Source organism: Schistocerca cancellata, chromosome 1, assembly GCF_023864275.1.
Source record: "Schistocerca cancellata isolate TAMUIC-IGC-003103 chromosome 1, iqSchCanc2.1, whole genome shotgun sequence".
Taxonomy (NCBI): Eukaryota; Metazoa; Arthropoda; class Insecta; order Orthoptera; family Acrididae; genus Schistocerca; species Schistocerca cancellata.
Window position 1 is genome coordinate 1,280,242,985 of NC_064626.1, and position 72,089 is coordinate 1,280,315,073.

At 44.6% G+C, this 72,089-nt stretch overlaps 1 protein-coding gene across 1 annotated transcript; it reads left to right on the forward strand.

The window, feature by feature from the left end:
* Positions 1-12,125: 12,125 nt before the first annotated feature.
* On the forward strand, positions 12,126-50,305 carry LOC126147104 (uncharacterized). Its single transcript, XM_049915672.1, has 4 exons — positions 12,126-12,230; positions 27,170-27,322; positions 31,494-31,652; positions 50,070-50,305. Exons 1-4 carry the CDS (start codon positions 12,126-12,128, stop codon positions 50,226-50,228), a joined length of 576 nt encoding a protein of 191 aa, XP_049771629.1. The 3' UTR covers positions 50,229-50,305.
* Positions 50,306-72,089: the final 21,784 nt, after the last annotated feature.

Here is a 72,089-nt window from a genome sequence, read left to right on the forward strand (position 1 = left end):
AAAATACTTTCACACTAGTTATACAATAAATCTGATTACATTAACTATCAAAATTTAGATATTAATTTGCATTAAACTTCCAAAAATATTTTTTTTATTTGATTGAGATAAATGCAACGTCTTTCTTCGAAAGGAAAAAAGTCATCATGAAACACACAAATTTACCTACCCTGTAAAAGATGCAATGTTATAAAAAATGCAGAATTTACACCATCTTCCCTACACGTAACATCAGCTATTTCTCAATTCAGTTTCTGATAGTCACAAGCAAGCCCTCTTCTTCGACCAAAACACCTCTTATTATTATTTCCTGTTAAACTGTACACTCTGCTACTCTGAGACCAGCGTTAGTTGGTATGACTGGATCATCTGTTAGAACTCTCCTCAGTGTGGGCCCCCTTCATTGACCAAATTTTGCTAGTGCCTTATGTAAATACTTCAATCCTCGAAACTCTTTCATATTTCATACTTCTTCCCATTTGTCTATTGTGCCTGGGAACCTCAAAAAATCATTCTTTACGTCCTTCTGTGTCCCCTCTGACCAGTTCTTTTCCAAAAAAGCCCTTTAAAATTCATCAGAAATGTCATACATAAAATCCCCATTCAGTACTGTCACCTTTCAATAAAGTTGTGCACCCTGTCTTTCACTTCTTTTGTACTGTGTTTCAATTTATCAACCTCTTTTACATTCCTGTTTGCTGAACAAGAGTGTCCTTTGGTAAGTTTACCACAGAAATGTTTAATTTCTTTCTTTTTCACAACCCTCAGGTTATACATTTCTTTATTCCACAAAGTTTCCAACATGTTCTTCAAAGTACTCATGCCTGACAGTAAACCCCTCCCTTCCAAGATTTTTTAAAATTCCTCTTTAGCTTCACTAACATTTTCTCCAAATCTTTATATCCTTCTCTAAATACCTTAACTCCATTTCCAAATTTATCTGCTCTGTTCCTACTTTATTTGAGAACTCACTCTGTCCTAATTCCAGTTTAGCCTGCCCTGTTCTAAACTCAGACAACGGTAAACTAAACATGTGATTCACTTAAAGCATTATAAAAATATTGCCTCCCTTTATTTCTACAGTAGCTTGAAATGTTACGTTTTCTACAGTCGCTTTTACTTCTGCTTTTGCACCCACCTAATGTATTACTATGTCCATCAATTTCACGTTTTATAAATGTATCTCCCTCCATTTAGATTATTTTTCTTTAATTCTTGTAGTTCATTCAGTCCTTTTTTATTTGTCACTGAGGGTTTGGTACTTAGAAGAAACACTCATATGGTAAATTTACCCTCGAATAGCAAGCTCGTGTTATAAAGAAGGTTCACTAAATTGTGACTCCGTGCTCTAACTACACACTTCAGTTTGTAATTTTATCGGTGTTGAATAAAACTTGAAAATATTTAAATGTCATTATTATTAGTATAGGTAGGATAATAAATGTGACCTCTGTTAATACTGTGGCATCAGACCATGTCTGGGGTAGGTGTTCTTTTGCTAAATACTGATTTAATGAAATCTTTATGTTAATTTTTTAATTGTCATTTGTCAAAACAGTGGAGTGTAAAGGCTCAACATTACACCGTTCACAGAATCAAAATCTGTTAATATGTCTGTACCCTTGAACAAAAGGAATTTTTAGAATAAATTTTCGATTTAACGTATTATCTCAAAATTAATATAATAATGAACAGTTTAATTTCTTCCACGTAAGCGTTAACCCTTAATTGTATTGTGGGATATGTATCGGTAATAGAGAGTACAGACAACTTTTGCAGAACTAGGAACTTGACATTTGTCCGGAGTAATACTCGGAAAATGCCGAAGTATTTTTTAAAGTGTACACTTGATTTGCTTACTTAAGAGACCGTTTAAGCTAAATGAAGGTTAAAATTAAAATATTTTTTATCTTCCTTCCACTATGGATGATTTTTGATTTATTCAGTCTTTATTAGACGGATTGGACAGGAAGAAACGGGGAAATGAAAAATAATATGAAGTAGGTGTTATTTCGCTGCACACAGATTTAATGAAATCATTACGTTAATTTGTTCATAGCCATTTGACTAAACAGTGGAGTGTGTAGACTTAACACTACAACCACTCACAGAACAAAAATCTGTTAATGCGCCGGTACCCTTCGACGAATGCAGTTGTCAAAAGATATCTCACCTTAAAATATGACCTCAAAATTAACATAATAATTAAGAGTTTAGTTTTTTCCATGTAAACGTTAACCCCTATTTGAGTAAGTCTGTCCGAAAGCACACTTAGTATAAGAATCTCTCTAAACACAGTAACATAGTATTTAAGTCCCATGCATCAGTTATCTGAGTTGCTAAATCACAGTCACGTGTTGTACGTGAGTCCTACTGCTAAATACGAGGGCTAGAACTTAAATAGTGGCAACTATTTATTCATAACCGATACAAAACAGTTACATGTTTGCACCTGTTACTGTCCTACAAAGTACTCACCAGCGTTGTTTAGAACCCGTTGTCATCGATGTGGAAGGCGTAGTATACAGTTAGCAGAGGCTATTTTGTTGATGGTGCGAATGGAGCGGTCTACTGCCTGTCGAATCTCTGGAACAGTTCTGAAGCGAATGCCACGAAGTGGTTCCTTCATCTTCGGAATCAAACCAAAGTCACAAGGACGTAAGTCGTATTACTGTTCGTTTTTGGAGCATCACCTGCGACCAGCTTTGCGAAAGAAGCTGTGACACTTTCAGCGCAACCCATCCATCATTTTGCACGACAATGCGCGGGCGCATACAGCGCAAGCTGTGGCTGCTCTGTTCGGTCGATGGGACTGGAAAGTACTGTACCATCCACCATACTCCCCGGACTTTGATTTGATTCCGAAGATGAAGGAACCACTTCGTGGCATTTGCTTCAGAACTGTTCCAGAGATTCGACAGGCAATAGACCGCTCCATTTGCACCATCAACAGAACAGGCTCCAATAACGGTATACTGCGCCTTTCATATCGCTGGCAACGGGTTCTACACAACGCTGGTGACAAGTTTGAAGGGCAGTAGCAGGTGCAAACATGTAACTCTTTTGTATCGGTTGTGAACAAGTAGTTGCCACTATTTAAGTTCCAACCCTCATATAATGCATAAACCAACAGTCTCACAATTTATAAATTGAATGTATTTAGTGCTTCCTGAGTAAAGCAGCTCTATCATATCAAGTAAACCAACGTTCTTTGAAAATCTCACTTATAAAAATGAAAACGTTGTTACATTCATCTTCTGTTTCGTTTATGAGGTGTTACATTTACCGACAATACCTGTTTACATCAGCAGCATTCCGATAACAGTACATCAAAAAATCACAGTTCGTGTCCGCTGCAGCCCTCTTTCGTCCTCTTGTAGTTAGCAGACTGCTATTTAGTAGACTGTCCTTTTACAATATTGCGACTCACAGTACTAGCTTCCCACATATATAAGCAATTTTACCAGCAAACACACAGTTTCTTTAACGTTCCTTTAGTGCATAGGAAATGTTTTATTTTAGTAACAATGCAATAATATAAACAAATCTTTCTTGTACACACAATAAGATTTATTATAACAACGTTACGAAATGTTGTGAGAGTGAAGAACTTACACAGTAGTAAAAGTCGACTACTTTACTACACTGTTACTTATGTAGCGAAGCTTAACCTGTTATGAGATTAGCGTCATTCCGGTACTTCTAGCATAGTCAAGCACTAACTAGTAAACATGATAGTGAAATAGCTGTGAACACGATGTTGCCTAGCTGTGACTGTTTAAATTCAAACAATTATCTTAACCTAATTTAACCAGAAACTGTTTTCAGCGTCACCTGTTTGATCTCATGGTTATTCTTATGTGTAAAAAGTTTGAGCTTACAGCTAATGTGTCCACTGAGGCACTCATGTATAACGTGAGCTATTGCTCTCCTGGAGCATACCATTACATTCAGTATCCGCAGACGGCTCTTCACCAGGATAAGATTGAGCCTGACACGAAATTGCCCAACCAATCTCAAGCCTGGTTAGATGCCGCACAAGAACGTATTTACTATTGATGTGATACCAATTGAATATATTTTCTGATGTCTGGGAACACCGAAGGAATATGACATTGTGACCTCTGAGCTGGAAACCCTGCCACACACTCTTGACTTGAGCCACGGGAGGTATCCAGGACTGGATAAGCGACAGGGGAGACTAGAACGACACTGTTCTCTTTGGAGAGGTCGCCAACGGCGAGGAACTATGTTCTTACGCCACTCGCCACAGACAGCCGATACGATGTAAGTGACGTATTACTCTGAGCCGCCATGTAAGTCGCGTTATCCAAAGGTGAGTTATTTGGCCACGGAAGTCTTCGAGTGTTTCCAGAGTAGTAGATGCTTCAGCTCCAGCCACTGTGAGGCGGAGCGAGGAAGAACTCAACTCTTCGACAGTGTTTGTAGGAGAATGGTGACTGCATAGCATACTTCGACTTCGTCGTTGACGGTACTTGCATTGTATATCGATCTGAAGTTGAACATTAGTCTATCTTAAATACGAGGGGCGTGGAATAAGTAATGCAACACTTTTTTTCTGAAAACGAGCTGGTTTTATTCAGGATACCAATACATCACATTATATCCCAATCTTTTGCCTACGAATCCCTAATTTTCAACGTAATCTCCATTCAATGCGACGGCCTTGCGCCACATTATTTGGGAGGCCACTTATGTCTGCATGAAACCATTCCACTGGTCGACGTGGAGTCAGTATCTTGCTCCGTCAATGACATTCTCTTCATCCACGTGCTGCTTACGTGGATCGCATCTTTCATAGGGCGAGGCACGTGGAAGTTGGAACGTGCGAGGTCTGGGCTGTTGGGTGGATGAGGGAGAACAGTCCAGAGAGGTGTTTGAGAGCCTCTCGCTTGCGCAGTCCTTGGGTTGTCATAGGGAAGGAGAATTTCGTTTGCGCTTCTGTGGTGACGAATTTGCTGAACTCTTTTCTTCGATTTTATACTACTGGCCACTAAAATTGCTACACCAAGAAGAAATCCAGATGATAAACGGGTTTCATTGGTCAAGTATGTTATACTAGAACACACATACGATTACATTTTCACGCACTTTGGGTGCATAGATCCTGAGAAATCAATACCCAGAACAACCACCTCTGGCCGTAACAACGGCCTTGATGCGACTGGGCATTGCGTCAAACAGAGCTTGGATGGCGTGTACAGGTACAGCTGCCCATGCAGCTTCAACACGATACCGCTGTTCATCAAGAGTAATGACTGGCGTAATGTGACGAGCCAGTTGCCCGGACACCATTGATCAGACGTTTTCAGTTACTGAGAGATCTGGAGAATGTGCTGGCCAAGGCAGCAGTCGAACATTTTCTGTATCCAGAAAGGCCCGTACAGGACCTGCAACATGCGGTCGTGCATTATCCTGCTGAAATGTAGGGTTTCGCAGGGGTCGAATGAAGGGTAGAGCCACGGGTCGTAACTCATCTGAAATGTAACGTCCACTGTTCAAAGTGCCGTCAATGCGAACAAGAGATGACCGAGACGTGTAACCAATACCACCCCATACCATCACATCGGGTGATACGCCAGTATGGCGATGACGAATACACGCTTATAATGTGCGTTCACCGCGATGTCGCCCAACACGGATGCGACCATCATGATGCTGTAAACAGAACCTGGATTCATCCGAAAAAATAACGTTTTGCCATTCATGCACCCAGATTCGTCGTTGAGTACACCATCGCAGGTGCTCCTGTCTGTGATGCAGCGTCAAGGGTAACCGCAACCGTTGTCTCCGAGCTGATAGTCCATGCTGCTGCAAACGTCGTCGAACTGTTCGTGCAGATGGTTGTTGTCTTGCAAACGTCCCCATCTGTTGACTCAGGGATCGAGACGTGGATGCACGATCCGTTACAGCCATGAGGACCGGCGAGAGTGGCCGCGCGGTTCTAGGCGCTACAGTCTGGAACCGCACGACCGCTACGGTCGCAGGTTCGAATCCTGCCTCGGGCATGGATGTGTGTGATGTCCTTAGGTTAGTTAGGTTTAAGTATTTTTAAGTTGTAGGGGACTTATGACGACAGCAGTTGAGTCCCATAGTGCTCAGAGCCATTTGAACCATTTTTGAACAGCCATGAGGATAAGATGCCTGTCGTCTCGACTGCTAGTGACACGAGGCCGTTGGGATCCAGCACAGCGTTCCGTATTACCCTCCTGAACCCACCGATTCCATATTCTGCTAACAGTCATTGGATCTCGACCAACGCGAGCAGCAATGTCACGATACGATAAACGGCAATCGCGATAGGCTACAATCCGACCGTTATCAAAGTCGGAAAAGTGATGGTACGCATTTCTTCTTCTCACACGAGGCATCATAACAACGTTTCACCAGGCAACGCCGGTCAACTGCTGTTTGTGTATGAGAAATCGGTTGGAAACTTTCCTCATGTCAGCACGTTGTAGGTGTCGCCAATGGCGCCAACCTTGCGTGAATGCTCTGAAAAGCTGATCATTTGCATATCAAAGCATCTTCTGCCTGTCGGTTAAATTTCGCGTCTGTAGCACGTCATCTTCGTGGAGTAGCAACTTTAATGGCCAGTAGTGTACAATATTGTTGGAGTTGGTGCGAAAGTCTTCTGGTAAGTTGATCGCCACTCAGAGCTATAAATATACGGTGACAGTTGAAACTGGTCCTTGTGTCGGCATTAGTTCGCCATTTGAGAGCTTTTGGCCCGACATAGTTTGGAGGAGTGGTGGGCGAAGGGGGGCCTGGGGAAGAGCCGCCGTCTCTTCTGTCGCGATGAAAGCGCGCGCCCTGCCGCGGAAGAGCAATGCTCGCCGGCGGGATAAAAATGGCGGAAACTTTTCTTATTACGCCGAGGGCGGAGGAGGCCCCGCCGCCCCACGCCACGCCGTATTTTGTTCAAACAGGTGCGCCGCCTGGAGTCTGCAGCGCCACCTCCAGGGCGACGACGCGGCCGCGCGGCTACGAGAGCGGCATGGGCGCCCGTGGAAGAGGCGGGGGTGGAGGCGGTGCGGTGTGAGAGAGAAGAAGAGTGTGGGCGGCAGAGGGCGGCTGCGGAGGGGGGTGGGACCCGACCTGCCTTTCTGAAACAGACGGTTTCTCACTGTCACAATACACAGGGTTCCTTTTTCATTTAATGATGCTAATTAAACTTCAGAAGTCAGTAATGATCAGAAAAACGTCGCCATCAGTGACGCAACTAGTCTGACACTTTGTTTCCCAAACCTTAAAAAAACGGGTTGCTCTGAACAATTCAAATCCAGACACAAAACTTATTCTGACACGATCAACATTAATTCACACACAGCCAGAAAAGCTGTACAAATTAGGAAAAATATTTGCAGAGAGAAACATTTTTAGATATGCAAGAGGCAAAATTGTCAGATGACAACACGATGGATTTTGCAAATGACAAAGTGTTTGAAACTAAAACAGACGAAAGAATCCTTAAAAATACACCGCATGTGGTGGTAGCATTCGCAGTTTCACCAGACTTTCTGAGATCCGTAGTCGAGCAACAGATTAATGACAGTTTCGTTATAATAATAATAATAATAATAATAATAATAATAATAATCACTCCGTCTTCAGGCGACGAGTGGCCTATCGGACCATCCGACCGCCGTGTCATCCTCGGTGGAAATGCCTAAACGAAATGTACAGAGTAACTTATGCACGCATGCCGGTCACCCAAAAAAAAAGTAAATAATTCATCGAAGACGCTAGAAAGTACAAACGTGAACATTTTAGTGGGTGATTTTAATGCACAGTTGGGGAAAGACAAAGAATTCAGGAAGACGATTGGTGACTTCTCTGTGCAAAAGCAGACCAATTACAATGGAAAAAGACTTGTAGAATTCTGTAAAAATTTCAGCCTCAAATTTGTGTGAACCTATTTTAAGCAAAATCTAAAAAAAAGTAAATCACCAAAAATAAATAAATAATACGGCGATCGCACAACAAGAATGTACGGCAGGTGAATCCCAAACTGATTATTTCTCAATGTGGTATCCTCATAGTAAGGAGATTTTAAATGTATAATTACGCAAAGGAGTAAATATTGACACAGAGCAGTACCTAATCGGAGTGAAACGTAAAACGTAACTACAGGATATCAGTAAATCCTAAATTTATTACTAGTACGATACCATTGCTCGTAAAATCGAGCCACTGCAATCAGAAAACAAAGGATCGTTCACGGCATGCATTCACATAGTACTGTTCTCTGTCATAATCTTTAGAGGTAACGTTACTATCGTGAAAAAAATTTTTTACCTTATAAAGGCGTGCAGTAAGAATATTATGTTCAATTGAACACAACACATTTTATAGAAGATTCTTCAATAATTATGGAATACTGTACTGCATGTGTGGTTAGTAATAAGAGTGAATAAAAGATGAATCTCAAATTTACAACGACAATGCTAAAAACAAACATAATCTCGAAATGGACTCAGTGTCTCTGTCTGGAGTTTAGAATGGAACGACTGGCAAAGAACTGGAAAACTGCAACTATTTAAAAATGAAGATAACGAAACTTCATTGGCCAGTGATTGTAAAATTTCATATCTAAAGCCACAGATAAAATTTATAGTTGACGATTGTTTGTATAGAACAGGATTTAAATTTTACGCTGTATAAATAACTAAAAGAATTGTGTGAAATCAGTGAAGTAGTCTAGATAGTTAGCGTGGGATCGTGGATGAAAACACAGCTGAGGAAGGGCATGACTTTTTTCCAGAATCTTTGATTTTCTGCTAACTTATGTATTCTGACAGGTAATAACGGAAGCAGTTTACTAGTTTTAAACAACAGTCAATATACACTGATCAGCCAGAACATTGTGGCCACCTACCTAATATTCGTTATGTCCACCTTTGGCAGGGATAACAACGGCGACGCCACGGAAGGCTTTGGTAGGTCGCTGGAGGAAGCTGGCAGCACGTCTGCACGCACATCTAACTCCAGAAGATTCAGGGGAGGAGGACGAAGGGCTCTGAGGCCACGTTCAATCACATCCCAGATGTGTTAGACCGGGTACAGATCTGGCGAGTTGGTGGGCCAGCGCATCAACTGGAACTCGCCACTGTGTTTCTCGAACCACTCCATCACTCCTGGAGAATGCCACTGCCGTGATCGTCATGAAGAGTATGCGATACTCCTTGGTCTTCATGGTGCCTTGCACGAGCTCCATTGGAACCATGGATGCTCACGTGAATGATCCCCACAGCGTGATGGAGATGGTGCCAGTTTGTCTCCGTCCCACAGCACAGATGTCAAAGAGCTGTTGCCCTGAAAGAACTCGCGCCCTGCCATCGGCACGATGAAGAAGGTATCGGGATTCATCAGACCGTGCAACTCTCTGCCATTGAGCCTACCTCCACGGCCGATGGTCACGTGCCCATTTCAATAGTAGTTGCCGATGTCATCATGTCAAAATTGGCACATGCATGAGGCGTCGACTGCGGACGCCCGCCGTTAGAAGTGTTCGGTCCACTGTGTCTTCAGACCCACTTGTACTGTGCCCAGCATTAAATTCTGATGTTAGTTCCGCCACAGTTCGCCGCCTGTTCTGTTTTACTAGTCTACCCAGTCTGCGACGTCCGACATCTGGAATGAGGGGACGCCGCCCAATCCCATGACGTCTGGAAGAGGTTTTACGTTAGTTTCGCCAAGTGCTGAAGACACTAAACACAGCACTCCTCAAACACCCGACAAGTCGCGCAGTTTCCGAAATGCTCCAGCCGAGCCCCCGGGCCATTACAGTCCGTTCTCGGTCAAACTCAGATAAATCGCACGCAGGCAGCAGGCTCGGGCAGCACCCTCAGTTTCTTTACATGCACATTGCGCGTGTCTGACTAGCAATCGCTCCTCGCCCGTTGACGCTGGGTTCACCTTGACCTCTTCAGATCGATAGCAGGTCGTTGATCATAATGTTCTGGCTGGTCAGTGTACTTACGAGATGCAGCCTCTGTCCTTCTTGATGGCGTTTGGGGAACGCGGAGGGCAAATGACTGAATAAATAATAAGGATAAAAAAAAAGGAATCGACGTTCATTCGATAGTGATCCGTAACAACTCAAAGACAGCAACGCTGTCTCACTCACTCACTCACTCACTCACTATAATGACGGGCCTGCCTTCGCCCGAGGTAGCGGAGTTTAAGCTGTTTCGAGCTGTTCCTCCTGAAGTCCTCTCGGTTTTTCTTCGCGTGTTGGTCTGTCCTCTGGTTTCTGTGGATGCAGCAGCTTATCTGCCGGCTGATTCCGACGGCTTCTTGTTCTTCTTCTTCTTCTTCTTACTGCTTCCTGGCTGCCCGAATTCTATTTTCCTCCCGCTGGAGTAGTCCACTGGCGGCGTCTGTGTCCGGATATACTTGACTGCTTCCTCAGTCACGTATTTCCAGTCCTCGTCCGTGAAGATCGGGTGCTTGTTTATGAGCTCCAGATCTCCACGCCTGACGATTTCCCTCCCGCGCAGCTTCTGGTTTAAGGGTTCGCACCCCCAGTGGAATGGATAAGGTTTGTGAGGAAGGGGAGGGATGTTATCTACCGTGAAAGGGTAAGGATGGCCATGATGGGGGTAGCTGCCGTCGCGCAGGGAATCTGCGATCTCGGTGAGCACCTCCCTCACACAGTTCTTGTTGGGGAGGGGGAGGCACTCGAACGGCTCGTCTTCTTCTCCTCCCTCGGTCTCCATCGGCACTTCCTGTGTCGTCTGCGTTTCCGCAGAGACAGGAGTGACGACTGCTTCCGAGGGGGCCGCCTCCTTGTTGTCGGTGGTCTTCCCCGACTGTATGGGCACCTCCCTAGCAACCTGCGTTGCCGCGTCGGCCAGGGAGGCGGTCGTTTGTCTTGGCGCGTCTACCCCAGTGCAGGTGGGGGTCGGTGCCATGCCCGTCTTCGTGCAGGCCGTGAGGTGCACGGTGTGCCTTAGTTGAGACAGCTCCTCGCGAATCTCTTCGAGTTCCGCTCTCAGGGCCGCTCTCTCCTCCGCCATGGTGGTTTTGAGCGCGTCCTCGTTGGCTTCCTGCAGTGCTTGGCGGAAGGCGTCCACGTCGTCTCGGTGGCGCAGCCCGCTTCCCCTACTGAGGCAGGGGGGCGGGGTGACCACCATTTCTTCTTGTTGGGCCACCTCTCCGTGCGTGGTGGCCGACTTCCGCTGCTTCCACGTCTTCAGGTAACTGCAGCTGCGCGCGTTTGCGGCGTGCGAGCCACCGCAGTTTACGCACATCGCTGCAGTACCTCTCGGTTTTATGCAGTTGCGTGTGTCGTGCGATTTCCCGCACTTGACACACGCGACCACACCGTCGCATTCCTTTGGCTATGTGTCCAAGCTTTTGACACTTGTAGCACTGTAATTGTGCCTCAGGCTTCCGCTTCTTCTTCTTGTTGCCGCAACCGTTACTCCCGACTGCGTTTAGCAGGAGCTCCACAGCAGCAGCCATCTTGCCACTTCCTCCATTCCTACTTCTCGGCATGGTGATGGGCTAGTGGCGTTGGCGTGCGCGAGCGACCGACGGTAACGGTGTGAGCCGCAGCGAGTCAAGCAGCGGAGTGCGTGCGTGAGCAATGCTGTCTATAGCCAGACACGTGATATAGGCAATCTCTTTGCACCTTACAGGGAGGAGTAAGAGAAATTCAAAGAATCTCCTTAACCCCGACCCCCCCGATATAGTACGGCAATACTGAGTTCTTGCAGTGTCGCAGACTGTATTATCTGAGTATGAGACGGAGTTTCGAGTGTTGATAACAGTGCTTTCCACAATACCGAAACTTTTCCAGGCCCACGTTTGCTTGTACGGATCTGCCGCGCCAGCGTCGGTCCACAGTGAGTCGGCAGCGTGAGTTTCGCTCGTTTAAGGCCGCGCACGAGAGCTGAAGCGGAACTGATGGTTGTTTGAGCGTCCAGGATAATGAAGTGTTACAAACCGGCGATGACAGCGGAGATAACCGTCAGTTTCGATTCGAAAAGCTGCTAATGTGCCAACACATCAGGACGCAGATGGCGACAGCGATAGGCCGTGGGCGCCGGCTCCCGGGCGCCTATAAGAGCGGCCGCCGCGCGTGCTGTGGCCGCACCATGGCCGCCACGTCGCTGCCGCTGCTCGGCGTCCGCCGCTGCTGCTTCTGCCTCGCGCTGGCTGCTGCGTGGGCGGCCGGCGCGGCCAGCAGCCTCCAGATGGCGGTAAGTTGGCAGCAGTGCACAGGCACAGGGCTACGTCTGCGCGGTCCGCAGCCAAATTTGGAAAATAAAAGAAAGGGAAAATGGTGTAATTCTTTAATAGTGCGGCACATTTCTCTAGCCAATACAGCGCTACTCTTGGGTAGGTCTGACAGGTTTGTGATCCGTCCAGGCAACGTATGTAGCCTCGAGTGCGTTTTCCATGATTTGTGTTGTGGCGTAGCAAGACAGCCACGCCACTCGGAAGTAGCCGAAAGGCACGCGTACACACCCGCCGACTGGCGTGAAGTCTGGAACAGGATAAGTTATGAATACACTAAAGAAAAGTATGCAGCTCCTCGGCTACTTAACTTTATTCCATCATTGTGGTACATCGCTATTGACGATACAAGTGAGACTATCTCCAGATACGGTTAATTACAATCACTGTAAGGCAAATGCCGCCTTGCTAGGCCGTAGTCATGGACTTAGCTGAAGGCTATTCTAACTGTCTCTCGGCAAATGAGAGAAAGGCTTCGTACGTGTCGTGGCTAGCAAAGTCGTCGTACAACTGAGACGAGTGCTAGTCCGCCTCTCTAGACCTGCCATGTGGTGGCGCTAGGTCTGAAAGTACTGACAGTGGCGACACGTGGGTCCGACATGTACTAATGGACCGCGGCCGATATAAAGCTACCACCTAGCAAGTGTGGTGTCTGGCGGTGACACCAAAGTTTGCACCTGTCCACTGGGGGAAGTCGTGTAGGCCTCACACTAATGTCGTCTTCTCTCCTCACGCGATTCAACACTAACCACCATTTCTTAATGATTTTGATGTTGGGTGAGTCAGGCCGTATCATTAATAGCTTTGCATCTGTCTCAGATCTTCTTCCAAACCGTCTCGAGTGATAATTACCTAGTGCCACTCGTGTTTTCCAAAGCGGGTACATACACCACTGCCCATTAAAATTGCTACACCACGAAGATGACGTTCTACAGACGCGAAATTTAACCGACAGGAAGAAGATGCTGTGATACGAAAATGATCAGCTTTTCAGCGCATTCACACAAGGTTGGTGCCGGTGGCGACACCTACAACGTGCTGACATGAGGAAAGGTTCCAACCGATTTCACATACACAAACAGCAGTTGACCGACGTTGCCTGGTGAAACGTTGTTGTGATGCCTCGAGTAAGGAGGAGAAATGCGTACCATCACGTTTCCGACTTTGATAAACGTCGGATTGTAGCCTATCGCGATTGTGGTTTATCGTACCGCGACACTGCTGCTCGCGGTCGTCGAGATCCAATGACTGTTAGCAGAATATGGAAGCGGTGGGTTCAAGAGGGTAATACGGAACGCCGTGCTGGATCCCAACGGCCTCATGTCACTAGCAGTCGAGATGACAGGCATCTTATCCGCATGGCTGTAACGGATCGTGCAGCCACGTCTCGATCCCTGAGTCAACAGATGGCCGCGCTTGCAAGACAACAACCATCTGCACGAGCAGTTCGGCGAAGTTTGCAGCAGCATGGACTATCAGCTCGGAGACCATGGCTGAGGTTACCCTTGACGCTGCATCACAGACAGGAGCGCCTGCGTTGGTGTACTCGACTACGAACCTGAGTGCACAATGGCAAAACGTCATTTTTTCGGATGAATCCAGGTTTTGTTTACAGCATCATCATAGTCGCATCCGTGTTTTGCGACATCGCGGTGAACGCACATTGGAAGCGTGTATTCGTCATCGCCATACTGGCGTATAACCCGCCGTGATGCTATGGGGTGCCATTGTTTACACGTCTTGGTCACGTCTTGTTCGCATTCACGGCACTTTGAACAGTGGACGTTACATTTCAGATGTGCTACTACCCGTGGCTCTACCCTTCATTCGATCCATGCGAAACCCTACATTTCAGCAGGATAATGCACGACCACATGTTGCAGGTCCTGTACGGGCCTTTCTCAATACAGAAAATGCTCGACTGCTGTCCTGGCAAGAACACATTCACCGGATCTCTGACCGATTGAAAACGTCTGGTCAATGGTGGCCGAGCAACTAGCTCGTTACAATACGCCAGTCAGTACTCTTCACGAACTGTGGTATCCTGTTGAAGCTGCATGGGCAGCTATACCTGTACACGCCATCCAAGCTTTGTTTGACTCAATGCCCAGTCGTATCAAGGCCGTTATTATGGCCAGTGGTCGTTGTTCTTGATACTGATTTCTCATGATGTATGCACCCAAATTGCGTGAAAATGTAATCACATGTTAGTTCTGATATAATATATTGGTCCAATGAATACCCGTTTATCACCGGCATTTCTTCTTGGTGTAGCAATTTTAATGGCCAGTAGTGTAAACTTTAGATGGTTATTGCAAGACACGTCTTGTCGTTCTTCATCTTCTCGCACTCCTCAGCTGCCCAGTAGGGCTCTCATAACTTCAGGAAGGTTCATGTATGCCTAGATCGGAAGCCGTGTGCACTGTGTAGGGGTAAACGATCCCAGGACTGTTGTCACTGCCTTCATCAACTGTACATCCATTTCCTGTAAATTGGCGCTGTTATAGCAACCAAAATAAAACTAGACTCCTTTCTAACAAGCCTCGGAAGGGCCAACGGTACTGACCGAGCGCCGTGTCACCCTCAGACGACAGGCGTCACTGGAATTCGATATGGAGGGGCATGAGGTCAGCACACCGCTCTTCCTGACGTTCTCAGTTTTAACAGGCGCCCAATATTGTGCTGCGTTATGCACCACGACCATAGCCGAGGCCCTCAACGTGTCTGCATCACAGTACTGTAATGTACCTGCCACTTTAGACAAAACTGGAAGCGGTAGTAAAGATTCCCAGGACGCCCTAGTCAACACTACGTGATCCACCATCGTCTGAGGACACTTCAATGGCACACACCCATTGCTAATCAGCGGTCTAAACTTTGCCGAACAAGTAAGATTTGTAACAGGAAGAACTGAAGATATTCGCTGAAAATGGGCTAACCCTCTAATGTAAGAAACTTAGATATAAGTGTTGCTATCTGTTGCAGGTTATGGGAACTGTAAATAAAATTGACATACGTATCACCCCCTAATATCAGCCTCACGTTGCTGTGGAATTTGCTGAAGGCACTGCTTGTGTGCATACAGTGTCTGCCGACACGTCCCGCATTGCCTCAAGAGAAACAGCCGTGCTGGTGCCTCAACATCAGTGTGCGGCGCAGCAAGGACCGACATACACGACTTGTAACCTCCCCCTCGCTTATCGACCTTAATGACAGTGAAAAATTAAACCGCCTGTACCTAATGGAAATTTGGGAAAAGCAATCGTCACCGAAGTTAATTTGTCGGTAAAGAGGGAGGAAAGGGTTACATCTAAATGAAAGGAAAAATCCAAATGAAACCGGTGGAAAGTAATTTTGAAAAGGGGTAAAGTTAATAAAGAAAGTAAATGTGCGGCCGTTACGTTAACAATTAACTAGAGGTAATTAGATATTTGAGATTTGGGGGAAATTACGGTCGCCAGTCCTAAGGACAATTACTATAGTAACTGAAAAAGAAAGATTATTACACATATAATTAGCACTAGAAGCGTGGCAACTGAAGGTTGACAAGTGTAGTGTGAAAACTGAACGTTTGTCAGAAGTAATAAATTTCGCTACACTCTGACTTAATTTAGCAAAAGAATTAATAAAACCGGAAAATCGAAAGTTAATTTAGTGACTGAAGTTAATAGTGAGCTTTCTTTCTGAAGCCCATCGCAATTCAGTAAAATACGGTTAGTCTTGGAATACCTCAACAATCATTTCAAAAGCTACTTGAATCTACGCAATTTAGAAATGAGAGATTTAACTTTGAACTTGAATTAAATGATTCTGAACAATTAACAATAGTAAAATTTAGTACGTACCAAGCTGAGCTGCAGTCACAGGTAAGCTAAAATATGGTAACAAAACGCGCACTCTTAATTTGTGCTTGTGTAATCTAAATATTGTAGCCAGCTATGAATACTTTAACTGAACTTTGAAATTAAAGCAGTGAAATCGAATCATATTACTTTAATGATGGCGTTTGAATTTCAACGACACTCGGGTTCATTCCGGAAAAGGAAGGGACCCTGCTTGGTAATGCAATTGGGACAATGAGCAACAAACGTTCATGCTAAGTTGCTGTAATTTTGCGATGCAACAATTTTAAAAGTTTGAAAAACTGAGGCCTGTCATACAGTTCTAAACCTTTACGTGCTTCCAGTCTTCCTTGTTGGTTGATTTGAAGGTCTGAAGCCGTCGATCGAGGAGGTGGCGACAGTCACTCATTGTCGACCGTCGCTGTTGCAGAAGCTGGATATTGGCGCGCCTTCTTCTCGACACGGTCACCAGACGAAACGGGCTCTTGATGTGCGCCAGCTAATGCTTCCCGTCCGCGACACCATGTGAGAAACTATCATCGCAAGTCGAACGCAATTACATGCTGCCAAACCCCGAAAGCGCGGCAACTCGCGGGAGCTTCACACAACACACCTGCTCCACTCGCTACTCCAGCCAGACCCCTCTGTTCTCGCTCCACACGGCCGAGTTAACACTACCAAAGGTCCTACACACTTTGATTCTTCACACGACCTATCGATGTAATCGTTCGATAGCAGTTTTCCCTAGGCAAGACCCAGCGTAAAAATACAAATAATATTTACGAAGCAAACCAATTATACATCGACATAAATGCATAAATATATATATACAAATAGTAAAACAATTACAATATGTAAAGACACAGAAATGTCATATATTCAAATAACAAAAATAAGGAAAACAAATTTATTGTACAATAGATGGAAATAGGAGGATATGCATTTCCGGCGTTACAGACTATTTGCCTCGAGTAGTGGTACCACTCTGGAAATCAGCCGACTGTTACTTTTGTGTCTCTGGCTTGGGTTTTGCCAAAGGATTTAGTGAAAGCGTTTATGAGGAGGGATTCAGCCTGTTGATCGATGTGAGAGGCACACGTTAATTTGCGTAGTGGGGAATCCTGGCAATAGTCGCGGAAGGAGAGAAGACTACGGAAATTACCTACACGAATGCACATTCGCACCTAGATGGTTAATCGAAATGAGATGCCCTCTGTCCTAAAACGAGAGCCTTTCACTATAAAGTGCCGAGTCTTATAACAGAGACAGTAACAGCAGATCACTTTTTTGTCCATTCGGACTGACAGTGCACGTCTGTCTACCGAAAACCAAACAAGATTACATGTTCTACGACATCCATTCGGAACTCATTCCAACCAGTGTCGAAAAGCATTGGAGAAAAGAATGGAAAAAAAAGTTGGATCTGCTTATAAACTTGTCTGGACAATGTGTGTCCTAACAGTGTAATATGAATATCTTACGCCACACAGCAACACAGCACCTTACAAAGCTGAGAATGATGTAGACGGGATGAGGTAGGCCATACATACACCCACTGTCTTTCTTCAGCATTTCTCTGTCTGTGTACTCCCGAACTTAAGGCCCCTTGAACTTTCATTTCCTCTCTTCCCGTAAGCTCTTCATTCTTTCTCTTCTTTTCCTTCTCTTCTCCTCGGAAATGTAGTACCTGGACCTTCTTTTTATGATTTATTTTCAAATGATTTTATGCTGTTGACTCTGCTTCTGAATTCTTCACTGTTTTGGATCAGCTGCAGCGTAATACCAGTTTCTTGTAGAGATCTTTTGACCGCTTCTACCCACTTAGAGATGGATTTAAAGATTTGGTGTAACTAAACATCTCTTTGCTCAGTCGACTTACGTCCATTATTATTATGTGTCCATAAAATTTCAGCCGTCCTTTCCGCGCTGTTTCCAAGTCCCATCAGTAATCTCCTGCGCTGACCGATTTTTCCGAAATGTTTCTTTCCTTCTTTTCAGGTTCTAAGAAAGGTTCCTTTTTATGTAAAATAAGAAGCATAGAGTCCTTCTCGTTTTATAACTGAATTACGTTGCCTGATTTTGGCCTTGTAAGATGTTGTTCGTTTGTTATACCTGGTCTGAGTTAGTGTGTAGAAAGTTCCATTGACTGCATCTTTATCCAGTCCACACCGTTGGAACTGTTCTCTTATGAATTGGAATTTATGCATCCTTTTAATCTTCCATTATTTTTCTGCTTGGTTTCTGCGTTCAATATATTCGGTCCTTTCATACGAGACTCTGAGACCCATTTTTCCAGCAATTTCATTTTGGTCTCTAGAATCGTATATACACTGATGAGCCTATACGTTATGACCACCTGCCTTGTAGCTTGTTTTCCATCTTTGGAACGAAAAACATTATCGATTCTGCGTATAAGGGATCCGACAGTTTGTTGCATTGATAGTGGAGGAATGTGGCATTAGAAGTCTGCGCGCAAAAACTGGTCGCTGATTTGCGTACCAGATGATGGGGCCCGCTAGAGACCAAGATGGGTTCCACAGGATTTACATCAGGCGAATTGGTCGTCGAGACAGCAATGTGAGTTCACTACAATGATCCTCGAACCACTTTGGCACGCTTCTGGCACCGAGTCAGGGCCAATTATGCTGCTGAAAAATAACGTCAGGGAAGACATCAAGCATGAATTGGGATTTGGGTGGTTCGTTGCTGTCAGCGTGGCTCCATGTAAGCGCAGGAGAATATGTCCCACAGCATAATACCTGTCCCACCAGTCTGCGTCCTTGACACGCTGCACGTTCGGTCCGCCGTTCATCTGGACGCCTGCGATTGTGGAGACGACCAGCGACCTGTGTAGCAAAAGTGAAGAGCCGATACGTTTACATTTATCGACGGTCGAAACGCGATGGTCCCGTGATCACTGCAATGGCGGTGTCGTTGGGTCAGCATATGTACATGTAGGGCTAGTCTGTTGCGAAGCTCCGTGTTGAACAACGTACGATGAACGGTGTGCTCCGAAACACTTGTGCTCTTTCAGCAGAGATGATGCAAATCACCATGTGTCCCACTTGTAGACAAGCTTCAAAATCCCACGTTCTGTAAAGAGTCGTGGACGTCCACCCATTTAGCGCCAAGTGGTTGTTTCACTGTCCTTCTACCTCTGTCCGTCGATGCTCACGACAGTAGCACGTGAACACTAGACCAGCTTCGCCGCTTTCGAGATACTTGTTCACAGCCGCTGAGTAATAACAATCTGCCATTTGTCTAAGTCGCTTACCTCACTGTATTGTCCCATTTGTACCCTATATCTTATCTAGGGCGATCCCCCGTCCGTCTCTGCTCCGCTTTCACGATTTTGTTACCGTGTCACGTGCCCGCAACGCCACCAGGTGGCTTCCAACTTCGCGGTGCGCTGAGATCATGATTTTTGGCTGCTCAGTGTATGTGGTGTCTGTTGTTTTCGACATCTGCGAAAGAACAGACATCATATATGTCTCTAACATACACTCCTGGAAATGGAAAAAAGAACACATTGACACCGGTGTGTCAGACCCACCATACTTGCTCCGGACACTGCGAGAGGGCTGAACAAGCAATGATCACACGCACGGCACAGCGGACACACCAGGAACCGCGGTGTTGGCCGTCGAATGGCGCAAGCTGCGCGGCATTTGTGCACCGCCGCCGTCAGTGTCAGCCAGTTTGCCGTGGCATACGGAGCTCCATCGCAGTCTTTAACACTGGTAGCATGCCGCGACAGCGTGGACGTGAACCGTATGTCCAGCTGACGGACTTCGAGCGAGGGCGTATAGTGGGCATGCGGGAGGCCGGGTGGGCGTACCGCCGAATTGCTCAACACGTGGGGCGTGAGGTCTCCACAGTACATCGATGTTGTCGCCAGTGGTCGGCGGAAGGTGCACGTGCCCGTCGACCTGGGACCGGACCGCAGCGACGCACGGATGCACGCCAAGACCGTAGGATCCTACGCAGTGCCGTAGGGGACCGCACCGCCACTTCCCAGCAAATTAGGGACACTGTTGCTCCTGGGGTATCGGCGAGGACCATTCGCAACCGTCTCCACGAAGCTGGGCTACGGTCCCGCACACCGTTAGGCCGTCTTCCGCTCACGCCCCAACATCGTGCAGCCCGCCTCCAGTGGTGTCGCGACAGGCGTGAATGGAGGGACGAATGGAGACGTGTCGTCTTCAGCGATGAGAGTCGCTTCTGCCTTGGTGCCAATGATGGTCGTATGCGTGTTTGGGCCGTGCAGGTGAGCGCCACAATCAGGACTGCATACGACCGAGGCACACAGGGCCAACACCCGGCATCATGGTGTGGGGAGCGATCTCCTACACTGGCCGTACACCACTGGTGATCGTCGAGGGGACACTGAATAGTGCACGGTACATCCAAACCGTCATCGAACCCATCGTTCTACCATTCCTAGACCTGCAAGGGAACTTGCTGTTCCAACAGGACAATGCACGTCCGCATGTATCCCGTGCCACCCAATGTGCTCTAGAAGGTGTAAGTCAACTACCCTGACCAGCAAGATCTCCGGATCTGTCCCCCATTGAGCATGTTTGGGACTGGATGAAGCGTCGTCTCACGCGGTCTGCACGTCCAGCACGAACGCTGGTCCAACTGAGGCGCCAGGTGGAAATGGCATGGCAAGCCGTTCCACAGGACTACATCCAGCATCTCTACGATCGTCTCCATGGGAGAATAGCAGCCTGCATTGCTGCGAAAGGTGGATATACACTGTACTAGTGCCGACATTGTGCATGCTCTGTTGCCTGTGTCTATGTGCCTGTGGTTCTGTCAGTGTGATCATGTGATGTATGTGACCCCAGGAATATGTCAATAAAGTTTCCCCTTCCTGGGACAATGAATTCACGGTGTTCTTATTTCAATTTCGAGGAGTGTAGAAACCATGCCCTTCGGGATGTAAGTTCATTAGACGTTTTTCGTTCCGTACCCTCTCATTGACCAATCCCTGATGTTTGTACGCTGTGGAAACAACCACCCCGTATGTATCAGAGAAGAGATCAGCCAATGATCTCTTCAGTGCAGACGCACACCAGGTTTGAACTCTTACGGCAATCGGCGAAATGCCGCGAATAATGAGACTAATGGACTGAGAGTTTGGGTCTGGTGGGTGCCTTGCTAGGGTGATCCACGGAATTGCGATGACCACTGTATCCGGATGACGCGGTGGTCAGCGCATCTGCCTGAGCACGCAGGACACCCACTTCAACACCCTGACCGGCACAAATTTTCAGCTTCCCCCATTAATTTAAATCAGTGCCCGCTCGCAGCCAAAATCTGTAACTCTTTTGTGTCTCTCTAGAATTCTTTGTGCATCCTTCCGCTTCTGACTACAACGATAAGGTCTTGGTAAACTCTAAGCGTATTATAATGAAACAGCGTTACTTTACATTCACTGAAAGCGCTGTAAAAATCTGAACTGCTAGATTAATTCTCATGTAATTCCAATTACATATCAAGAAATGCTAACAAATCATTCTAAAGGTACGGTTGGATTACGGCCTGCGCATTTAATTCTGTTGTTCTAAAATTAAGAGTATAAGACAAACCATTTTGTAAAGTCGGAGCCGGCCTGAGTGGCCGAGCGGTTCTAGGCGCTACAGTCTGGAACCGCGCGACCGCTACGGTCGCAGGTTCGAATCCTGCCTCGGGCATGGATGTGTGTGATGTCCTTAGGTTAGTTAGGTTTAAGTAGTTCTAAGTTCTAGGGGACTGATGACCTGAGAAGTTTAGTCCCATAGTGCTCAGAGCCATTTGCACCATTTTGTAAAGTCGGAGCTCTTCCTTAGGATGTTGTAATTAACCTTCATTCAAAGTATAAAATTCAGACAAAGAACTGAGGAAGCCATTAGGGCCGAGAACGGCGAAGCGTTTTCCCTTGTCGTCTTGTTTTGTGCCATCTTTTCCGAAGTAAAATGGGTCGCAGTAGGCAGACACAGTGGACAGGATCGAGATGGGGAAGATAGGAGCACCCTGCCTTTTTCCGCTTTCGTGAACGTGTTTCGCGTGGAACGAAGCATACTGCAGACAGACTGAACTGTGGGGAAGTCTGCCTGCAGTGTTAAAGTGAGGTCATGCTTTGTTGCACTCTTCAGGACAGTAACTGTTTGTGCTGACATTGGTACAAATTATGGAAAGAGTCGCAAGTTTTAGACGAGGATGCGAGATGTTTCCAGGCTAAAATATGGTAATGAAGCAGTTTCGCCAAGTAACTCCAAGGATGTTTCTCAAAGGTAGACATTATTGATGATGGTCTGTTTGATTATTAAGGGACGTGAAAAATTTGCGGAAGTATTTTTGCACCACATTCTCAGCTTCACTGCTACTAACGAGGCAAGCGACAGACGTTAAGAGAACACTATAAAGATGTACGGAATAGCAGTGTAAGCTCGTTATAATTTGATTTACTGGTTGTTTCCTTTCTTCCGAAAGTGTATTCGTCTTATTCCTTCCTACTTCAGAGCATCTTCCAGCTTTTAATTACTTTCTCCAAGACAATATTGAAGAGAATTGGAGATAATCTGTCTCCTTGCCTGACCCCTGTCTTTATGTCAAAGGGCTCTGGGACAGCTTCATAAAACTTAAATTCCGAGGTGGTGTCTGTCAGGGTTTGTTTTGCGATTTCCCTTGTTTTTCTATCAACTAAATTACTATTACTCTAACTGTCAGAATGCTCAAGAGGTTGAATATATGTTCCTCGCGGGATTTTCCTTTTCGGAAGCCAGCTTAATATTCTCCAGCCATGTAATCGGATTGTTCAACTCTTCTCAGCAGGACTATGGAGAGTACCTTACAAGCAATTGAAGGTAAGGAGATCCCTCTTGTTTTTCAGGTCCGTTCAGTTGTCTTTCCTGTGGAGTTTGTGTATGAACGCATGTTTCCAGTCTTACGGTATTTTTCAGTTTTTCATGTTTCTTCCATAACGTGATCTGTTCCATTTTCAGCAGCTTGCCCTCCTATCTTCCACATTCACGCCACAATATCATCTTCACCTGCTGCTTTATTATCCTTGAGCTCTGTGAAGGTGGGTGGTTTGGAATCCAAATTATTCTGGATTTGTTTCTGAGCGTCCACCCTTATCCCAGGCTCTTCGCAACTTTTTTTTTTTTCGTATTGCTGGTACTTATTGATTGCTTCACTGTTGTGTGACGCCAACGGTCGCAGGTTCGAATCCTGCCTCAGGCATTGATGTGTGTGATGTCCTTAGGTTAGTTAGGTTTAAGTAGTTCTAAGTTCTAGGGGACTGATGACCTCAGATGTTAAGTCCCATAGTGCTCAGAGCCATTTGAACCATTTTGTTGTGTGACATCAGATTTCTCAAACAAGTAGTTTCTGCTTGTACACATACGCTCCGACAAATACATTAGGTGGATAGGGTATTTTGCAACGATATTACCAATTTTGTTTCACATTTCATTCATGCGCTTAAGCGAAGGAAAACTGTAAACTCGGAAAGTTAGAATATATCATACTATGGTATGTAGGCAAGATGTTAAATGTTGTTACTAAAAATATCGGCCGGCCAATGTTGCCGAGCGGTTCTAGGCGCTTCAGTCCGGAACCGCGCTGCTGCTACGGTCACAGGTTCGAATCCTGTCTCAGGCATGGATGCGTGTGATGTCCTTAGGTTAGTTAGGTTTAAGTAGTTCCAAGCCTAGGGGACTGGTGACCTCAGACGTTAAGTCCCATAGTGCTTAGAGAGATTTTCAAAATATCGAAAAGTATTTGGCCGATCTACTTCAAATTTTTACAGTATATTCTAATGATTCGGACATTCATATGCTACATTTTTAATATAAAAAATATATATGTAATACGTAAAGGGGGAAAGTTGCTACCTTTACACGATACTTCAGTGAACAATCAAGCGAACATAGGTTATATATTTTTTGATATACACAACACGTACATAATTTTAGTACAAAGACGAAAATTTGTTACGAAAAATCTCGAAAAGTCCTTAACCAATTTACTTAAAATTTTTAGACGATACTCTAGTGAACAATCGGACAGACATAGGCTAAACATTTTTTATAATGTGTATTTACGTGAAATATAAAGGGGAAACATTGTTATCAAACGTCTCGAAAAGTTCTTGAACGATTTCCTTCGAATTTTTACATGATATTGTAATAGACAATGAGACGGGCATATATATATATATATATATATATATATATATATATATATATGTGTGTGTGTGTGTGTGTGTGTGTGTGTGTGTGTGTGTGTATACAACAATGTACATGTTTCCTGCTAAAACCAACTGTGAGAAAGAAAATTCTGTACTGTGCTGTGCTACGAAAATGCGCGGTTTCGTTTTGTTTCTCGCAGTCAGACAAATTGTTTCTCCCACACATATATTCTTTCTTATCATTAGTATTGAAAGTAAATCTGTGTGTTCAATAATATGTTATGTTGTTACGTTGCACGCATATTTATGGTTAATTGGATTATGGGATACGTTGCAAAAGTAAAAACCGAGTCCAAGGTGAAACAGAGAGAACGAAAGAGGAAATATATGTAGGAAGGGGGAAAGAGCGGTTGTTTCGAATTTACACTTATATTAATTCCCCGAACATAGCACTTATATACCAAACACCGTAAATAAATTTCACTTTCATTCGTAAAAATTTTCGGTAATTAATGCCATTAATTGAAGAAAGAGATTGTCAGGATGATTCCGTCACAATGGGTAACGGTCTGCTGCCCAAGTCTGTTGGGCTAACTCGCCTGCTCGTACGGCTAGCGCTGTTGCACGGTACTCGACAAGATCGTGGAACTCCAAACCATGGATTCTTGTTAAACACTTGGGAAGTGCGTTCTCTTAGACCTGCGTCTATGCTTGTATAGTAGACGAGAGAAACATTAAGATATCCGGTGGCCACTCGCTTATAAGCTTGCATTGTTAGTACAATTGCAAGTTAAGGGGGTGACTAGGAGAGCGACTGGATTAAAAAAAGCGACGTTTAAGTGCGGGAAGGATGTTCGTGATGCACAACAAGGCCTACATAGTATCTTCAGAGACTATAGTAATAAAGAAACATTAGACATCGGTAAAAATTAATTCATTTATGACTCTGATTGTTATGAATGGTCTCTAGAATATCTAAAAGTGTTAATGAAGGAACCCTTACGCTGTAGCGAAGGCTCACGCCACACCCTGCGTTGTCACCAGCCCTCAAGAAACACTTTACCTGACAGCAGGAAAGTATGAAGGTCAATGAGATGTGCGTCCATGCTCTGTCGAGGATCAGATCCAAGTGATGGAAAACATTGGACGGATCAGGATACCCCCTTTTACGGATAACACTGTGGAGGTAAGCAATGGGCACTCGCCTATTCCCTCACTATTTTCTGCACAGTGCATTGGTTCCTTATTTTCACCGAAACAGCTTTGTGTTAAACTGCTATTGTTAAATGTAACACCCATTTCAAGGTGTGGACCAGTTTGATGCATTAGTCGAGCGTGATCGCGATTAGGCTGTTTCAGCGTCTCGGCCAATTCCGCAAGGGCCCGAGCCTTCTGTATGATTCTGAATGCTACCAGGTGGCAGTGTCAGAAGCGCTTTTACGTTCCCGAAAGTCTCATGAGGCAAGCGTAACAAAAATGGGTGGAGTACGAGGTGCATTCAAGTTCTAAGGCCTCCGATTTTTTTTCTCCGGACTGGAAAGAGATAGAAACATGCGCATTGTTTTAAAATGAGGCCGCGTTCATTGTCAATACGTCCCAGACATGGCAGCACCGTAGGGCAGATGGAATTTTACCGCAAGCGGCGAGAATGAGAACTGTTTTAAATACTTAAAATGGCGACGTTTTCCTTACTTGAACAGCGTGCAATCATTCGTTTTCTGAATTTGCATGGTGTGAAACCAATTGGAATTCATCGACAGTTGAAGGAGACACGTGGTGATGGAGTTATGGATCTGTCGAAAGTGCGTTCGTGGGTGCGGCAGTTTAATGAAGGCAGAACATCGTCTGACAACAAACCGAAACAACCTCGGGCTCGCAAAAGCCGGTCTGACGACATGATCGAGAAAGTGGAGAGAATTGTTTTGGGGGATCGCCGAATGACTGTTGAACAGATCGCCTCCAGAGTCGGCATTTCTGTGGGTTCTGTGCACACAATCCTGCATGACGACCTGAAAATGCGAAAAGTGTCATCCAGGCGGGTGCCACGGATGGTGACGGACGACCACATGGCTGTCCGTGTGGCACGTTGCCAAGCAATGTTGACGCGCAACGACAGCACGAATGGGACTTTCTTTTCGTCGGTTGTGACAATGGATGAGACGTGGATGCCATTTTTCAATCCAGAAACAAAGCGCCAGTCAGCTCAATGGAAGCACACAGATTCACCGCCACCAAAAAAATTTCGGGTAACCGCCAGTGCTGAAAAAATGATGGTGTCCATGTTCTGGGACAGCGAGGGCGTAATCCTTACCCATTGCGTTCCAAAGGGCACTACTGTAACAGGTGCATCCTACGAAAATGTTTTGAAGAACAAATTCCTTCCTGCACTGCAACAAAAACGTCCGGGAAGGGCTGAGCGTGTGCTGTTTCACCGAGACAACGCACCCGCACATCGACCTAACGTTACGCAACAGTTTCTTCGTGATAACAACTTTGAAGTGATTCCTCATGCTCTCTACTCACCTGACCTGGCTCCTAGTGACTTTTGGCTTTTTCCAACAATGAAAGACACTCTCCGTCGCCGCATATTCACCAGCCGTGCTGCTATTGCCTCAGCGATTTACCAGTGGTCAAAACAGACTCCTAAAGAAGCCTGCGCCCGCTGCCATGGAATCATGGCGTCAGCCTTGTGAAAAATGTGTACGTCTGCAGGGCGATTACGTCGAGAAGTAACGCCAGTTTCATCGATTTCGGGTGAGTAGTTAATTAGAAAAAAAATCGGAGGCCTTAGGACTTGAATGCACCTCGTATATGTCGAGATTTGCGCTGTCGTTGTGTGCGTCTCGGCAGCAGCAGCAGAAGTGGCGTTGTGGTGTTGCAGGGCTCGTACCAGGTGCGTCTGGACCACTTTGAGCGCTGCGAGGACGAGGGCACGGGGGAGGTGGCCTTCTCCACTGAGCTGGACGCCGGCGAGGACGGAAAGACGTACTCCACCAACTGGACGTGGCCCCACGACGTGGACGACCAGATGCCGGTGAGTGGGGCGCAATGGGAGGGATGTGGACAGTCCAGTGCAGGTGCAGACACCGTCCTCAAAGTTCCCGAGTTAAGCGCTTGTAAATGTGATACGCCTTTATGAAATGGCTCTGCTTTGTTCTTGATCTTTATCTCTGACAAGGTGACCTCACAGACTACACTCCTGGAAATTGAAATAAGAACACCGTCAATTCATTGTCCCAGGAAGGGGAAACTTTATTGACACATTCCTGGGGTCACATACATCACAAGATCACACTGACGGAACCACAGGCACATAGACACGGGCAACAGAGCATGCACAATGTCGGCACTAGTACAGTGTATATCCACCTTTCGCAGCAATGCAGGCTGCTATTCTCCCATGGAGACGATCGTAGAGATGCTGGATGTAGTCCTGCGGAACGGCTTGCCATTCCATTTCCACCCGGCGCCTCAGTTGGACCAGCGTTCGTGCTGGACGTGCAGACCGCGTGAGACGACGCTTCATCCAGTCCCAAACATGCTCAATGGGGGACAGATCCGGAGATCTTGCTGGCCAAGGTAGTTGACTTACACCTTCTAGAGCACGTTGGGTGGCACGGGATACATGCGGACGTGCATTGTCCTGTTGGAACAGCAAGTTCCCTTGCCGGTCTAGGAATGGTAGAACGATGGGTTCGATGACGGTTTGGATGTACCGTGCACTATTCAGTGTCCCCTCGACGATCACCAGTGGTGTACGGCCAGTGTAGGAGATCGCTCCCCACACCATGATGCCGGGTGTTGGCCCTGTGTGCCTCGGTCGTATGCAGTCCTGATTGTGGCGCTCACCTGCACGGCGCCAAACACACATACGACCATCATTGGCACCAAGGCAGAAGCGACTCTCATCGCTGAAGACGACACGTCTCCATTCGTCCCTCCATTCACGCCTGTCGCGACACCACTGGAGGCGGGCTGCACGATGTTGGGGCGTGAGCGGAAGACGGCCTAACGGTGTGCGGGACCGTAGCCCAGCTTCATGGAGACGGTTGCGAATGGTCCTCGCCGATACCCCAGGAGCAACAGTGTCCCTAATTTGCTGGGAAGTGGCGGTGCGGTCCCCTACGGCACTGCGTAGGATCCTACGGTCTTGGCGTGCATCCGTGCGTCGTTGCGGTCCGGTCCCAGGTCGACGGGCACGTGCACTTTCCGCCGACCACTGGCGACAACATCGATGTACTGTGGAGACCTCACGCCCCACGTGTTGAGCAATTCGGCGGTACGTCCACCCGGCCTCCCGCATGCCCACTATACGCCCTCGCTCAAAGTCCGTCAACTGCACATACGGTTCACGTCCACGCTGTTGCGGCATGCTACCAGTGTTAAAGACTGCGATGGAGCTCCGTATTCCACGGCAAACTGGCTGACACTGACGGCGGTGGTGCACAAATGCTGCGCAGCTAGCGCCATTCGACGGCCAACACCGCGGTTCCTGGTGTGTCTGCTGTGCCGTGCGTGTGATCATTGGTTGTACAGCCCTCTCGCAGTGTCCGGAGCAAGTATGGTGGGTCTGACACACCGGTGTCAATGTGTTCTTTTTTCCATTTCCAGGAGTGTATCTTATCCTTTCTGATTTCCTCCATACTTATAGAAATTGAAATCCAGTGTGCGAACATCAGTTTTCTAAAGTAGTACGACGCATTTCTCATCTGCAATTGGCAAAAAATCGCATTTGAAGATTAGATTCACGAACACTGTTAGGCAAGAATATTCTTTGCTAGCTGAATGCGCTGTGTAAAGGCTTGTAAATGCGAAGTCACTGGTTCGACTATAGGGTGCAGCAAATTTTTTTGTTTACTTTTATCTAAATACTTTACTTACTATCAGTTAGAACTAATGGTTAAAAATATTGAATCATAGCCTACACTAATACACAAAGAGTAAAATTGTTAGAAAAAAGCTTCAAAAGTTCTTGACCGGTTTACTTCAAATTGCTGCAATAACCTCTAACAAACATATTTTAAACAATAACATACAGGTTTTCTGTTAAAACCTACTGCGAGAAATGAAACGGTGTGCAGTGCAAATGTCGGTATCGTCTTTATGTCGCAGACGGTTTTAACGACAAAAACAAGCCATTTAAATCAATACACAGATTCTAGAATGGGATTTTCACTTTGCAGCGGAGTGTGCGCTGATGTGAAACTTCCTGACAAATTGATATATAAATTGTGTCGCCTATACATTTTGTTTCTTTGTGAATACACTGCCCAACGAAATTAAAGCATCACTTTTTCGAAATCCTGTAATTGCTGCCATTAGGACGTACAACTTTGAAATTTGGCTCAAAGGCACCTAAAACCATGCTCTGTAATGATGCAAAAGCGTGGCGCTCCCTGATAGCAGAGCAACAGAGTACCCTAACTGCAGGCGCCTGGGATTCCATCACGAGATATCTCGGTGCAGGTACATTTTTAATGTGCTCATCAAAGATGGGCGGATGGTGTTTCCAAACTGTGTGGTCTCAAAGGGACCCTGTGCCACTTTGTTCCTGCATCTGCTACAGGATAGCACGAGAAAGGAAGGATGATAAATCGTATAAACTATTTTCTGCTTCGGGTCATTTTAGAATTTCTTCGAATCGTTTGGAACGGTACCTAGTCGTCCACCCCGTACGCCACAGCAAGAATTGCCGTCACGGTTCACTCCAAATGTGTGAAATCCCCTTCAAAGGAGTAGCAGCCTCACGAAGTCCCTAGAAAAGGATTAAATCCTCCGGGGGATGGCATCAGTGACAAAATTTGTGAAGAACGCCCTTCTGCTGCATATTGCACTGCGAACTGCCGTTTCCGATCGCGAAACGTGTAGAAATTAAGGCAGCAAGTGAAGGGGTAGTTCCACTGACGTCCTTAAAGCCATCCCATGAGATCTTTTCGCGTCGATTCCGAGCGGCGGTTTTTCTGAAATGTTGTCCTCAGCAACCGATAAAGAAAATCCACATTATTTCAGTCCTGGGCGCCACGGTTCTGTCCTCCGTTGTACAGGCGTCAAAAAAAGTGAAATTTTGGTAAGAGGGGGTGTGACGACCTTTCCATCGTATTACACTTTCATGACCGCTTTGGACTGAATTGTGGTGAAATGTGGCGTCATTGTGACATCATGAACATCTGAGCTGTGGCGTGTTGTCTTCCTGCTGTTTGAAACGTCGCTAATACCGAGGGCGTGAAGTTGCTCTTGCACCACTGCTTAGGATTGTTGTAGGCAATTTTGAGCTAAATTTCCAAGGCAGTTACGGAGGGGGAGGCAATTACGGAGTTTCGAAAAAGTGATCATTCATTGTGTTCTTGCAGTTTTACTCATATCGCCGAGTGATGCTGCATCGCTGTTTTCATTGATTTTGCTACGATGGCGTAACGCCTTTCTTGATTTTGTGTGGACGTCCAGTAAAGTAATTATTGACACGCTTGAGTGACAAATTAATTCGGAAAAACGGCTTTCTAAAAAAGTGAAAATAAAGTAGGGTGCAGTATGTGAAGGAGTATCCAGGCAGGATTAAATTATCTATTTAGTTACAGTCGCCGATTTTTATTCATATTTGATCGCAATGTCCGATGTGTAACTGTTGAGAGACACATTCTTCCATCATTTATAGCACACATGTCAGTCCCTCTATTCTCATAAATCGCTTGCAGAATCTCAATAACTTAATCTCTTGGTATCACACATTCTTACTTCACTTCTGTGCATGTTTTTCATTAAGGGTTAGTACTTGAGTCTTTCAGAGCAAAACCATTAACGCTGTTACTCTCTCTTCCTCTAATCACTTCTCCTTCCACCTTTCTCCGACTGTCCTTTGCTCTGATTTTACACAGATGTTAATATCTGTGTGAACAGGAGTCATGCAATGGAAAATATGCATGTTACGCACTTACATACAGACAAATTCACAACTTTTAGGTTACGTAGGTATCAACCGAAGAAAAGGTAAGAAAAATACGCAAATATACATGCCAGAAAAAATCAGTTGCAGCTTGGTTTCCTTTCCTACTTATGCAGTGTACAGTGACTAATATGAGGGCTAAGGCTGCAGCACTGTCACCCTCTTTGAGACCCTTCACGGTCGCCACATCCGGTGTATTCTCAGCTCCCGTGTTCCAGACAACCGGGTGACGGGTCCTACAGGCAGCCTACACGGTATGTTGCAGGCGCAGCTGGCGATCGCCAAGTGGGGTTCCGGGGGCTGGGGCGAGCACGCCTACGACATGGACGCCGAGGACTACTGCACGGGCCTCCGGGACAAGGCCAGGGTAGTCTTCGACGCCTTCTTCAGCCACATGTCCGACGGCAAGTGTCCCATCCCCAAGGTGAGCAGCTCGCAACGCTCCACGCCGCTTTTTACGGACCCACAGTAAAACTTGGGAAAAAGCAACGCTCAAACTGAACATCCTTGCAGCGGGATCCATAGGGTAGTGCTGTTTGGATTGCCGTGCCTGTAGTGTTATTGTACATGATGTACAACTTTTTCTTCCACCGTATTCCGATAGGTAGTGACAACGGTAAGCAGCGGTAGACAGCCTGTATAGGGAGAGAGCGGCCAACCGGACGATGCGGCGGCCCTTTTTCTGCCAAACTGCGGGCGGGTATTTTGAATGGCCAGCAGTGGAGTAGTCGAGTACACACTCACCGAATCAAAAGCACCAGACAATACGGCGAAATCATTCGTTAAATGCCCTTCTTTACAGCTATAATATACCCATAGTAGCCTACTAAGTACAGCACAGGAAAATTTGATACAGTGGCTGTAAAAATTATTCGTTACTTGCATTTATCTCCTTTAAAATTCGTTTACTAGGCATATTGCAATGAAAGTAACGTAAATAAATAAAATATAGTGTATAGCATTTGTTTTGTATCGGAAGTGCATAGCGCTTAAGGTTTAACGTACCTGTATTACGTCAGATGAATGAAAGTCGTAAGCAGTTGTTTACTTGTGACATGCAAAAAGTGTGAGACGTATTAGTACTTCTTGTCACGTCTTCAAACTTTTTGCATGTCACAAGTAAACAACTACTCACGACATTCTTTGAATACCTCTCGCAGATAACAAACGAAAAGATTACAAAAATAAGGTAATTTTAAATGTAGGCTACTGTAATAACGACCAAATATAACAAGAAAACTACCGTATCCCTTCTACCCCATAGTAAGTAGGCCTATTAAAAACTGTCTTCAAGAGTGCCTACGATTATTCACTACTATTAATGTTTCAGCAACCACGACAACTGCGGATAACGTGCTTACAACTTGCCTTCGTCAACAGTCAGGCAATAATACTGAAATCAAAATAATGCCTCGTGTTCTGATTCGGAACGAAATAAAGTTTGACGCTATAAAGTCGAATGAGAATGGCACAACAATTACAGGAACTTTCCATTTCCAGCAAGGACTGTCAGATATTGGCTTCAGAAAAGCTTGTGATGCTACCAGTATGCACGCAAACGCTTATTACGTACTAAAAACGATATACAACTAAATCGAACATGCATGCACAACGCATAACAAGTCTCTCAATAATTCAAATACCTTTTAATTGTTTCCAAAAGTCCTCTGAACTTCAGTTCAACTCAAAAGCACGGCGAACATAGGAAGCGCGAGAGACGTTTGGCAGAAAAATGGCGCCAAAGCTAATCAACCAATCACGGCCAACTTCACCTATGGCCACTCTCTCTGTATACAGGCTCTCTAAGTAGGTAGCTCTAGGGGTAGCGTCTTTGATTCATAATCTAAACGTCCTCGGTCCCGGGTTCGATCCCCGCCACTGACTAAATTTTGATAAATAATCAGCATTGGCGGCCGAAGACTTCCAGCATAAGAAGTCAGCCTCATTCTGCCAACGGCCTTGTCAAAGAGGGCGGAGGAGCGGACAGAGGTTCAGGGCACTCTCTTGTCCTAGGGGTGGGAAACTGCCCCTAAAGGCGGAAGAATCAGCAATGATCAACGACATGGGGATGCAGAAGGCAATGGAAACCACTGCATTAAAGACACGTAACGTGTATCCACAGGACATGTTGCCTGTATTTGAAGAAGTGTCATGATGATCTCTCCATTGGCAAAAGATTCCGGAATAGTCCCCCATTCGGATCTCCGGGAGGGGACTGCCAAGGGGGAGGTTACCATGAGAAAAAGATTGAATAATCAACGAAAGGATAACGTTCTACGAGTCGGGGCGTGGAATGTCAGAAACTTGAACGTGGTAGGGAAACTAGAAAATCTGAAAAGGGAAATGCAAAGGCTCAATCTAGATATAGTAGGAGTCAGTGAAGTGAAGTGGAAGGAAGACAAGGATTTCTGGTCAGATGAGTATCGGGTAATATCAACAGCAGCAGAAAATGGTATAACAGGTGTAGGATTCGTTATGAATAGGAAGGTAGGGCAGAGGGTGTGTTACTGTGAGCAGTTCAGTGACCTGGTTGTTCTAATCAGAATCGACAGCAGACCAACACCGACAACGATAGTTCAGGTATACATGCCGACGTAGCAAGCTGAAGATGAACAGATAGAGAAAGTGTATGAGGATATTGAAAGGGTAATGCAGTATGTAAAGGGGGACGAAAACCTAATAGTCATGGGCGACTGGAATGCAGTTGTAGGGGAAGGAGTAGAAGTAAAGGTTACAGGAGAATATGGGCTTGGGACAAGGAATGAAAGAGGAGAAAGACTAATTGAGTTCTGTAACAAGTTTCAGCTGGTAATAGCGAATACCTTGTTCAAGAATCACAAGAGGAGGAGGTATACTTGGAAAAGGCCGGGAGATACGGGAAGATTTCAATTAGATTACATCATGGTCAGAGAGAGATTCCGAAATTAGATACTGGATTGTAAGGCGTACCCAGGAACAGATATAGACTCAGATCACAATATAGTAGTGATGAAGAGTAGGCTGAAGTTCAAGACATTAGTCAGAAAGAATCAATACGCAAAGAAGTGGGATACGGAAGTACAAAGGAATGACGAGATACGTTTGAAGTTCTCTAACGCTATAGATACAGCAATAAGGAATAGCGCAGTAGGCAGTACAGTTGAAGAGGAATGGACAACTCTAAAAAGGGCCGTCACAGAAGTTGGGAAGGAAAACATAGGTACAAAGAAGGTAGCTGCGAAGAAACCATGGGTAACAGAAGAAATACTTCAGTTGATTGATGAAAGGAGGAAGTACAAACATGTTCCGGGAAAATCAGGAATACAGAAATACAAATCGCTGAGGAATGAAATAAATAGGAAGTGCAGGGAAGCTAAGGCGAAATGGCTGCGGGAAAAATGTGAAGACATCGAAAAAGATATGATTGTCGGAAGGACAGACTCAGCATACAGGAAAGTCAAAACAACCTTTCGTGACATTAAAAGCAACGGTGGTAACATTAAGAGTGCAACGGGAATTCCACTGTTAAATACAGAGGAGAGAGCAGATAGGTGGAAAGAATACATTGAAAGCCTCTATGAGGGTGAAGATTTGTCTGATGTGATAGAAGAAGAAACAGGGGTCGATTTAGAAGAGAAAGGGGATCCAGTATTAGAATCGGAATTTAAAAGAGCTTTGGAGGACTTATGGTCAAACAAGGCAGAAGGGATAGATAACATTCCATCAGAATTTCTAAAATCATTTGGGGAAGTGGCAACAAAACGACTATTCACGTTGGTGTGTAGAATATATGAGTCTGGAGATATACCATCTGACTTTCGGAAAAGCATCATCCACACAATTCCGAAGACGGGAAGAGCTGACAAGTGCGATAATCATCGCACAATCAGCTTCACAGCTCACGCATCGAAGCTGCTTACAAGAATAATATACAGAAGAATGGAAAAGAAAATTGAGAATGCGCTAGGTGACGATCAGTTTGGCTTTAGGAAAAGTAAAGGGACGAGAGAGGCAATTCTGACGTTACGGCTAATAATGGAAGCAAGGCTAAAGAAAAATCAAGACACTTTCATAGGATTTGTCGACCTGGAAAAAGGGTTCGACAATATAAAATGGTGCAAGCTGCTCGAGATTCTGAAAAAAGTAGGGGTAAGCTATAGGGAGAGACGGGTCATATACAATATGTACAACAACCAAGAGGGAACAATAAGACTGGACGATCAAGAACGAAGTGCTCGTATTAAGAAGGGTGTAAGACAAGGCTGTAGCCTTTCGCCCCTACTCTTCAATTTGTACATCGAGGAAGCAATGATGGAAATAAAAGAAAGGTTCAGGAGTGGAATTAAAATACAAGGTGAAAGGATATCAATGATACAATTCGCTGATGACATTGCCATCCTGAGTGAAAGTGAAGAAGAATTAAATGATCTGCTGAACGGAATGAACAGTCTAATGAGTACACAGTATGGTTTGAGAGTAAATCAGAGAAAGACGAAGGTAATGAGAAGTAGTAGAAATGAGAACAGCGAGAAACTTAACATCAGGATTGATGGTCACGAAGTCAATGAAGTTAAGGAATTCTGCTACCTAGGCAGTAAAATAACCAATGACGGACGGAGCAAAGAGGACATCAAAAGCAGACTCGCTATGGCAAAAAAGGCATTTCTGGCCAAGAGAAGTCTACTAATATCAAATACCGGCCTTAATTTGAGGAAGAAATTTCTGAGGATGTACGTCTGGAGTACAGCATTGTATGGTAGTGAAACATGGACTGTGGGAAAACTGGAACAGAAGAGAATCGAAGCATTTGAGATGTGGTGCTATAGACGAATGTTGAAAATTAGGTGGACTGATAAGGCAAGGAATGAGGAGGTTCTACGCAGAATCGGAGAGGAAAGGAATATGTGGAAAACACTGATAATGAGAAGGGACAGGATGATAGGACATCTGCTAAGACATGAGGGAATGACTTCCATGGTACTAGAGGGAGCTGTAGAGGGCAAAAACTGTAGAGGAAGACAGAGATTGGAATACGTCAAGCAAATAATTGAGGACGTAGGTTGCAAGTCCTACTCTGAGATGAAGAAGTTAGCACAGGAAAGGAATTCGTGGCGGGCCGCATCAAACCAGTCAGTAGACTGATGACCAAAAAAAAAAAAAAAGTTGCGGTTGGAAGAAAGAGATCGCAGACGTCAGGCAGCTAGCTTGGACCTCGATCAACATAACCTCATTCAAACATTAGTCGTTTTGTGTCTGCATCGTAAAGTTGTTCTTGATTGAAAATGTCAGTTTGTGAGCCTAATTCTCTTCATTTGCGGGAGTTGTTACTGTTTCGTTTCAATATGAAGAAAACAGCGGCTGAGTCTCATCGAATGCTCTGAGGTACGTACGGTAAGGACGCTGTTAGTGAAACAACGTGTCGTGAGTGGTTTCAACGCTTCAGGAACGGTGATTTTAATGTCGTAGACCGGCATAGTGGTGGAAGGGAGAATGTTTTCGTTGATGTAGAATTGGAGACATTGCTGAGTGAAGACTCGCGTCAACCTCAAGAATAATTGGCACGGTTAGTGGGAGTGACACAGCAAGACGTTTCAAAACGTCTCTAGGCTATGGGCGTGATTCAGAAAGAAGTAACTTGGGTCCCGTGTGAGCTGAAACCAAGAGGCATTGGCGTTTGTGTGTTTGTGAGCAGTTGCTTCAGAGGCAATAACGGAAGGGATTTATGCATCGCATTGTAACCGGGACGAAAAATGGGTTCATTACGATAACCCCAAACGCAAAAAATCATGAGGATATCGCGTCCATGCTTCCACGTCGACGGCGAAACCGAATATTCACGGCTCCAAGGTCATGCTCTGCATTTCGTGGGATCAGCTCGGCGTCGTGTGTTAAAACCAAGTGAAACAATCACGGGTGCTCGTTATCGAACGCAATTAATGCGTTAGAGCAGAGAAGGAAAAGATAAACGGCCGCATTACAGCGGGAGGCAGATTAAAGTGATATTGCAGCACGACAACGCTCGACCCCACGTTGCAAACGAGGTCAAAACATTCTTGGAAACGTTAAAACTGGAAGTCCCACCCCACCCGCCGTATTCTCCAGACATTGGTCCCTCTGACTATCACCTGTTTAGATCAATGGCACGTGGCCTGGCTGACCAACACTTCCGATCACATGCAGAAGTCACAAAATGGATCGATTCGTGGTTCGCTTCAAAAGATGAACAATTTTTTCGACGCGGGATTCGTACACAGCCCAAAAGATAGGACAAAGTAGTGGCCAGCGATGGAAAATACTTTGAATGATACATGTGTCACCAATTTGTTTCATTAAAGCCTCAAATGGTGGGGAAAAAGCGGCGGATGCAAAGTTATACACCTTGTAGCTTTATCAAAACTTTGTATGTCTGGATTGACATCAACATGACTGTTAACCATTAAAATTATGACACCATGAATACGGCAAAAGCGTAGATTTGGCATCAAGTGCTGGACATTTATTGATTGTTTTTAATCCATAGACTCACCATTCAAGAACAAGTGGCTCTGAACACTATGGGACTTAACATCTGAGGTCATCAGTCCCCTAGAACTTAGAACTACTTAAACCTAACTAGCCTAAGGACATCACACACATCCATGCTCGACGCAGAATGCGAACCTGCGGCCGTAGCGATCGCGCGGTTCCAGACTGAAGCGCCTAGAACCGCTCGACCACACCGGCCTGCACTATTCAAGAGGTCATAGCTGCTCGTGTATGCCATCTTCAGTCAGAAATACGCAAGTGCAAAGTGTTATGACTCGATAAAGCTACAATCGTCCAATCATAGCTGTCAGTTCTTATACTGCTCTCGGAGATAGCTGATTGGAACTGCAACATATGAAAGAATAATTTACTTTATTAGAAGAAACTGACGTTATCAGAAGAACTGACTTTATGTAATCCACTGTTACAGAAAAGAGTCGAAAATTTACAAATGTCTTTCAACAGTAAAGCATCACTTGATTCAGCCAATCACGAACTCTTCTCTTGAAGTAAAAGTTCAACGTTTACAAAAGTAAAGTTCCATCTGGGACTTGAACAGCGCTGGTCACCTAACTAGATAAAGCCGACTGTTTCCTCGGAGGTCACAAACTGGGGGAGAGCGGGCCTATGCTCAGCTGTACCTAAGGTGACACAAATCATGTGATACATCCTAATATCGTCTTTGGCCTCCTTTTGCATTGTAAGGTATCAGGCAAATCCAACACCTCCCATGAAAACCCTGACATGATAAGCAAATCCAGTAGTATGTCACATAGCTCAGAATAAATCCTGACATTAAATTAACCAAAGTAATACGAGTACGAGTGAGCAAATGGAATACCACAGACTAACACAAGAATGCCTAAATGCATGTAATACCTTCCCACCATGAGACAGACTCAGTTCCGAGGGGAGAAACGAGAACAGAAGCTGAGAGCAGAACCGTGTTAAGCTGGAAGGCCCTACGACAAGGGACGGACACCTACGTCGCCAGCTAACCACCAGGACCACACCCCAGCCCATGTTAAAAGCTAGAGCTCTCCAGAAGAACAGTATAGATCTTACGATAACACTAAAAGGGCCACACCAGCCGCAAGTTTAAGCGTGAAACTTTTTCGCATCTCTGTTACGTTGCAAACCTAAAAAACATTGCCCCACCACGAAAAGTAACCGCTAGGACCACCCCCCAGCCCATGTTAAAAGCTAGAGCCATCCAGAAGAACAGTATAGATCTTACGATAACACAAAAAGGGCCACGCCAGCCGCATGTTTTAGTGTGAGACTTTTTCGCGTCTCTGTTACGTTGCAAACGTTAAAAACATTGCCCCACCACGAAAAGTATGTTTCTCATTGGATAGACAGAATTTTTGTAGGCGGAGCTTAAGGTTAACATTGAGACCCTGACTGGTCAGATGAAAACACAGCCAGATAATTTTTTTTAAACCAACTTCGGTAAATTGTAGTAAGGAGAAGTTAGAAAAGAGTTGCTTCCGAGACGGCGAGATGCATGGAGCTGCGCCGGCCGCCGCCCCCTGACGAACACCGACAAGGTAATGAACGCACGCGATGCCGCATTTTTGAGCGCATAAGGCTTCACTGAGAACTGTTTAAGTCTCATCTGTTACATCCCGTTTTTACGTAATACTAGTGTCGATCGTCAATTGAAGCTCATGGTATTCACATTTGCTACGTAAGTTAAAATCTGAAACGCGATGATTTTTCTGTTATATAATTATTGAGAAGTCACATCAGCCGCTGTAATTTACGACAAGTTAGATAAGTAATTAAACATAATTGAGGGTCACTGTACACCAATTTGATAGTTTTCTCTTTTGTGAAACTTAATTCGAACCTAGATTATAGATGTGATATGGCATAGGTCGTCCTTCGATCCATTGTAGAACTTGGAAACCCACTCAGGGAATATTCGTTCACATTTTTGTTGAACGCAATTGGTTTTTATCATCCTGTATTAAAATATTTCCTTTTATCAATAGTGCAATTTATAAACAATGTTTTGTGAGTAGAATAAAATTTGCAATGGTAAACTTAACTGCTTTTTCGACGTTATTTTACCAGCTAACTAAAAATAGGAAAGCCCTGAACCCCTTCCACTAAATTCAGATAGTATTGAGATTCTTTTACATGGAGTGCAGTGGAGCTGACGCTGAAACCATTAAGTATTTGGTTATAGCATCGCTAGTCTCACTGAACTCTTCTGAACTCTACATGTCATGTGTGGTCTGGCGTCTCCTTACCAGCAACAGGTCCCAGGTTCAAACTAGTCAATTCCCTAAAAAACACGCCCAGAGCGTCGTTGCGCGATAGTGGTAGGGAGACACGACTCAGAACAAACAGACACCACGCAGAATGTTAGAGCACAGCTTAGTGCATCAGCTCGGCGTGGCATGGAGTCAACAAGTCGTTGGAAGCTGATGCAGAAACATTCAGCCGTTTTACCTCTATAGCCTACCATAATGCGGAAGTGTTTGCAGTGCAGGATTTTTGCACAGAATGACCTACGTCCCGTAAGTGTTCGATGGGATTCATGTCGGGCGTTCTGGGTGTCCGAACCATTCGCACGAATTGCTAGAACGTTCGTGGAAGCAATGGTGAACAATTGTGGTCCAGTGACCATTCCATCGTTGTTTGGGAACATGAAATCCATGAATGGCTACAAACGGTCTACAAGTAGCCGAACATAACAATTTCGAATCAATGATATGCTCAGTTTGTTACACCGGAGCCAAGGTAGCCCCTGAGGGCTGGCAACCCATTGTACACCACAGAGGAGGAGGTTGTCTATGCTCAAGGTGTACCAAACGCACCATGATAAAAACCGGCTAATTACACAGAAGATAATGTGTGTACTACTTCCTGCAGGGGGGGGAGCTCGAGCCGTGGCCTGCAGGCAGTATCACTACACCAAAACCTGAATGGCTGGAGACAGCTATTTAAGGGCTAGAACCAGCCCCGAAGTTCAGTTCACGCCGGATGCCGACCTCGTGTACTGCGACCGTTGAAGATTGGGTTTTTGTCTCTGGATTGGACTGTTACTAGGGTGTGTGTGTATATCTTTACACGAACCTTGGTGGAAAATTAGAAGTGAACTTTTGTTAGGCACATTTAGGGGACTTTTACTGTCATCATTATTGCTATCTTTCGTTTGTTGTTCCGTCATCAAACTTGTGAACTCACCTCAATAAAAGTTGTGTTTGTGAAAATTTGCGAATTCACAGTGACAACATACAGGATGTTTCAAAAATGACCGGTATATTTGAAACGGCAATAAAAACTAAACGAGCAGCGATAGAAATACACCGTTTGTTGCAATATGCTTGGGACAACAGTACATTTTCAGGCAGACAAACTTTCGAAATTACAGTAGTTACAATTTTCAACAACAGATGGCGCTGCGGTCTGGGAAACTCTATAGTACGATATTTTCCACATATCCACCATGCGTAGCAATAATATGGCGTAGTCTCTGAATGAAATTGCACGAAACCTTTGACAACGTGTCTGGCGGAATGGCTTCACATGCAGATGAGATGTACTGCTTCAGCTGTTCAATTGTTTCTAGATTCTGGCGGTACACCTGGTCTTTCAAGTGTCCCCACAGAAAGAAGTCACAGGGGTTCATGTCTGGCGAATAGGGAGGCCAATCCACGCCGCCTCCTGTATGTTTCGGATAGCCCAAAGCAATCACACCATCATCGAAATATTCATTCAGGAAATTAAAGACGTCGGCCGTGCGATGTGGCCGGGCACCATCTTGCATAAACCACGAGGTGTTCGCAGTGTCGTCTAAGGCAGTTTGTACCGCCACAAATTCACGAAGAATGTCCAGATAGCGTGATGCAGTAATCGTTTCGGATCTGAAAAATGGGCCAATGATTCCTTTGGAAGAAATGGCGGCCCAGACCAGTACTTTTTGAGGATGCAGGGACGATGGGACTGCAACATGGGGCTTTTCGGTTCCCCATATGCGCCAGTTCTGTTTATTGACGAAGCCGTCCAGGTAAAAATAAGCTTCGTCAGTAAACCAAATGCTGCCCACATGCATATCGCCGTCATCAATCCTGTGCACTATATCGTTAGCGGCGCTGAGGGGTTGCCGCGTTTGAATTTTTTACGGATAGAGGTGTAAACTCTGGCGCATGAGACGATACGTGGACGTTGGCGTCATTTGGACCGCAGCTGCAACACGGCGAACGGAAACCCGAGGCCGCTGTGGGATCACCTGCTGCACTAGCTGCGCGTTGCCCTCTGCGGTTACCGTACGCGGTCGCCCTACCTTTCCAGCACGTTCATCCGTCACGTTCCCAGTCCGTTGAAATTTTTCAAACAGATCCTTTATTGTATCGCTTTTCGGTCCTTTGGTTACATTAAACCTCCGTTGAAAACTTCGCTTGTTGCAACAACACTGTGGTCTAGGCGGTGGAATTCCAACATCAGAAAAATCCTCTGTTCTAAGGAATAAACCATGTTGTCCACAGCAGACTTGCACGTTGTGAACAGCACACGCTTACAGCAGAAAGACGACGTACAGAACGGCGCACCCACAGACTGCGTTGTCTTCTATATCTTTCACATCACTTGCAGCGCCATCTGTTGTTGAAAATTGTAACTACTGTAATTTCGAAAGTTTGTCCGCCGGAAAATGTACTGTTGTCCCAAGCATATTGCAACAAACGGTGTATTTCTATCGCTGCTCGTTTAGTTTTTATTGCCGTTTCAAATATACCGGTTATTTTTGAAACACCCTGTAGTTAGACCAGGGGAGCCAGTCAATTTCATCCAAACGCAGCCTACACCATTATGCAGACACCACCGGCCTGCACTATGCCTTGTTGACAACTTGAATCCATGGTTTGGTGCGGTCAGCGCCACACACGAACCCTATCATCAGCTCTTACCAACTGAAATCAAAGCTGATCCGACCAGGCGACAGTATTCCAGTCGTCTCGGGTGCAACTAATATGATCATTATCCCCGGGCGAGGCACTGCAGTCGATGTCCTGTTGTTAGCAAAGGCAGCCGGACAGGTCGACTGCTGACATGGCCCGCTGACGCCGAATTTCGCTGCGCTGTCCAAACGGAAACGTTCGTCGCACGTCCCACATTCATTTCTGCGGTTATACCACGTGGATTTGCTTGTTCGTCAGCACTCCGTCGCTGCTCCCTCTCGTTAAGAGAAGGCCGCTGCCCACTGTGTAGTCCTTGGTGAGAGGTAATGCCTGAAATCTGGTATTCTCTGCACACTCTGACAGTTGATTCTTGTAATAGTGAATTCCCTAACGATTTCCGAAATGGAATGTCCCATGCGTCAAGCTCCAACTACCACTCTGCTTTCAAAGTCTCTTAATTCCCGGGATTGATTGATCTACATCTACATATGTACTCCGATAGCCAACAAGCGGTGTATGGCGGAGGGCACAATTCGCGCCAAAGTCATATTTCGCCCCCTCTGTTCCACTCACGGATCGCACGAGAGGAAAACGACTGTCTGAACGCCTCAGTGCGAGCTCTAATTTTCCTATCTTTGACTGGTGATCATAGCGCGATTTGAAACTTGGTGGTAATAATGCACTCCTGGAAACTGAAATAAAAACACCGTGAATTCATTGTCCCAGGAAGGGGAAACTTTATTGACACATTCCTGGGGTCACATACATCACATGATCACACTGACAGAACCACAGGCACATAGACACAGGCAACAGAGCATGCACAATGTCGGCACTAGTACAGTGTATATCCACCTTTCGCAGCAATGCAGGCTGCTATTCTCCCATGGAGACGATCGTAGAGATGCTGGATGTAGTCCTGTGGAACGGCTTGCCATGCCATTTCCACCTGGCGCCTCAGTTGGACCAGCGTTCGTGCTGGACGTGTAGACCGCGTGAGACGACGCTTCATCCAGTCCCAAACATGCTCAATGGGGGACAGATCCGGAGATCTTGCTGGCCAGGGTAGTTGACTTACACCTTCTAGATCACGTTGGGTGGCACGGGATACATGCGGACGTGCATTGTCCTGTTGGAACAGCAAGTTCCCTTGCCGGTCTAGGAATGGTAGAACGATGGGTTCGATGACGGTTTGGATGTACCGTGCACTATTCAGTGTCCCCTCGACGATCACCAGTGGTGTACGGCCAGTGTAGGAGATCGCTTCCCACACCATGATGCCGGGTGTTGGCCGTGTGTGCCTCGGTCGTATGCAGTCCTGATTGTGGCGCTCACCTGCACGGCGCCAAACACGCATACGACCATCATTGGCACCAAGGCAGAAGCGACTCTCATCGCTGAAGACGACACGTCTCCATTCGTCCCTCCATTCACGCCTGTCGCGACACCACTGGAGGCGGGCTGCACGATGTTGGGGCGTGAGCGGAAGACGGCCTAACGGTGTGCGGGACCGTAGCCCTGCTTCATGGAGACGGTTGCGAATGGTCCTCGCCGATACCCCAGGAGCAACAGTGTCCCTAATTTGCTGGGAAGTGGCGGTGCGGTCCCCTACGGCACTGCGTAGGATCCTACGGTCTTGGCGTGCATCCGTGCGTCGCTGCGGTCCGGTCCCAGGTCGACGGGCACGTGCACCTTCCGCCGACCACTGGCGACAACATCGATGTACTGTGGAGACCTCACGCCCCACGTGTTGAGCAATTCGGCGGCACGTCCACCCGGCCTCCCGCATGCCCACTATACGCCCTCGCTCAAAGTCCGTCAACTGCACATACGGTTCACGTCCACGCTGTCGCGGCATGCTACCAGTGTTAAAGACTGCGATGGAGCTCCGTATGCCACGGCGAACTGGCTGACACTGACGGCGGCGGTGCACAAATGCTGCGCAGCTAGCGCCATTCGACGGCCAGCACCGCGGTTCCTGGTGTGTCCGCTGTGCCGTGCGTGTGATCATTGCTTGTACAGCCCTCTCGCAGTGTCCGGAGCAAGTATGGTGGGTCTGACACACCGGTGTCAATGTGTTCTTTTTTCCATTTCCAGGAGTGTATATGCTCTACATCCACGGGTTTCGGAATTTAGTGAGCTGCCTCTTCCATTTAGGGCGCCGTCTATCTACAAGTGTGTCACTCTCCTGCCATAGAAATTGGTAATGTTGTGCCCGATTTACTTCTCTTGCTGACTCGTAGTGGATGTGATACAGCGTTGTACACAATGGTCCCGTATTCGAATCGAGAACTTGCCTACATGGTGTCTGCTTACGGAAAAGCAAATGGCGAAGGGTGGCGGATAGCGAGGTTGTATCAGGAGTCCTTTCTCCGACGACAACAACCACAGCATTCAGTGTTTGCAACAATGTTTCGCCGTTTATCTGAGACAGAGTCGTTTCAGTAAGCACGAAATCATGAAGGACGTACTCGAAATATTCGGACTTGGAGGAAAACGTGATTAACACTGTGGGAGGCGACGGCCGTGTCGGTACCAGGCAGCTGGACCGCCAGTACAGGGTGAGCCAGACGACCGTGTGGAAGGAACATTCTGCACGACAATCGTTCCTACCCTTATTACATGGGTTTGTGTGCAGGGCTTTTCATGAGCAATAAAAAGGGCGCAAATGATGTTTACATTGATCTCTATTCCAATTTTCTGTACAGGTTCCGGAACTCTCGGAACACACGTGATGCAAAACTTTTTTTGATGTGCATATAACTGGACGGACGCAATGCTTTGTTCGACAGAATATACGTGTACAGCGATTAAATGAGTTACGCCTTCACAAAAATGTGTTTCAGTGATCAGTCACTCGTCACTGTAATCTACACTACTATATAAAGACAAGTTATCGCTTAATGTTATTACCAGAAATCTCGTAAAGTACCTGACCGAATTACTTCAGATCAGTGCATGACACTCCAACAAACCTTCGGACGCACATGGGCTACGCATTTGTTAAATATGTGTACCATACAAATTATGAGATGATGACGAGATCCCGTACTCCGAGGAGCGTAGAGAACGATGCAGGAGACCCGCACCGCCGAATAAGCAAGGTCGTAGCAGAGGTGGTTTGCCATTGCCTTCCTCCGACCATGATGGCGATGCATAATGATGAAGACAACACAACAACACCCAGTCATTTTGAGGCAGGGAAACTCCCTGACCCCGCCGGGAATCGAACCCGGGACCCCGTGCGCGGGTAGCGAGAACGCTACCGCCAGACCACGAGCTGAGGACTTTTAACGACCATACAAATATGTATTTAAAATCTGTACTTCTGTAAGACGACGAGCCACTGTTTCCAAAAATCTCGTGAAGTTGCTGACCATTTACTTCACACGACGCTGTAATGAATGTTCCGACAGACAGACAATCCTTATTTTCTAATGTGTATAGAATATAAATACGTACATAATGTGTAAAGAGGAAACATTGTTAGCGGCGGCCTCAAAGATCTTCACTGACTTTCTTCAAATTTTTACATGATACTCTAATCAACATTAGGATAGATACAGGCTACATAATTTTGATGTATATCCTTTACAATTATATATGTAATCTACAGGGTGTTACGAAAAGGTACGGCCAAACTTTTAGGAAACATTCCTCACACACAAACAAAGAAAATATGTTATGTGGACATGTGTCCGGAAACGCTTACTTTCCATGTTAGAGCTAATTTTATTACTTCTCTTCAAATCACATTAATCATGGATTGGAAACACACAGCAACAGAACGTACCAGCATGACTTCAAACACTTTGTTACAGGAAATGTTCAAAATGTCCTCCGTTAGCGAGGATACATGCATCCACCCTCCGTCGCATGGAATCCCTGATGCTCTGATGCAGCCCTGGAGAATGGCGTATTGTATCACAGCCGTCCACAATACGAGCACGAAGAGTCTCTACATTTGGTACCGGGGTTGCGTAGACAAGAGCTTTCAAATGCCCCCATAAATGAGTCAAGAGGGTTGAGGTCAGGAGAGCGTGGAGGCCATGCAATTGGTCCGCCTCTGCCAATCCATCGGTCACCGAATCTGTTGTTGAGAAGCGTACGAACACTTCGACTGAAATGTGCAGGAGCTCCACATGTTGTGTCGTACTTGTAAAGGCACATGTTCCAGCAGCACAGGTAGAGTATCCCGTATGAAATCATGGTAACGTGCTCCATTGAGCGTAGGTGGAAGAAACTAAAATGAGCTCTAACATGGAAATTAAGCTTTTCCGGACACATGTCCACATAACATCTTTTCTTTATTTGAGTGTGGGGGATGTTTTCTGAAAGTTCAGCCGTACCTTTTTGTAACACCCTGTATACTATAGTATGTAGGCAAGTTGTTAAATGTTGTTACTAAAAATATCGAAAAGTATTTGGCTGATCTACTTCAAATTTTTACAGTATGTTCTAATGATCATTCGGATGTACATATGTTACATGTTTAATATATAAATATATATGTAGTATGTAAAGGGGAAAAGTTGCTACCAAACCTTCGGAAAAGTACTTGACCAATCTACTTCAAATTTTTACACGATGCTTTGAATGAACAATCAGGTGGACATATATGTTTTTTGATGTACATAACACATACATAACATAAGTACAAAGAAAAAATTTGTTGCCAAAAATCTCGAAATGTCCTTAACCGATTTACTCAAAATTTTTAGACGATACTCCAGTGAACAATCGGACAGACACAGGCTACCCATCTTTTATAATGTGTATATACGTAAAATATAAAGGGGAATCATTGTTACCAAATGTCTCGAAAAGTTCTTGACCAATTTCCTTCGAATTTTTACATGATATTCTAATGGACAATCAGACTGGCGTATATACAGGGTGGTCCATTTATAGTGACTGGGCCAAATATCTCACGAAATAAGTATCAAACGAAAAAACTATTAAGAACGAAACTTGTCTAGCTTGAAGGGGGAAACCAGCTGGCGCTACCGTTGGCCCGCTAGATGACGCTGCCATAGGTCAAACGGATATCAACTGCGTTTTTAAAAAAATAGAAACCCCCATTTTTATTACATATTCGTGTAGTACGTAAAGAAATATCAATGTTTTAGTTGGACCACTTTTTTCGCTTTGTGATAGATGGCGCTGTAATAGTCACAAACGTATAAGTACGTGGTATCACGTAACATTCCGCCAGTGCGGACGGTATTTGCTTCGTGATACATTACCCGTGTTAAAATGGACAGTTTACCAATTGCTGAAAAGGTCGATATCGTGTTGATGTATGGCTATCGTGATCAAAATGCCCAACGGATGCGTGCTATGTATGCTGCTCGGTATCCTGGATGACATCATCCAAGTGTCCGGACCGTTCGCCGGATAGTTACGTTATTTAAGGAAACATGAAGTGTTCAGTCACATGTCAAACGTCAACCACGACCTGCAACAAATGATGATCCCCAAGTAGTTGTTTTAACTGCTGCCGCGGGTAATACGCACATCAGTAGCAGACAAATTGCGCGAGAATCGGGAATCTCAAAAACGTCGGTGTTGAGAATGCTACATCAACATCGATTGCACCCGTACCATATTTCTATGCTCCAGGAATTGCATGGCGACGACTTTGAACGTCGTGTACAGTTCTGCCACTGGGCACAAGGGAAATTGCGGGACGATGACAGACTTTTTGCACGCGTTCTATTTAGCGACGAAGCGTCATTCACCAGCAGCGGTAAGGTAAACCGGCATAATATGGACTATTGGGCAACGGAAAATCCACGATGGCTGCAACAAGTGGAACATTAGCGACCTTCGCGGGTTTATGTATGATGCGGCATTATGGGAGGAAGGATAATTGGCCCCCATTTTATCGATGGCAGTCTAAATGGTGCAATGTATGCTGATTTCCTACGTAATGTTCTACCGATGTTACTACAAGATGTTTCACTGCATGACGATGTACTTCCAACATTATGGATGCCCGGCACATAGCTCGCGTGTGATTGAAGCGGTATTGAATAGCATATTTTATGACAGGTGGATTGGTCGTCGAGGCGCCATACCATGGCCCGCACGTTCATCGGATTTCTTTCTGTGGGGAAAGTTGAAGGATATTTGCTATCTTGATCCACCGACAACGCGTGACAACATGCGTCAGCGCGTTGTCAATGCATGTGCGAACAATAGGGAAGGCGAACTACTCGCTGTTGAGAGGAATGTCGTTACACGTATTGCCATTTTCTTTGTCAATATTACAGCGCCTCTTTCAAGTTTATGACTAGTAACACTGCCACCTATCACATATCGTAAGAGGCGGTCCACCTGAATCCTTCATATTTCTTTATGTCCATTTGGCCTAATGCACAGCCATTCAGTAAGTCAACCTTGGCGGCACGATTTTTTTTTTTTTTTTTTTTTTTTTTAACGGACTCGTAGTCCGAGGAATGGACTACTCTATATATAGAGGTTTCCTGCTAAAACCAACTGTGAGAAAGAAAATGCTATACTGTGCTCTGCTACGAAAATGTGCGGTTTTGTTTTGTTTCTCGCAGTCAAACAAATTGTATCTCCCACAGATATATTCTTTTCATAATTTATTGGGAGTATATATGTGTTCAATAATGTGTTTTTTCTGTTATATTGCACTGATGTTTATAGTCTGTAGAGAAATGGCATTTGAATCTGTTGCAGTAGTAAAAAACTAGTAACGTTCAAGGTGAAACAGAGAAAAGGCAAGGGGAAATGTACGTAGAGAAAGGGAAAGAGCCGTTGGTTTGAATTTGCACAGATATTAATTCGCTGAACATATTGCTTATATGCCGGACACCGTAAATGGATTTCACTTTCATTCATAAAAATTTTCGGTAATTAACGCTATTAATTGGAGAAAAAGATGTAAAGCATGTGTAAATAAATACATCAGGAAAATTACGTCACCGTGCGACTCAATCGGACTACGGGCCTGCTGCACAAGTCGGTTGTGCTGACTCGCCTGCTCGTACGGCTAGCGCTCTGGTATGGTACTCGACAAGATCGTGGAACTCCAAACCTTGGCTTCTTGTTAAACACTTGGGAAGTGCACTACAGCAGCTTTGGCTGTATCTATGCTTGTATAGCAGACAAGAGAAAGACTAGGTAAACTGGCGGCCACTCGCTTATAAGCTTGCTTTGTCAGTACTGCTGCCAAGTTAAGGGGGTGACTAGGAGAGCGTGTGTTGGTACCCTTGTAATAGTACGCGACTGAATTCCAAAGAGCGAAGTTTAAGTCCGCGGAGAGGTACACAGAGTAATGTTGGTGCTAAAGTTGCTTTTTTTTTTTTTAATAAAGAGAATGCAGGAGCCAGGGAAGTCTACCACTGTAGTGAGCAGAGATAACAGGTAGCTCACACGTAGTGGCGTTTGTTTGGCAGGGCACGTACGAGATCCGGGGCGCGCCGCTGACTTTCCAACTGGATAAGTTCCCGGCGCTGCCGTACGGCAAGTACCGGCTGGACACCGTCTGGCAGTACGGAGGGCAGGTCGTGGGCTGCTGGCGCTGGGTGGTCCAGGTCGAGGAGGACCTCATGTGACGCGCAGCGGCGGGCGGACGGTGTTGTGCTCTCTCTCTCTCTGAAATAAATACGTCTCGTGTCCATCACTAGACAAATAAGTGAACAAAGCATAAAAATTTATTTACTTGACCCGATTCCATTTTTCCTTGTATCTTCCATGCCTATGTCTCCTTAGGGTTCTCTCTCCCAGACAATATCTAAGTGGTACTGTGCTGAACAGAATCTTGACTGTATCTGTGGTTCATTTCAATATGCAGGGCCGGCCTTAGCCATCCAGGTGTCTCGGGCGAGTCGTCCAGTTGGCGCCCTTTATTGTATAAATAGCGAACCTGGCAGGGCTTTGCAACACGGTATTTGACTGTTTTCTAGAAATCGTCTTAAGTGGTTAATGGCGTCATCTTATGATCATAACATGGTTTTTTCCATCGTAAATTTGAGTATTTTATTTTTTTAAATGGAAATGAAATCCAAATAATCTGAAAGCCCGCTAAGACGCTCCATGTGAGTCTTGTGTAGCCTGTGACGTCAGTCCAGCACGCTGCTGTCGCTGCCGTAACAGTCAGTATAGCAGTGATATATTGTTTGGGCATTCACGTTTTGGGAAATTGTCTAAAAATATTGCGTAGTACTGCACTGTACATCTACAAAAACTCCAGAAAATTGTTTTTGCGTGTTCCAAACAAAGAAAAGATGCGTAAAATGTGGTTGAAACAGGCTCGTATATCCCAAATATTTCTTTTCTTTTCTGAAGCACCCCTGTACTAAAGCGAACAAAACAAAACAAAAATTATTCAAATTGGTCAAGCCATTTCTTTGTTTTGGTGAGACTAACACACAACAATTGATTTTTATATATAGGAGGTAATATGTATAACGAAAAAACACTAATTTTGAATTGGGTACCATATTTTTATTGAATTTAATGTAACTGTAAGCCGTAAACCTATATTTTCTGTCAGTCATCTGAACACAAAACATATTACGCCTAATGAAAAACAATTATAAACAACTAAAATTTTATTTTTCTCGCTTTTCTGTCGGCAAAGTCTCTGATCAGATTAGCAAAGTCCAGGTTTTCTGCAACTTCATTTTCAATGGACAGTGAGGTCAAACTGGTTAGTCTTGTTTGAGACATTGTAGACCGCAAGTACGTTTTTATCAACTTCAGTTTGGAAAAACTGCGTTCGCCGCTTGCGACAGTCACTGGTATTGTTAGCAAAATACGTAACGTTATCCAGATGTTGGGATATAACTCCTGAAAATTATGCTTTTTTATGAAGTTTAAGGCTTCAATAGGCGTTGCCTGGCTGTCTTCGAGATAGTGTTGCAGGCCTAAAATTTCGTCGCACAGCAAATTTCCATCAATATCTGACTTCATGTTGACAGTTAACTTTTCTTGTAATTTAGAACAACATTGTATTAGTTCTTTTTTATTTTGATTTTTTTTATGTCAAACAAGAAAGTCCACGTCGCAGAAAATTCTTGCATCTGTTCAAATCTTTCTTTCATGGATACGTGCACGGTGTTCAACATGAATGGTCGCAGACAATACGAAGATTGCATTCAGCATGATTTCTCTTCTGCTACCCCGAATTCATCACGCATTCGTGAGATTAGCGACGTATATTGAATGAGACTGAATAATATTTTAGTTTCGCGAAATGGGTGATTGTAAATTGTAATTTTTTTTTTTTTTACATGCGTTTAGTATGTGGCGCCCCCTGGGCCCCGGCGCCCTGGGCGACCGCCCGGGTCGCCCCACCCTAAAGCCGGCGCTATGAATATGTATATTTGCGATCAATCCAGGCTTGGTTTGAACACCACAGTATTTTAGTTGACATTCTTCTGTGGCGCGTGCCTTCCCCCGATTTTTCAACTGACTTGACCAGCCTATTGAACTCTGAACAGCCATGCAACTCGTCGTTTCTCACGTTAACGACCGTTGCCAAAGGTGAAAGTGATGATAGGAAACGGAGGAAAACCCTAGGATTCACAGGGATCATCCCTTGATCTTTCGATCCGAGTTTGGCGTTTTACCACTGAGTCACTGAGACTCATTAGACAGCTACACAGTGCACATGAGCAGTTACTTGAGATGATTACTGTAAAAGGTGTTAACAGCACTAAAAGTAAGATGCGACGATGGCTTGCGTATTTGTCAGATGGTTTGTAAGTTGTGAAACGTTCCAAAGCACAATTATTTCCATTTGGTAAGGGGATATGGACAGAATTGCAATAATGGGTTGTACAACTAAATCGTTTTACAGTCAAAAGACGACCAATACGTCATTTACAAAATTGAATATTTTAATGAAATTTCATAAAAAAATCAACAATTACCTTTTCTTTAAATTTGTTTTTAGTTAATTTGCCTTTCTTTCCTTCTGTACTTACGAACTTTGTTGTAGAACCTCTTATTTACGTGTGGTAATAAAAATTCATTTACACAGAATTAAGTACATTTAAAATTACGTGAATTCATATTAACTGATTAAGAATATTTAGTTGAGAATTAAATCCTTTACATAATTCGGCCTTGGCACACATTTTCTAAATGCAGTGATTTTTTTTAAAAATATTTACTGAATTCTTTCCCGGCGTTAGCTATGGAACACAAGACTGTCTCTATTAGCAGAAAATGGTTAAATATTGCCAAGTCGACGTTTAATTATCATTGATAAGACACACTTCACTATACATTTAAGTTATTTGAAAGAACGAAAATTGTTAAATTTCAACGTTAACTATCCGCCTATGAATGCACAAATGTGAAACCAGTAATAAATTCCGTCAGTCTCAGGATCGCTGTAAAAGAAAAACAGTTTCTTAATTCACTGGTAATTTTTATCTACTCCCGATTTACGTGTTTGGTTAATTTTTCTTAGCGGAACAATTTTTTAAATGTGCCGCCGCTGCAAATCGTTCGGTCGCGGCGCAGCCCAGCAACACCGCTAAAAATGCTGAAAATTCTTTAAAGAAATATTATAGATGACATGGGCAAGCTAATTTACATTAGTAATACACAATTTTGATAGATTATAATGTATTTAGACCACAACAATAATTCAACTTACATTAGTTTATAATTTCTCCTCTAATGGCGGCTAAATCTAGATACAGACAGAAGAAGTCTACCCATTCATAAAATGCTACGCACAGGTTCCTCTCACTTTCAGCTCTACAGTGAGACGACAAAGAATACACACTACGTGGAGCTTTTTATACTACTGCTGACCATTAACATCTCTTTGTAATCTGACAACATCATTTTCCTCTGTGGCTGAATTTTACATTTTTGTTATCGCAGATATTGACACATTTCGCAATTACATTATGAGTATAGAAATATTACAATCACAAATACATCGAAAATATTACTACAGAATATATTACAATAATAACGAATGTCCTTTACACAAAATTAAATAATATTTTTTATTAAATAATTACAGTATATACAAATTGCTTCAGAGCAGCGTATATAGTACAATTAAATTTTAGTTTATTAATAGTGTGAGTGTTGCCAAATATGAATGTTTTCTCAATGTACCGGGTGATCAAAAAGTCAGTACAATATGAAAACTGAATAAATCACGGAATAATATAGATAGAGAGGTACAAATTGACACACATGCTTGGAATGACGTGGGGTTTTATTAGAACAAACAAACAAAAATTCAAAAGTTCAAAAAAATGTCTGACAGATGGCACATCATCTGATCAGAATAGCAATAATTAGCATAACAAAGTAAGACAAAGCATAGATGATGTTCTTTACAGGAAATGTTCAATATGTCCACCATTATTCCTCAACAATAGCTGTAGTCGAGGAATAATGTGAACAGTACTGTAAACATATCCGGAATTATGTTCAGGCATTGGCGTCGGATGTTGTCTTTCAGCATCCCTTGAGATATCGATCGATCACGATACACTTGCGCCTTCAGGTAACCCCAATAATCACACGAAGTGAGCTCTGGAGACCTGGGAGGCAAAGGATGACGAAAGTGGCGGCTGAGCACACGATCATCACCAAACGACGCGCGCAAGAGATCTTTCACGCGTTTAGCAATACTTTGTTGTTTTTTTTTTTTTTGTGTGTGTGTGATGATAAAAGCCCATGTCATTCCAAGCATGTGTGTCAATTTTTCCCTCTCTATCTACATTATTCCGTGGTTTATTAAGTTTTCAAATTTATACTGACTTTTGGTCACTGGGTATATCTTTTGGTGGGGGAGGGTGCGGGGAGGGGAACAGACTGACACAGGTGCAGTCTGCATTTTTACCAAATTTATTACAGATGACGTCGGTATATGTGACAATAATGATGTCATCAGATAACATCATTGGTTTTTCTCCACCTCCTCCCTCTCTATCCCGCTCTCCTTCCTGTCTCAGACACCCTGCCCTCCCATCCCCCTCCCCTCCCCCACTTGGGAGTGGTCACAGAAAGCTCATTCCGTACCGAGCTGTTAGTGTGGAAGGATCTTTCTATTTCATCATTTTCTTGGAATGTACAGGTGTTATCCTGTTGGAAGAATTTTCCAGTACCGCCAGAAATTGCCGGGAAAAGCTCAGCCTCGGTGAAAGCAACTGAGTTTGTATGCAATGTGTTCGACTGATGAGACATTAGAGTTGGACAGAGAGCAGTTTCATAATTATATTACCTGTAAGCATGCAGCTGAGGACTGTGTTCGTAGCTTCCTACATGAGGACTGGAAAGAAATGATAACGGAGGAGAGTAGAAAGAATACCTTTTGGCAAATAATGATGATGCATTGGGATGGCTGAAAGATACATTTCACGGCTTGTGCAGATGGGTGCTTGAGCTGCAACTGTGTCCCCTTTCTGAAATGACTGGTCAATATGTCTAAGAGGCGAATATGCTCCAGACCGACTGGCTTAGTTCACAAAACCACACAAGGGGACGCTCGAAATTGTGATGTCATGTGTTTTCCTCCTGACAATTGGTGGGAAGCAATGACAAAACTGCATCCAGTCACGCACGTAAGGTTGGTACGGCAGCTCGCTGGTCTGAGTCAGTGGAAGGATCATGAAGCGTCAACAGCAGCAGCTGCCAAGAACGTCCAGCATCTGCCAGCAGAATGGGAAGAAACGAATGAGTAAGTATCCCTGGCTTTAAAATATTACATGTCTGCCTGTACTTGCTATTATTATTGTTGCATCTTCTTATTCTTCTTTGTTTGTTGGTGGCAGCGACGTCCAGCTTGTCACGACCTGCAGTTGCGGTGCTCTCTGGTCTGTCAAGACCTGCAGCAGCACAGCAAACCAGCGGGACCTGCAGCGGCTGTGACCTCCAATACGTGGAATCCTGTAGAACTGGTCGGCACGGATCTGCCATTTCGTGTACCACTCACCGATTTGTGTGATGAAGACACCCATCCATGGACTGCAGAAGGGCAGTGGTGCTGTCAGAAAGCTTGGTGCTGGTCAGTACTGGACTCCGACGTACAAACCATCCATTGAACCATGGGACATTCCAGTGCTACAGCAATGGCAGAGTGTTGATGTAGTGGATGAGATGATGTCATTGCTCCCAGTACACTACTACTATTCACTTATAATTTCACTGCTAGTGGATAAAAGTGTCTGAATATAGGTGTAGATGCAGAGGGTAACTGGCGTACGGTGATGGAGATGAGAATGTGATGAAAGGTGTTAAGGTGCAGTTTATTCAGTCAGCATGGGATGACGCATATAGTGCAATCCCGTACATCAGTGTTCGATTACTACAGAGTATAACCCATCTCTTCTTATTCTAGACATTTACTGACGTTACATATCATGCCAGTTTATGACGACTCATGATGAAATGTGGGGGTCCATCCATTTATTTACAGCTCTCCGTTGTTAGGAACTTATATGGACTAAGCACTCTGCTATGTGTTGTTTCAGAGAAGCTGCACCAGGCGATACGATCTATTCAAGTTGTATACAAACAAGCAGTGAAATATCTTTGTGGGTATAGTACACAATTGAATGATTTAGAGCAGTGCTTGAGTTTATGGTCAAATGCAGTGCCAAAGTCAACAACTATTGCTCCAATAGGCATGTAGTCCATCCACACTAAATTTATGGGCCGAATAGCCGAGTTTTGCGACATTCCTTTCAGTTTGAGGGAACTCACTTTAGTGCATACAAGAATCAGTTATTTGGGAAATACAGTGCTGCTGTGAAAACTGAACCAGCAGATTTTGCTGATCTACTGCAACCTACTCACCGTTGCTGATGTGTAAATAAAGAAATAATGTATTATTGTAAATCTTTTGTTTTTCTACTTCGTTACCCAGTCATAAGAACACCGCGCGCGCGTGTGTGTGTGTGTGTGTGTGTGTGCCATGTTCTTTCCGTCTCTTTGCGACGAACCTGCACCTACCTGTGAACATTGTCTCAGCAGATCATCAGTAGGGAAGCCGAGCGAAACCTACTGTACTTCGACACGAACCTGGCTGCAATTAAAGTCACTAATCTACGTTTCGGGAGAAAAATGTTTCAAACGAAATGAAAGGTTGGAAATTTTGTCCTTAATTAATATATTCTGAAACTTAGGTGAACAAGCATCACTGCCAAGCTCGTGCCAGTCTTAACACATTCACTCACCATCCCCTTCACTCACGTTAGGAAGTTTATGGTGTTGCATTTCCCGAAAACGTAAAAGCTACAAAAAATACGGATTGTTTTTTATTGAGAATGATCGCCAAATATTAAGTCTGTCGGTACCTAGTGCAGTCACCGTTTCTAGCCGCCGACCTGCTCAATACGCCACGCCTCGTAACAAAATTCACTTAAAAATTCCGAAATTTCTACACACCCATCGGAATAATTATGCCATCACTTAACAATACTTTTGATGAATGAAAAACTGCTAGATCCGGCAAATTATCATTTCCATCGGAACTACTACTACACACGTCCGAACTGTTTCATGGCTAGGCTGCGACTCCTCTCTAGAATACTCTAAGTCTTCTCTACCAGCAGAGAAAGGCGCGCGAAGAATATTGCTTTACCATTGGTCAGTTTACTCAACAGCCAATAGCAAAACAACGCTCTCCCGCGTCAGTCCGCGCTTTTCATCAATAACCAATCGCAAAATAGTAAACCTAACGACTGCACTTTTTACCAACGTAATTATCTAATATGCTGAAGTTTTGTTTATTCATTAAGTTATTTACTATTATTATTTATAACTGAATTAACTTTCCCTTTACCATAAACTTACTTTACAAATCTACTCTACAAAAATCCCCTTTGTCGACATCCATACTTCTTGGAAATATTCCCACACTAAATCACACTACATAACTCGTTAAACAATTATCTTCATATTAACCTTAAACCACACTCACGCATGATTCATACTGCTAAAACACATTTATAACATTTTACCTACACAAAAAGACATAGTAACACTTTATGAAAATACTAGAACAGTTTATGAAAAACATTCTATTACTTTAGGGCAGTCTAGTGCCCCAATCGAAACTAAATCACAGTTCCCTATCCAATACTGTCTTCTATCGGCTGACACATAAACTACGTGCGCGTCCAGTCTCGCGTCACCATCCATCCAGCTGTGCGACACATCTCCCACTTAACCGCCTCCAAGGCAGGATCGTTATACGCCGCTACGCCTCAGTATGTGCACTGACGAAAATGTCACGTCACCTTTCAGACGAAAAATGTGTAAAAGTGTCTGCGTCATGAAAAACTATCGCTTTTAAATATTTATACCCTGTACCTCATGTATGTATCAATTACACTTGTGAATAGAATAGTTTTTAAGTTTCACCTGCTGATAGCCATCGAAGTCTGATTAAATTTTAGTGAAGATATAGTTCCCTGAAACGTGGCTGACTACTCCCTCAAGCGCGACTCGAGGACACCATGTACAGCTCTGAAGGGGAGCAGCCGACCGCCGTCGTTGTGGTGAGCCTTAGCAGCTCAGGCCGTCCTTCCAGTGGCCGCAGACAGCTCTGCACCCGGGAGACCGCGACTTCGTGGCCCGGCCCCGCCCCCGTGGACGGCAGCTTGCAGTCCGCCGGACGATGCCAACCAGAGCCAACTTCGCGCCGGTGTAGCTCCAAGGTGCTACGCTAACCGCCACAGCGATGACGCATCTGTGAGCGGAGGTTGGAGGTAACTTCAGCGGGCCGTAGTGGTTGGCGTGCAACTTAAACAATCGTCATTCTATCGAGTTCTAGACGCGGACAAAATGGCGACACGACAGCACCTTTGAACTTCTGGGCTTGCTTATTTACATGTCTTTTCCCTACGCCCTCTAGAGAGGACAGGTGGAGTGCTCTTTAATAATTCCAGTGTCAGCTTTCCTCACCTCATTTCGGCGTTGTCGTATACCTGCCTCGCAGAATCATTTGCGAAGTATCAGCATCGCCCGAGCCGGCTCCGATGTGCCAATCGGTTCCTTAACTTCTGCCGTCCATCCGTAGCCCTGCTGACGCTGTATATTATCTCCATCCTAGCACTGTTGTGATGGTTAATGATATTCGCAGTGGCATCGTGGTCATTGCATAATTTTGCTGGGAGTTGTCTGAGAGATTCAGTAATTGGCCCAAACGTTACTCTTAGTGTCTGCTCCCACTCCAAGTGTCCTAAACGATTTTCTTTTTTGAGTCCTAGTCTTCTTATTGGTTTGATGCGACCCACCACCAATTCGTCTCCTGCGTCAAGCTCTTCATCTCAGAGCAGCACTTGCAACATACGTCCCAAATTGCTTACTGGATGTGTTCCAATCTCTGTCTTCCTCTACAGTTTTAGCCCTCTACAGCTCCCTCCAGTACCATGGAAGTCATTCCCTCATGCCTTAACAGATGTCCTATCATCCTGCCCCTTCTCATTATCAGTGTTTTCCACATATTCCTTTCCTCTCCGATTCTGCGTAGAACCCCCTCATTCCTTATCTTATCAGCCACCTAACTTTCAACATTCGTCTGTAGCACCACATCTCAAATTCTTTGATCCTCTTCTGTTCTGGTTTTCCCACAGTCCATGTTTCACTACCATACAATGCTGTGCTCCTAAAGTACATTCTGATAAATTTCTTTGTCAAATTAAGACCTATGTTTGACACTAGTAGACTTCTCTTGGCCAGAAATGCCCTTTCTACCAGTGCTAGTCTACTTTTGATGTCCTCCTCGCTCCGTACGTCATTGGTTATTTTGCTGTTTAAGTACTAGAATTCCTTAACGTTATCTACTTCATGGCCACCAATTCTGATGTTAAGTTTCTCGCTGTTCTCATTACAGCTACTTCTCATTACTTTCGCCTTTCTTCGATTTTCTCTCAGTCCATATTCTCTACCCATTAGACTGTTCCTTCCATTCAACACATCGTGCAATTCTTTTCACATTCACTCAGGATAGGAATGTGATCAGTGAATCATATCATTGACATCCTTAACACAGAATTTTAATTCCACTTCTGAACCTTTCTTTTATTTCCAGCATTGCTTCTTCGATGCACAGATTGAATAGGAGGGGCGAAAGACTAAATACTGTCTTACACCCTTTTCGATCCGCCTACTTCGTCTTGATCCTCCACTCTTATTAGTCCCTCTTGGCTCTTGTACATATTGTACATTACCTGTCTCTCCCCGTAGCTCACCCTATTTTTCTCAGAATTTCGAACATCTTATGCCATTTTACGTTGCCCATGTCGACGAATCCTATGAACGACTCTTGATTTTTCTTTAGCCTTGCTTCCATTACCAACTGCAACGTGAGAATTGCCTCTCCCGTGCCTTAACCTCTCCTAAAGCCAAACTGATCGTCATCTAACACATACTAAGTTTTTTTCCATTCTTCTGTATATTATTCTTGTCTTGGATGCTTGAGCTGTGATGCTGATAGTGCGATAATTCTCGCACTTCTCAGCTCTTGCAGTCTTCGGAATTGTGTAGATGATATTTTCCGTAAGTCACATGGTATGCTGCCAGACTCATACATTCCACACACCCACCGGAACAGTTGTTCTGTTGGCACTTCCCCCAATGATTTTAGAAGTTCTAATAGAATGTTACCTACCCCTTCTGCCTTATTTGATCATACGTATGCCAAAGCCCACTTAAATTCTGATTCTAATAGTGGATCTACTATCTCCTCTAAATCGACTCCTGTTTCTTCGTCTATCACTCCAGACAAATCTTCCCCCTCCACCTATCCGCTCTCTCCTTTGCATTTAACAGTGAAATTCCAGTTTCACTCCTGATGTTACCACCCTTGCTTTTGATTTCACCGAACGTTTTTTTGACTCCCCTGTGTGCGAATCAGCCCTTCCGACAATCATTTCTTTTTTTATTTCTTCTCATTTTTCATGCAGCCATATCATCTAGCTTCCCTAATGAGCCGTGGCGCTATCGGATTAGTAGACTGTTCTATCTGGCGCCACTGGCTCAGGTATAGTATCGACTATCTCTTTTGCGGTCCCATTGCCAATATCTATGAGGGAGCATTGGTATCTGTGAGTTGTGTCCTTAGAAGGTCTTTGCTTGCCGATATATAGACGGGGTTCGCTGGCCCGAGAGAGCGAGGCACGAAGTGTGAGGATGGGCGGTAGCGTCGCGACAAGATACGGTAACGAGGTCAGAGCGGCCGAAGCCATAAGCTGCGCAAGGAGGGCCTGCGCAGAGCGAAGGTGCCGGAGTACTTCGCCTGCTGGGGTCAGCGTCGACTACAAGCAGCGGGCCGACATCAAGTCGGTTGGTTGGCAACATTCGTGTCGGACGACCGCTCGTGGTCTGGCTGCCCTCTCCTACCTGGCTTTCATCGGCACCAATCAGTAACCGCTGCGACGCACCGTAGATCCACGGAACTGCTTGCTGATAAAGGGGTGTAACATTCTGGAATCCTCGTGGTGATTTGTTTCATTGTCTACCTGCCCTCTTTATTATCCTCTGGTGTCCTCTTTGGCAGTCCCCTGCCGCAGATCCGACTGGGGGACTACTCCGGAATTTTATGCCAATGGAAAGATCACCATGACACATTATGCGTCTTTAATGCAGTCGTTTACATTGCCTTCTGCATCCTCATGTCCGTTGATCATTGCTGATTCTACCGCCTTTAAGAGCAGTTTCCCAACCCTAAGGACAGGAGAGTGTACTTAACATGTGACCGCTCCTCCGCCTTGTCGTTGGCACAATGGAGGTGACTTCTTATACTGGAAGTCTTCGGCTGCCAACGCTGATTGTTACTGATCAAAATTTCAGCAGTGGCGTGCATCGAACCTGAGACGGAGGACGTTTTGATTACTCATGAAAGATCAAGGGTTGACACTAAACTGAGCACCTGTAATTTCTCTCAAACATCCTACTATGCCTCGATGACAGTATGCTTAGTCGATATCTTGTTATATACTAATCAGAGTTCTGCGCAGGGTGCGCCTTATATACATTCTTGTCCACCTTTTTTCAATTATATCATTCATTACAACTAAGTCATTGACTTTCTTTTGAATTACATTAATCCTGTCGTTTAATGTGTTGATCGATCTCAGAAGAGAACTACAAAACTTTTCTACTTCCACGCATACATCTCGGGCATTACAACCGGGAGTCTCAATTTCTGCAGTCATGTAGAAGCAAATGTTCTGCCTAAAAACATCCATCCCACCATGCCAAGCGCCCAGAATGCATGCGAATTTGTCCCTTGTTTGATGTATACGGACATACTCACCTATTTTCATACCTATATATCTAGATACTCTTGGAAATTTAGTCTATACCTACCACAATTCAGTTCTCTTGTTCTATCAATAACGAGAAACTGCTACTGTGTGTGATTTCAGCAGTCTCCTCGCATCTTTACAAATTCATCGAATGACACATCAGTTCCTACACGTGCTTGGTAAATGTGGTATAAATTCGAATTGTCTTGTTCGAAGGGTATAATATGGTTTGCATTATCCATCGCCAACTGCATACGAATTTCTGAATGTATCTGACTCAAATAAGAAACGTCGAAATCACTATGGCAACATTGTCAAATATGAACTCGGCGTTTGGCTTTATTTTCTTCAGTGAAGGGATATCACTGCTTTCACTGCATGTCGAGTATGCATACCTTTGACGACTTGCAAATTATGCTGTAACAGTTGGAATATGGGCTGAAAAACTTATTTGCAAACACACATACGTGCAGTTCTACCAACTACATGAGAAATTTTGTCTTATTGTAATTGTATGCAGTCACAATTTTCACTTGTATCTCATTCTTCTTCTTCTTCTTCTGGTCTTCTATGTCATCACAGGACCCGTCGCTTATAATGAAGTCCTCCTGACGAGGATGCTTGACCCACTCAGCCATGATACCAACTACATCTGTAATGGGATTTTATAGAAAAAATACTTACATGTGTAGCCACTATACCACAGTCAGTAACTAGCAATTTAAAAGCTGAGATACAATGGTTCCACACTGGAACATTATAGTTCTGATCACATTTCCCTCAAACGGAAAGGAGTATAATAAAACTCAGGTATTCCACCCGTAAATTTAGCGTACATGGACTCCACGCCCATTGGAGCAATAGTAGCTGACATGGCACTGCATTGATACATGAACTGAAGCACTGTACCGAATACTGTACATTCACATGAATACTGTACAAACGGAGATACACTGAAGAGTCAAATACACCGGTACATCTGCCTAATATCGTGTAGGGCCCCTGCGAGGATACAGAACTGCCTCAACACGGTATGGTATGCAATCGACTAATGCCTGAAGTTGTGCTGGATGGAATTGACAGCATGAATAATGCAAGGCTGTCCATAAATGAGTAAGAGTACGAGGGGGGTGGAGATCTTTTCAGAACAGCACGTTGCAAGCCATCCCAGATACGCTTAATAATATTTCTTGTCTGTGGAGTGTGATGGCCAATGGGACTGTTTAAACTCAGAAGAGTGTTTCTGGAGTCACTCTGTAGCAATTCTGGACGTGGGGCGTGTCACATTGTCCTACTGGAATGCACAATGGAGATGAATGGATGCAGGTGATCAGACAGGATGCTTCCGTACGTGTCACCTGTCAAAGTCGTATCTAGGCGTATCAGGGGTCCCATATCAGTCCAACTGCACACGCCTCACACCTTTGCACAGCCTCCACCAGCTTGAACAGTCCCATGCTGACATGCAGTTTCCATGAATTCATGCGGTTGTCTCCATACCTGTACACTTTCAACCGCTCGACACAATTTGAAACGAGACTGGTATGACCAAACAACATGTTTCCAGTCATCAATAGTCCAATGTCGGAGTTGACAGATTCAAGCGAGTCATAAAGCTTTGTGTCGTGCAGTTAGTAAGGGTACACGAGTGGGCCTTCGGCTCTGAAAGCCAATATCGATGATGTTTCGTTGAGTGGTTCGCACGCTGACACTTGTTGATGGCCCAACATTAAAATCTGTAGCAATTTGCGGAAGTGTTGCGCTTCTGTCACATTGAACGATTGTCTTGAGTCGTTGGTGGTCCCATTCTTGCAGGATCTTTTTGCAGCCGCAGCGATGTTGGAGATTTGATGTTTTACTGGATTCCTGATATTCACAGTACACTGGTGAAATGGTCGTATGCGAAAATCCCCACTTTCTCGCTACCTCGGAGATGCTGTGTCCAATTGCTCGCGCGCCGACTATAACACCACGTTCAAACTCACTTAAATCGTGATAACCTGCAATTGTAGCTAGCAGTAACCGATCTAACAACTACGCCAGACGCTTGTTCTCTTATATACACTCCTGGAAATGGAAAAAAGAACACATTGACACCGGTGTGTCAGACCCACCATACTTGCTCCGGACACTGCGAGAGGGCTGTACAAGCAATGATCACACGCACGGCACAGCGGACACACCAGGAACCGCGGTGTTGGCCGTCGAATGGCGCTAGCTGCGCAGCATTTGTGCACCGCCGCCGTCAGTATCAGCCAGTTTGCCGTGGCATACGGAGCTCCATCGCAGTCTTTAACACTGGTAGCATGCCGCGACAGCGTGGACGTGAACCGTATGTGCACTTGACGGACTTTGAGCGAGGGCGTATAGTGGGCATGCAGGAGGCCGGGTGGACGTACCGCCGAATTGCTCAACACGTGGGGCGTGAGGTCTCCACAGTACATCGATGTTGTCGCCAGTGGTCGGCAGAAGGTGCACGTGCCCGTCGACCTGGGACCGGACCGCAGCGACGCACGGATGCACGCCAAGACCGTAGGATCCTACGCAGTGCCGTAGGGGACCGCACTGCCACTTCCCAGCAAATTAGGGACACTGTTGCTCCTGCGGTATCGGCGAGGACCATTCGCAACCGTCTCCATGAAGCTGGGCTACGGTCCCGCACACCGTTAGGCCGTCTTCCGCTCACGCCCCAACATCGTGCAGCCCGCCTCCAGTGGTGTCGCGACAGGCGTGAATGGAGGGACGAATGGAGACGTGTCGTCTTCAGCGATGAGAGTCGCTTCTGCCTCGGTGCCAATGATGGTCGTATGCGTGTTTGGCGCCGTGCAGGTGAGCGCCACAATCAGGACTGCATACGACCGAGGCACACAGGGCCAACACCCGGCATCATGGTGTGGGGAGCGATCTCCTACACTGGCCGTACACCACTGGTGATCGTCGAGGGGACACTGAATAGTGCACGGTACATCCAAACCGTCATCGAACCCATCGTTCTACCATTCCTAGACCGGCAAGGGAACTTGCTGTTCCAACAGGACAATGCACGTCCGCATGTATCCCGTGCCACCCAACGTGCTCTAGAAGGTGTAAGTCAACTACCCTGGCCAGCAAGATCTTCGGATCTGTCCCCCATTGAGCATGTTTGGGACTGGATGAAGCGTCGTCTCACGCGGTCTGCACGTCCAGCACGAACGCTGGTCCAACTGAGGCGCCAGGTGGAAATGGCATGGCAAGCCGTTCCACAGGACTACATCCAGCATCTCTACGATCGTCTCCATGGGAGAATAGCAGCCTGCATTGCTGCGAAAGGTGGATATACACTGTACTAGTGCCGACATTGTGCATGCTCTGTTGCCTGTGTCTATGTGCCTGTGGTTCTGTCAGTGTGATCATGTGATGTATCTGACCCCAGGAATGTGTCAATAAAGTTTCCCCTTCCTGGGACAATGAATTCACGGTGTTCTTATTCCAGGAGTGTATTAAACTTGAACGCATGGTAGGCAGTGATGCACTCTCCCGGACACAAGAGAGAGTACTATTCATAGTCGAAATAAAGAACAGCAGCAGGGTGTAAATAACTGGACAGACCCCCAGATTTCAAGACAATTGTTGCTTCACTGTACATTGATGTGATAAAATGTGTCAGACCAGCAACGTAAACGTCTGGGGTAGAAAAAGGTTGGGTATACTCTCTAGTCATCTGGGCACCGATGTATGACATTGCGTGACATACCTTATCCCATTGCAACTGAGGAAACTGCATTTTAAAGCTCTTCATCATATTTTCAGTCTACAGGACCTCATAAGTCGGCATCTCCTTACATGTATATATTCAGTCACTTTGGCCCACCAGCAGTTAAATTATATGTGGCAGTGAATAGTGGTAGCGCATTATGGACAGTTGGCACCTTCTTATCTATTGTATCAACGCTCTCTCCTTTCAGTATCTCTGGAATGTTCCACAGTTCTTTGGATGGTGTGTGTTGGAGTCCAGTACGAGCAGCACGATGCACCCCTGGTGCACTTCTGCAAATTGTGGACAGGTGTATATCTGCTCTGATGTTGGGTGTCTTCATCACACAAATATGTGAGTGGCACAGACAATAGCAGATCCTCATCCTGCTTCAATATGCTGACCAGTTTTGCTACAGGATCCTGTGTGTTGGAGTTACCACCACTGCAGGTCCCAACAAGCTGTGTTGCTGAATGTGTTGTCAAGTTAGTAGGCATCACCACTGCAGTTAACGACAAGCTGGAAGTTCCTGAAATTGTTGGACAAAGAATAACAAGAGCCATTACATGCAATATTGATAACAGCAAGTACAGACTGATGTGTAATATTTTTAAGCAAAGGGGTACTTACTCTTCATCCTCTTCCTATTTCGCTGAGAGATGTTGTCCAATCTCAGCTGCTGCTGCTGTTGAAGCTTCATAATCCTTCCACTGAGGGAGGCCAGTGAGCTATCACTCCCATCTTATATCTCTGATGTTACAAACACATGACCAGGTGCAGTGTTACCATTGGTTCTTGCGAGTTTCCAAGGGGAAAAACCCATGATGTCACAATTTTGAGTGTCCTTTTGTGTTGGTATTGTGTACTAGGCCAATCATTCTGGGACTATGGAGGACAAATTCACCTCTGAAACATATTGAGTAATCATTTCAAAACAGGTAGACAGTTCCAGACCAACCTATTGTCTGTATGAACAGCAAAATTTATCTTCAAGCAATCCCACTACATCACCATTATTTGCTAAAAATTATTCTTCTTACGCTCCTCCATTATCATTTCCTTCTAATTCACATGTAGGAAGCTATGGATGCAATCCTCAGCTGCATGCTTATAGATATTATACTTATTAAATTCTTTTCTACCTGAATCTAACATCTCATCAGTTGAACACATTGCACATACACACACACACACACACACACACACACACACGAACAGCTGCTTCCACCGAGGGTGATGTTTTCCTGCCAGTTTCTGGCGGTATTGGAAAATTTTTGCAATGGGATAACATCTGCACATCCCAAGATAATGATGAAATACATAAATCCTTCCACACCAACAGCTCAGCACAGACTGAGCTTTTGTTGCCAATTCCCAGGTAGGGGGGGGGGGGGATAGGAGAGAGCTGGGTGGGTTTGAGAGGGAATGGAGGGGAGAGGCGGATAATCGTGACGGAAGGGGGGAAACCCGTGACATCATACACTGACGTCATCAGTGAGACACTGTCGCATCTACTGACGCCATATTGAATAAATTTGGCAACAGTGCAGTCCACACCTGTATGAGCCTGGTCTGTCTACTTATATGCGCATAAATTATAAAGAAAATAAGTCTCCAACGTTCGGACCGCCGTTGCGACGGTGGCCGACACAGTACAGGGCTACCACAACAGTATCTCTAACGTCACAGACCAATATGATGGTCGTGAAGCGACTGTTATAAAATAATTACAATTATTCCTCCGAGATGAGACATCCTTCTGAAGTGGCCTACGGGAAATAGTCAGCTTCCAACTGAGTACAGTTACTTCATTCAGATATTGCGTGTCTACATCTGCACCTACATGACTACTCTGCAATTCACATTCTAGTACCTGGCAGAGGGTTCATCGAACCGCCTTCAATCTGTTTCGCTACCGTACCATTTTCGAACAGTGCACGGGGAAACTGAGTACTTGTATGCTTCTGTGTGAGCTCTGGTTTCTCTTTTATTATTACGAAAATCATTTCTTCCTATTTTAGTTGGGCGTCAACAAAATATTTTCGCCATCGAGGCGGAAAGTTTCTGATCGCAATTTCGTGGAAAGATTGCGCCACAGTGAAACACGCCTTTGTTTTAATGAATGCCACACCTACACGCATGTCGTGCCAGTAACGCCCTCTTCCCTGTTTCACGGTAATACAAAACGAACTGCGCTTCTTTGAACTTTTTTGATGTCCTCCGTCAGTGCATTCTGGTGAGGATCTCATACCACACAGCAAAATTCTAGCAGAGAATGGACAAGCGTAGTGTAGGGAGCCTCTTTAGCAGACCTGTTCCATGTCCTCAGCGTTCCGCCAATAAACCGTAGTCTTTGGCTCCCCTTCCCAACAACATTTTCTCTGTGATCGTTCCAACATAAATTCTTCGTAATTGCAATTCCCATGTACTTAGCTGAATTGAAGGCCTTTAGATTTTTGTGATTTATCCCATAACCAAAATTTAGCGGATCTCTTTTAGTACTCACGTGGATGCCCTCACACATTTCATTATTTAGAGTTAATTGCAACTTTTCGCGCCATACAGATATGTTGTCTAAAACATATTGCAATTAGTTTTGATTTTCTGATAACTTCACTAGACTGTAAATACAACAACGTCTGCATACAACGCAAGACGGTTGTTCAGATTGACACCTAAATCATTTATACAGATCAAGAGCATCAGCGGGGACGCCAAATATCACTTCTGTTTTACTTGCTGACTGACGATTGCTACGAACTGTGGCCATTCTGCCAGCAGACCACAAATCCAGTAGCACAACTAAAACGATACTTCACAGGCAAGCAATTTCATTAGAAGCCGCTGGTGGGAGGATTTCGTTGCCTCAGGGAATTTTGTTGCTAATGATAGGTTTGTATTCTTAAAATCATGGAATTTGTTCCTACAGTTTCATCCACATTTCCATAGGTGTATTGCAATTCCTATGTATACATGACTTTTCGATAGATAATATGAAAACAAATCTATGCAAATTTTCGGATCGCATTATTTTACTTGAACATGGCGCGTTGAATGACGCTTCTAATGGAGACAAATAACACACTGCAAAATCTTTAATTTTCAGCTTCAATTATTGTTTTTGCTTTTTTATTTTGTTTTAGCGAGATAAATGATTCAAACTACATTTAATGTAAGAAATCGAACATATCACTTTACACTACGTAATATAGCATTAAGTTCATTGTCAAAACCTAAGAATTACATTGTTTGTGTAAACATATAACACATAAATAAGTACGCGAACTGTCCCATGCACTGCACTCTGAATGGCTACAACACGAGCAGGATACACACCTGTAAGAAACATCGACGTGTTTTTCATATTCATAGCCTGCTAAACAAACTTCTTGTTCCCAATCAGCACCTTATCATATAATTGATAGTATCGATGCTAGATGGTTATGTTTACTTCTGATCCAGATGATGAAAATTAAAGTTGTCTCCTTTCATTTATATGTTTAGACTTAACAGGAGCTGCTTCTTTCTTCATAATTTTTTGTTGTTTTCCGGTGTTCGCAAGTTCTTTGAGCATTAGTACGTGTTCTTCAGTTTTCATCACCTGTTTGTACGGTGTATTTTAATGAAAAAAAATATTTATTATGTAAAAATGAATGTATGAAAATGGGGAAGAAATGGCTTTAAATAATTTTGTTATTTACTCTTTCAGTACGAACTTTGTTGTAGAACCCCTTATTTTCGTGTGGTAATAAAAATTAATTTAGACAGAATTAAGCACATTTAAAATTACGTGAACCTTAGCAACCCTCTCCTGCTGATAAATTCAAACTAACTGATTAATAACATTTATGACTTTGAAAATTATTTAAATTAAATTTTTTACGTATTTCGGCCTTGGCGCGCATTTTCTAAATGCAGTGGTTTCTTAAATATTTACTGAATTCTTTCCCAGCGTTAGCTATGGAACACAAGACTGTCTCTGTTAGCATAAAATGGTTAAATATTGCCAAGCCGACCAGAACGTTTAATTATCATTGACAAAACACACTTCACTATACGTTTAAGTTACTTGCTTTAGAAATTGAAAGAACCAACAGATTAACAACTTCAACGTTAATTATCCGCCTATGAATGCTCAAATGTAAAACCAGTAATAAATTCAGTCAGCCTCAGGATCGCTGTAAAAGAAAAATATTTCGTAATTCGCAGCTAATTTTACCTGCTCCCGATTTACGGGTTTGGTTAATTTTATAGCGGAACAATTTTTTAAATGTGTCGCCGCTGCAAATCGTTCGGCCGCGGCACAGCCCAGCAACACCAACGATAATCGCTAAAAGTGCTGAAAATTTTAAAGAAATATTATAGATGACATGGGCAAGCTAATTTACATTAGTAATACACAATTTTGATAAATTATATTGTATTTAGACCATAACAATAATTAAAATTACACACCTTTATAATTTCTCCTCTAATGGCGGCTAAGGATAGATACAGACAAAAGAAGTCTACTCATTCATATAATGCTACGTCACAGGTTCCTCTCTCTCTCTCAGCTCTCGAGGGAGACGACAAAGAATGCACATTACGTAGCGCTATTTCTATTATTGCTGATTGTGAATGTCTCTTTGTAATCTTACAACATTATTTTCCTCTGTGGCTTTATTTTACATTTTTTCATCGCAGATATTAACATATTTCGTAATTACATTATGAGTATAGAAATATTACAATCATAAATACATCGAGAATATTATTACAGAAAATATTACAATAATAACCAACGTCCTTTATACAAAATTAAATAATATTTTTCGTTAAACAATTAAGTACATACGAATTGCTTTTTTGTTGGTATGAACTGTACATAGTGTTCTCATTACCGTACACGTTCCTAGCAGGCGTGCCACAGTTGTTGAGCATTTGCAAATGTGCACGCTCGAGTTCAGCAATTCTGTGTGTCATTTCATTTTATTAATAGTGTGTGTGCTGCCAGGGTACGTTACAGTATCCGTCAAAAATTGCTTTAAATTTCTGTGTTTCTGCATCTCTTACTATATTTGTAACAGTATATTTATAATAAAAAGTAAACATTAAGTACAGTAAGATAATACCTATCGATTGTACGTAATATCCCAGGGTGCGCAGACTGACAAGATACGTTGCAGAAATTAAGTAACATAGGCATTGTATTACATGATCCATCGCTAAATGTATAAACATATGACAGTTATTTCCAGTATACGTGCACGTAATAATAAATTTCACAACTGATCAAAATTCTTGAAATTCGCACTGGAGAGAGTACGACAAAACAAGTCTCGCTTTTCGTTACCCCCACCAACACAGACCGATATCTGCACGGTAGCAGCTGTCTCTACCCAGCACAGAAACCTTCTGTTCTGAGGACTTTGGTTCATCGAGCGGAAGCCGTTTCAGACGCTGGAAACCTGCCGAAAGGACTGAGCCATTTCCAGGAACTGTTAAAGAAATTGCTACAACAACCGACGAATTTCACAAACCATTACACAGAAGACTCGTAACCCCCTGAGGAGGATACGAGGTAGCTTGCGTTTTCGTACTTCCGTGACTCTGTAACAGGAAAGATTAGTCGGCTCCAAAGGCGCGTAAAATCGATTCAGTCTTCAGGCCTTCAGAAGAATTCGACAGTCGATGAGGTCTGTAAAAGATTATCTAGGCCCTAGAAAGCCAGAGACATACGAAATACCTCACGGGTCTGAACAATTACAGACTATGCGCACTATTAAATAGCGTCAAATAGAGTTATAGAAGTGTTTCCGAATACGGTGTTTTGAAAAATCGGCGCAAACAGAACACACTCTGGAAAACTGACACCAAATTGCATTCGATGAGACTTCTATTATTAAACGGAGAAATGGTTTCTGGGGTAGCGTTATACGAGAAGCGACCGAGATATAAAAATTTCTGACAATACTCTCTATAAAGACGGTGGTCTGCAGTTAATTACGACTTGGGACCCGATCATCGGATTGTTGAAGCGGGCACGGCTGTCTTGCAACCATAGCATTACCTTATATGGCACTGGACCTGTCACCAATGACGTCACAGGCGGTAGCCAGCAGTAGCCACTTGGCAATGGCTGAGGAGCAACGCTCGTTGCTTTTTAACGATTTGACGCGGATAGAATCGGGAGGCAGTTTCTCCCGACTTCGCCCGCGTATGTCTTCCGCAGATATACAAGTCATTCACAGCAGAAGCCATCCAAAGAGCCAGACACGTACTTTACCCACAACACATCGCTGCCGCCTTACCATTTTGGCTTCAAATGGTTCAAATGGCTCTGAGCACTATGGGACTTAAAATCTGAGGTCATCAGTCCCCTAGAACTTGGAACTGCTTAAACCTAACTAACCTAAGGACATCACACACATCCATGCCCGAGGCGCTGGAGTTCAATTTCCCCT

What these genes read in the sequence shown, in the direction of transcription:
- LOC126147104 (XM_049915672.1), top strand. Translation starts at nt 12,126, where the DNA reads ATGGCCGCCACGTCGCTGCCGCTGCTCGGCGTCCGCCGCTGCTGCTTC. An exon ending in CCAGCAGCCTCCAGATGGCG is followed by an intron (nt 12,231 to 27,169) that starts GTAAGTTGGCAG and finishes GTGGTGTTGCAG; the next exon opens with GGCTCGTACCAGGTGCGTCT. An exon ending in ACGTGGACGACCAGATGCCG is followed by an intron (nt 27,323 to 31,493) that starts GTGAGTGGGGCG and finishes GGTATGTTGCAG; the next exon opens with GCGCAGCTGGCGATCGCCAA.